Source organism: Meriones unguiculatus, chromosome 8, assembly GCF_030254825.1.
Source record: "Meriones unguiculatus strain TT.TT164.6M chromosome 8, Bangor_MerUng_6.1, whole genome shotgun sequence".
In the NCBI taxonomy this organism is placed as follows: Eukaryota; Metazoa; Chordata; class Mammalia; order Rodentia; family Muridae; genus Meriones; species Meriones unguiculatus.
Genome location: NC_083356.1, coordinates 1,826,601 through 1,880,257, shown reverse-complemented (window position 1 = coordinate 1,880,257; position 53,657 = coordinate 1,826,601). Strand labels below are relative to the sequence as shown.

At 51.4% G+C, this 53,657-nt stretch overlaps 3 protein-coding genes and 1 long non-coding RNA gene across 7 annotated transcripts; 1 reads left to right on the top strand and 3 right to left on the bottom strand.

Annotated features, from left to right (window-relative positions):
- Positions 1–1,005: 1,005 nt before the first annotated feature.
- Positions 1,006–10,707, bottom strand: LOC110541003 (keratin, type II cytoskeletal cochleal-like). The gene is made up of 9 exons (XM_021627796.2): positions 9,938–10,707; positions 7,902–8,110; positions 6,894–6,954; positions 6,089–6,184; positions 4,920–5,084; positions 4,051–4,176; positions 3,073–3,293; positions 2,535–2,569; positions 1,006–1,909 (listed from the first exon to the last, which is right to left on the bottom strand). Exons 1-9 carry the CDS (start codon positions 10,595–10,597, stop codon positions 1,698–1,700), a joined length of 1,785 nt encoding a protein of 594 aa, XP_021483471.2. The 5' UTR covers positions 10,598–10,707; the 3' UTR covers positions 1,006–1,697.
- LOC110541006 (uncharacterized) lies at positions 1,807–6,930 on the top strand. Of its 4 annotated transcripts, none has more exons than XR_009593524.1 (5): positions 1,807–1,936; positions 3,412–3,470; positions 3,963–4,199; positions 4,328–5,143; positions 5,956–6,930. It is a non-coding gene; the product is annotated as an uncharacterized LOC110541006 (long non-coding RNA). The 4 variants fall into 4 exon arrangements; XR_009593523.1 differs by having other exon boundaries at positions 3,932–4,199; XR_002475987.2 differs by having other exon boundaries at positions 3,412–4,199.
- Positions 10,708–11,914: 1,207 nt separating the features above from the next.
- Positions 11,915–21,283, bottom strand: LOC110541008 (keratin, type II cytoskeletal 75). The gene is made up of 9 exons (XM_021627800.2): positions 20,593–21,283; positions 19,899–20,113; positions 18,771–18,831; positions 18,141–18,236; positions 17,242–17,406; positions 15,603–15,728; positions 15,252–15,472; positions 13,669–13,703; positions 11,915–12,549 (listed from the first exon to the last, which is right to left on the bottom strand). The coding sequence occupies exons 1-9, from the start codon at positions 21,088–21,090 to the stop codon at positions 12,311–12,313; spliced, it is 1,656 nt and encodes a 551-aa protein (XP_021483475.1). The 5' UTR covers positions 21,091–21,283; the 3' UTR covers positions 11,915–12,310.
- A 23,967-nt stretch (positions 21,284–45,250) lies between these two features.
- LOC132655732 (keratin, type II cytoskeletal 6A-like) lies at positions 45,251–49,391 on the bottom strand. The gene is made up of 9 exons (XM_060388567.1): positions 48,804–49,391; positions 48,093–48,307; positions 47,729–47,789; positions 47,482–47,577; positions 47,194–47,358; positions 46,664–46,789; positions 46,303–46,523; positions 46,071–46,105; positions 45,251–45,973 (listed from the first exon to the last, which is right to left on the bottom strand). The coding sequence occupies exons 1-9, from the start codon at positions 49,308–49,310 to the stop codon at positions 45,747–45,749; spliced, it is 1,653 nt and encodes a 550-aa protein (XP_060244550.1). The 5' UTR covers positions 49,311–49,391; the 3' UTR covers positions 45,251–45,746.
- Between the last annotated feature and the right edge of the window lie 4,266 nt (positions 49,392–53,657).

The window sequence follows — 53,657 nt, the reverse complement described above, 5'->3', positions numbered from 1 at the left end:
ACGCAGTTCCTCCACACAGGCTGCAGGGGACACGGGGAGGGACTGTCACCCTCTCCTACACTCTCGCTGCTGTGGGCATGGCCATGTGGGGTGGGCACTGTCTCAATGCCCTCCCTGTCGGAGATGGGACCCGTGCTGGGGTGTCTGTCCCAGGGAGCGCTCCTGATGGTTCCAAGCTCCCCCACCCCCAGCATGAGGATGAATCTGTTTAGAGATGCTCAAGGCCCCTCCACCTCTATGCACCACTCCTCTCTATGCACTCTCCACTCCTCTCTATGCACCTGATGGATGGGCCACATGGCCTTCCCTCTCCCCTCCACCTCTCCACCCCTCTTTCTATGCACCTGATGGATGGGCCACATGGCCTTCCCTCTCCCCTCCACCTCTCCACCCCTCTTTCTATGCACCTGATGGATGGGCCACACGGCCTTCCCTCTCCCCTCCACCTCTCCACTCCTCTCTATGCACCTGATGGATGGGCCACATGGCCTTCCCTCTCCTGCTGAGATTCAGTCTAGCTCACACAAGCCCCACAGTACGGCAGTGTTGCTTAGGGGCTCTGCACAAGCCAGGACCATCCTGGGCCTTTTATGTCTATGACCTCACTGAGTAAGGAGCAGGGGAGTGGGGTGTGTGTGACGAGGTTGGGATGGAACCCCATTCTCTCTGCCCTCCTCGCTGTGCTCTGTGACTCTAGAGGATGAAGCCTGGGTTCAGGGCCTCAACCCAAGAGGCTCTGTGTTCCTTGTCTTGCCACCTGCAGATTGGCAGACCAGAACGTGAAGCTGTCTTAGGCCTTGGGAATCCTTGTCTAATTGGGCCATTTCATGCTGTCCTCTTGGCTTTGGACCTGAGAGTGAAGAGTGAAGGACCTGAGAGTGTAGCTAGTAATGGGGTGATGTTGGGAAGCAGACGGTAGGGTGGGCTGGGGTTTTTGGACATGGAGTGGGGAGTAATATTTTTATTTTGCTGGAAGGCCCAGGTGTGAAGTGTGCTGGTACCGAATGGGCTGAGGACAGGGTGTGGGCTGGTACTGAGTGGACTGAGGCGTGAGAAGAGGGCTCCCTGGAGCCATGTGGGTGCCACAAAGCCACAGCCCTGTCTCCAGGGCGGATGATTCTTGGGGCCCAGGGCTCAGGGCAGAGGGTACTCTGGTTCATCACTCTCAAGGAAGCATCTCTTCCCAGAGTTCCCGGTTCTGAGGTTCCCGCTGGGTATGAGATGCAACACACTTAGCGAAGACCTGGGGTGCTCAGTGGCAGTTTATTGCAGCAATTCTAGGAAATAGGCAATCTCGAAAGGAGTGGACGGCTCTGGAGGTTTGGCTGCTACCCCAAAGCTGTTAACTTTCTTTACACACAAGCACAGCAGCAGACAGACTAATTGCCTCTGGGAACTATTTTGGTCTTGAACTCAGTGGATATTTGAAGGCTCACCGCTCTTCAGACTAAACCACTGTGAAGACCAGGTTTCAAAAAATAAAAAAATAAAAAACCTTCCATGCAACTCCTTTCCTATCCCCTCACACTTCCTCTCTGCTATCTGGAGTGGGTGGGGTATCTCTGTGGGGACCTGGCTGGAGGCTAAAGCCACTGGGTGTCAGGGCCTCTGGCTGGGGACTGTGGGCACGGGTTAAACATCAGGCCTTAGCGCCGCAGAGCTGGGGGCCTGCGGACAGTGCCCAGGCAGGCAGCACTCTAGCTCCTGAAACTCTTCTTGCTGGATGACGTCTTGGAGACAATGCGCATGCTCGAGCAGCTGCCGCTCACACTGCGACCGCTGGTGGAGCTGAAGCCGCCACTGCCTCCCCCGCCATAGCAGAGGCCACTCCCACCGCCGTAGCCGCCGCTGCTCAGGCAGAGGCCGCCAGCTCCTCCGTAGCCTGTTCCCCCGGAGGAAGAGACCACAGCTGAGGAAAGAAGGCACGGGACACGCCGTCAGTTCCCAGGCATCCCCCCCATGCCCCTCTCCAGGCTGTCTCTCCTGCACAGTGCCGGGCTCCAGACAGCCCTCTCCCCAGGGGGGCTCCCAAGACCTACAGCTACCTCCTAAGGCAGCAGGAGCCAGGGTGAGCCTGACTTCCCGGCTTCCCCGGATGTCCAGGCCAAGTTGAGATGCCTGTTTTACTTGCTCAGCTAATTGACTTCAGTTCTATGTATAGGTCTGAAAGCTGCTCCATATTCCTGCCAGGATAGCTGAGGGCTGGGGACCCCGGCTGCAGAGAGTAGTCGTGTCCCGTGCAGGCTCCTCTGGGGCCAGGCTGGGAGTGTGACCACACAACCATCCAGGGATAACAGGTCCTCTGCAGCATCCGAGGACACCTTCCCAGAATGAGAGAAAGGCCCTGGACTCCTTCCCCGGAGGCAGGGAATGGTCAGCGCTCTCACCCGTGGGGAAAGAAACCGCAGAAAAGAGGAGAGGGGCTTATGGCCTATTTGTCCTGGTTGTGCGTTTTCAAATCTCAGCGGTGCTAGGGCGTCCCGTGGCGCTTCTCCTCCCCAGCCCTCTTCTGTGTCCCCAAGACATTTACTCACAGATGTTCACAGCACCGACACCTTCTCCGGTGAGCCTGTGTGGGGGAGAGAAAGCTTGTCATTGCCGAGGGCTCAGAGAGCTCTGGGTCCTTTGATGCGAAGTCAGAGCTGAGCGCACACTGTGTGCGAGCCTGTGTTTTCCAAGCTTGGCATTTATCTCATGAGCTCTGGAAGCTAACAGAAACACAGAATCAAGTGAAGATACAGATAGAAACAGGAAGGAGATCCTGAGAGCCAGAAGACATGCCAGGGGCTATGCACTGTCCCTGAGGTCAACCCCAAGGACACCTATGCGTGTTATAAGGCCCAGGTCACAATGTCCCTGCTTGTGGCCTTCCAGGAGGCCGTGGCCACCTTGGCATCCCAGGCTTGACCCTGGCCCAGGCCCAGAAGCCAATGGAGGAGGGCACCTCTGAAAGAACAGTGCGTGGCCTCGGCACCTGTCTGGGATTTCTGTGTAGGGGGACGGTAGTGAGCTCACGTGGCCTCTAGCACACTGTCCTGCCTGGGCAGCACACTGTCCGTTCCTGGCCCCCACCTGCACTCCTCGCCCTCCAGCAGCTTGCGGTAGGTGGCGATCTCAATGTCCAGTGCCAGCTTGACGTTCATGAGCTCCTGGTACTCGCGCAGCTGCCGCGCCATGTCCTGCTTGGCCTTCTGCAGGGCGTCCTCCAGCTCGGCCAGCTTCTGCTTGGCGTCTTTGAGGGCCAGCTCGCCACGCTGCTCGGCGTCAGCGATGGAAGCCTGGAGAGCAGCGCACTGCCCGCAGGGGAAAGAAGGGGCCTGTGACTCTGTTCACGGAGTGCGTGTGGGTTAGATTAGCTTCCCTGAAACATGACATTGCAATGGAAGTCACAGAACTGTGTTGTTACCCCAGGGGCAGTGGAGGTCGCTGGATGAGAAAATGGCTTTCCGGGGTCTTTCTCTGGGCAGTGGGTAAGTATGTAATGCAAGACAAGCATGATCACGTGCTGCCCAGATGAAGCAGCCTGTGCCAGGCGAATGCATCCCCACCCCCGGGAGGCCCTTATCCCAGAGGCTCTCTGGGATTGAGTCAAGGCCATGTACTGGATAGTTTTATGTCAGCTTGGCACAAGCTAGAGTTGTCTGAAAGAAGGGAGCCTCAATCGAGAAAATGCCTCCACAAGATCTGGTCGGAAGGCATTTTCTTAATTAGTGATTGATGGAGGCCCAGCCGTTTGTAGGTGGAGCCATCCCTGTGGTGTAAGAAAGCAACTGAGCAAGCCCTGAGGAGCAAGCCAGTGAGCAGCCTGCTCCATGGCCTCTGCATCAGCTCCTGCTCCAGGTTCCTGCCCTGCTTGAGTTCCTGTCCCGACTTTCTTCGGTAATGGGCAGTGACAGTGAAGTGTGAGCTGAATAAACCTTTTCCTCCCCAGCTTGCTTTTTGATCATGGTGTTTCACCACAGCACTAGAAACCCTGACCAAGACAGACCAGATCCAAGTCTTCCAGACACAGGAGCGTGAATGGGATGGCCTTTGAGAGTTCAGTCCTACCTGCTTCTTCAGGCTGTCAATCTCAGAGCGCAGCCTCTGAATGGCCCGGTTGAGCTCAGAGATCTCCATCTTAGTGGTACGGAGGTCATCCCCATGCTGGCCAGCAGACCGCTGCAGCTCCTCATACTGGGAGAAAGGAGAGGCTTCAGGTGAGGGACAGTCAGGACCAAGGGGAGAGGGCTGTGACCCCTGTACCCTCCAGGCTCTTGGTATCCTGCTTGGAGGGTCCTGTTAAATCTGTTGGCATCATATCTTGCTCTGGATTTCCTCTCCTTAGCCACACACCTCAGCCAACAGCCAGACGCCTGGGCCCTTGCTCCTTTCCCGCTCCTGGCCTCTCTTCCTCAGCCTCTGCTCCATGCATCTCACCTTCCCAGACCAGCATCGCACACCTGGCATGCTTTGCCATCTTCCTTCACACACTTCTGTCATGGCACCAGTGGGTACTGTCGCCGTGACTCCCAGCTCAGAGGTGAAATCTCGTTCTCTGATCCATAGTAAATCTCTGGCTCCAACCAGCTCCAGCTGGCCCTCTTTGCATCCTCTGTCCTCATCTTGAAGGCATTAGACCTTGGTCTTGACCTCAGCCCCTCCCATTGGCATGGTGGCTGCAACTGACCACTTATACCCGTTTCTCTGATATGAAGCCTTGGGGGTGTATGTCATCAGTCCTGGAAGAAGACCTGGTACTTCTGCCTGTATCTGACTATTCCCTTTGATCCTGGTGGTTTTAGCCCTGGGTAATGCTCTAAGTCAGACCCTTTGGTCCCCACCATGCTGGGACGCTGGAGAGGAAGGCTCTTACCTTATTCGTCTGTGAAACCTCTAGTCCCTGTGCCTGTTTAGTTGGTTGGATCTTGGCGCCTCACCTTGGTCTGGTACCAGGATTCAGCCTCGGCTCGGCTGCGGTTGGCGATGTCCTCGTACTGCGCCTTGACCTCGGCGATGATGCTGTCCAGGTCCAGGCTGCGGTTGTTGTCCATGGACAGGACCACAGAGGTCTCAGAGATCTGAGCCTGAAGCTGAGCCAGCTCCTGTGTTTGAGTCCAAAGAGGAGAGATGAGACAGGACGTTCCCGTATGCCCGTACACATGTATGCACTTTTGTACGTTTTTCTGCATGTGTGCCGGTGTGTGAATGCATGCATACGTTTGCTTTGTAGATGGTAACCCCTTGGGACAGGCTCTGGCCTGCAAGGTCTTGCATTGCTCCTCTCTCAGCTCTGAAGGGCTGGAAGGGTATTTATGGGACCTCTGTGCTTACACTGCTCTTCAGCACCGATTCGTCTATACGAGAGCGCAGCCCAGGTGACTCTAGCTAGAATTCTCCAGAAGCCACTCCTGGTGTCAGGGAGCCTGCTGCCTGCCAGCCGTGTGATGTCTCACTCTTTGAACGAGCCCAGCCCTTCACACCAGACAGGGACCGAACCGTGAGCAAGAAGCCCGAGTCAAAAGGCACCAGCACTGCTTTTCCCAGCTGTCCTGTGCTGTGCTCTTTAGGGATGAGGCACAAAGTTAGCTAGAAACAGCAGAAAGGGAAAAGCCCAAGAAGAAAAGGTCTTGATTGCATTTGTGGTGCAACCCACAAAATGTGTCTTCAGGAGAGTCTGGCGATTGTCACACCTGGACACAGAGTGCCTGAGGGCTGGGTGATTGCTGCTGATTTATATTATTGCATCAATCTGTGGTTCGGGAAGAACAGTAGTGGGGTGGGGCTGGGCCAGGCTGAGAGAGCCACAGGGTTCAGACGCTTCAGTGGGAATCCCCTGAATTTGGTGACATGCAGACATTCTGCCCATTCAACAGAACACACTTAGTCTAAACGGCCGAAGTTGAATTTTTCACCTTTGGAAACTTCTTATTACCCCCACCCTAGGAACCTCACTCTTTTCCCCTTTAAAAGCAGGACTTGCTCCATGAAGAACCATCTGAAGACGGGTTGGGAGCAGAGAGAAGGCCAGTAAAGAGACAGTAGCTTGGATGCCCCCAAGCCAGTGCTCACAGCCTCCAGCCCTCCAGTCAGGGCACCCGGCTCTCACCGCCTCATAGAATGCTCTCAGGAAGTTGATCTCGTCCATCAGGGCGTCCACCTTGGCCTCCAGCTCCACCTTGTTCATGTAGGCAGCGTCCACGTCCTGAGCACAGAACATGAGATCATCCTGGGGTCTACCCAGGGTTGGCTTGCAGCCCCTGGCCTAACCGCTGGAGCTAGTGGGACAGCCTCGGCCCCATGTACTATGACCTTCAGGAGTGCCTGTTGGCTGCTCATCGGCTAGCGCCGTATGCAAGGGTCTCCTCTGTCACCTTCCATGGTGAGGACTTTCCTTTCTCAATCTTGGGGCTTCCGTTGCCTCTGAGCTCTGCAAGCCTCTCCCCAAAGACCATGTGTGCCCTCATCCTCACACCTCTGCCCTCACCCCCGCTTCCCTTCCCTTCCTCTCCTTGCTGCTGCTCTGTCAATGTAATCCGTGGTGGTTTTTTCCTTCTCTCTGCCAGTCTGTCTCAAAGCAGGACAGCCAGACCTCCAGGCTTCCACTGCCTTGCCTGAAGATTGGCCCTGTGTTCTGAATTTGGAGCTGGGGACCAGGCCCAGCTGGCTTCTGCTCACCCCACATTGCACCGTGCAAGGAGAGGGGCTGGTGTCAAGGCTCGCAGGACTCGGACCTGGGAGCCCTGAACCCGGAGCTACCTCTAAGCACCTCTGTACAACAAACTGAACCTCCCCGGACCTCATGTCCTCATGGGTAAAGTCAGATCTGTCTCCCGGAAGACCAGGAGCTGCAGTGAGTGTGCTGCCTTCCCCAGGAACTTGTGGTCGGTCTATGAGACCACCTTTGTACTTACTTTTTTGAGTATTACAAACTCATTCTCTGCCGCTGTACGCTTGTGTATTTCTTCTTCATACCTGTGGGAAGGGCCGAGAAGGAGGGTGTTGGGAGAAGGGTCTGAGAGGGAAGTTGGAATCACTCTCTCTGGCCTGGTCCCTCAAGCCCTCCACTACCCTTTGCATATTCGTCTGCTCACGGGTTGGCATGGGGGGGAGAGCACACTTGGAAAACACTGTGTCACAGTGTGGCTCCTGCACACACACATGTGGCCCAGAATCCTAGACCAAACGCCCCTACTTCTGTCAAGAGAGAACACAAGCCCTATGCTGCCGCCATGTCCCTCAATAGCCCAACCACACTGAGCCCTGTCCTGAAAGGGGGAGTCTTCAGACTGTCAGGACCGCCCAGTCCAGCTTCCTCGTTCTTCAGCACTCCCCCTGGCACCCGTGGCATGCTACCGCTCTGCCTGTCCACTGTCTCTGGAGAAGGGCGCGTCCTTCCACTGCAGTGAGCCACTCCCCCGCAGGCTGCCTCAGCACCAGGACATCGCACACTCCCTGAGGAAGCCATCTGGGATTCTTGACTGTGGTCCTGGGAGACTCTTTCCCTTCTCTATTCCTCCAGCCTCCGGGGCAGGGCTGGCGTGAAACACAAACTCTATTAGTGAACACTTAGCTGAATAAATGGGAGGGGAACTGTTGCCATTTATATAACCTTGGGAAGTGAGCAGATATCTCCGGGCCTGTATTTCCTGTCTGCTGAGGTTAAAGGTTGTTGCATATGGACAAGTCTTTGGACTCATTAATCATTTCAAACCTCAACATTCTGGACCAAGGGCCTGTGTTTCCCCCATCCCCTCCTCTAACCTTTCCTGATGATTTGATTCCATCTCAGGCCCCGAGTGTGCATCCCATTCCCACCTGTTGGGGCAGTTTGGAGAACAGAGCATTTCTTCCTCCAGGGCCTCAGCTCCCCCGAACCCCATGGCAGGGCTCTGGGCCAGATGGACGGAATGCCCACTCACTTGTTCTTGAAGTCCTCCACCACGTCCTGCATACTCTTCAGCTCTGTCTCCAGCCTGCCCCGCTCCCCGCCCAGGCACTCCAGCTGGCGTCTCAGGTTGGCGATGTAAGCTTCAAACATGGGCTCTAGGTTGGTCCTGGTCGTCTTGTGCTCCTGCAGGAGGCTCCATTTGGTCTCTAGGACCTTGTTCTGCTGCTCCAGGAACCGCACCTGTCCCGGTCAAAGGTAACAGACTGTGAGGGCTTCATCGCTTCTCCCACATGCTCTGTGATGTAGGACCTCCCAACAGTGAGGGACCCTGCCAGACCTCAAACCCAGGTGGGGGCTTCCCCTTTCTTTCCCTGAGCTGCAAGGAGCCTGGGGCACAGAGAGGCAATCAGTGTTGGTACCGTGGGCCAGGGAGGCAAATGATAAGTTCAGAGGTGCCAGAAGTCCTCTGAATGTACCAACCACGTTGACTTGTGGTAACTCAGGAAAACTGAGTTCATGGGTGGGAGATTTCTGGCAGAAAATTCTGTCTGTCCATTTCCCTTCTGGGAAGATTTCTCAGCATCTGGAACGTGGATGCAGTGGTCTATCACCCTAGAAATGCTAGGGTGAGCCACTCTGGAACTGCACTGAGGAGACCAGGCACAGTCCTGGCCATGTCTCTCACTAGCCGTTTGACTTTGAGCAATCACTTCCTTGAGTTCCTCACTGAGTCTCTTGTGGCGTCCAGCTATTACTTGGTTTCTGGACTTAGCTCCGATCCTGATTCTGGGGACTGATTCTGCATTGCTCGCCCTCAGCCTGAAGTCCTTCCATGGGGAGGGACTGGAATGCCACTTATCCTCCAGGGGTGAAAGCACACCACCTCCATGCCTTCAGAGACAGCACTGTCCCCACAGGGGTCTTTAACAAATGTGTCTTTCCCTTGCCACTCCCACTGCGGGAGCGAGAACACCAGGCTCCGAGGCTTCCCGGTCCACCCACTGCTCTTGTTCTTTCCGGAGAGACCAGGAAAACCAAAGCCCGGGGTTCCCTCTTCTTAGCCAGGCTCCTGGAAGTCACCGCCTGTTGGGATAATCCAGGCCAGGTGCACTGACACAGGTGACAACGCTTAAGAACTACTGCCTGGAGCCAGGCACGGTGGCACATGCCTTTATCCCAGCACTCAAGGAGGCAGAGGCAGGCAGATCCCTGTGAGTTTGAGGCCAGCCTGATTTACAAAGCAAGTCCAGGACAGCCAGGGCTACGCAGAGAAACCCTGTCTCAAAAACCAAAACCAAACAAAATAAATAAAAAGAACTGCTGCCTGAGCGTCTCTGGTTGTGTCTATCTGCCAAGTGGGAGCAGAGCCGCCGAGGGGCCTGAGAGTCCATCTGCCCCACCCTACTGGGGCTTGACTGGAGGGGTAACTGTCCTCTCAGGAAAGTCCAAACGGGAGTCTGACCCCTCTCAGCTCCACGCTGTCCTTCACCCCAGGGATGCAGCCTGAGGGGCCCAGGGCTGTGATGACCCAGCCGAAGCACGAGACAGCATACAATGGCAGCACGCCCCACAGGCCTCTCTCCCAGAACTGGGGACCTCGAGGAGCTCAACCACACAGCCATTGGGACTGGGTCTCAAGCCATGTGTTTCATCTCTGTGCCCACTCAGCTTCCCCCCCCCACACACACACACGCTGCCTCCATGGCATGGCAACAGGGCAGTACCTCTGCCTTGGGAGGGCACTATTGCTAACGAGCTGGGAGAAAGAAAGGGACCAACAGACTTCTGCGCACTCTCGCCTTTGCTCCTTTATCGCCTGCCTTCCCCCGAACTGTCCGGCTGAGCCCACGGTCGCTGACCACCGGAGTAGCGGTGTCGCTCCCTGTTGTGCGTCTGAGAGGTCTAGGGCTGGAAGGAGATGGACTCTTTTCCCATACCCCGTCATCACACTGCCTAGGCCCCAGGGGCATGGGTCCCAGGACCTCACAGGGGACGTCAGGAAAGTGCAGAAAGCAGACATTTCAGAGGGCAGCTGCTTTAGCCTTTGAGACCGCGCTGGCCCCTCACCTTGTCGATGAAGGAGGCGAACTTGTTGTTGAGGGTCTTGATCTGCTCCCGCTCCTCCTTCCGAACCCGCTGGAGAGACGGATCGATCTCCAGGTGCAGGGGCGTAAGGAGGCTCTGGTTGACGGTGACTTCATGGATGCCCCCAGCTCCAGGGGCCACCCCACCTCCAAATCCGTACCCACCATAGGCTCCTCCAACTCTGTACCCTATGCCACTGACGCCTAGCCCACAGGCAGCACCCCCGAAGCTGGCTCGGCTGGAGCGGTAGCCTCCAGAGATGGAAATTCTCTTGCTACCTCCCAGGCTGTGTAGGCTTCTTGTCCCAAAACCACCCCCGAAGCCGCCTCCAAAACTCTTCCCGCTCTGGGACACGGAGACAGAGCTGAAGCCGGGCCGGCAGCCAGGAAGGAGGCTGGCTGAGGAGGCACTGAAGTTCCGTGTGCCCCCAGACTTGATGGTCACTGAGGATCGCTGGGTCATGGTGGAAGTCGGTGTCAAAGGGCAGCAGAGCAAAACCGCAACAAGAGCGAAGAGCCTGCAAAGCCTCACTCGCCTGGACTCACCTCGGGTTTTATTCCTTTCAAGACCGGGGCTTGGCCAGAGTAGATCAAAGACCCCCCTGTTGCGTTCACCCCAATGGCATGTCTGGCCACCGCCCATCTCCCTGCCTGCTAATCGCTGCTGGGGAACACCCTACCCTGGGCAGGACCAGGCCTGGGGAGGCCAGCCTGAGGCAAAGCTGGGTCCAGAGCGCCCCACTGGCTCAGGTTCTCAGTCGCACACCGCCCCCCCACTCTTGCTTCCATCCACAGCTCTCTCCTCCACGCCTGGCTCCTACACTCTGCGCCCACACACCTGTGTCCATCCCGTCTTGGTCACTTACATATACAGATATTAAAAACTTCATTCACCGAGGGCCGAGTCTGTGCCACACGGCGTCCACCACAAACATTGCTGCATTTTACTTTTATAGCTTTGTGAAAATGGGTGATAAATCATTGCCGGCACTTTTCGAGCAGTATCACCGGAGCGGAACTCCGCCTGGTTAGCTTTCGGCACTGGCGCTCTTGCCCTAGGCTTTACCTGCCATCATTGGAACCCGGGTCACACGGCTAGCGAATGCTGAGCCGGAGCTAGAAGCCAGTGGCCGAGTGCACTACAGGCCCAGAGCCCCTGCACTTAGCAGCTGGGGAAGGGGCCTCTTGTCCTTCCCAGCAAGTACTAAGAGGTCGCCCAAGATCCCTGCCCTCTGCGGCTGTCCACCCTCGTCTTAGCTAGTGAATTTAACATTTCTTCTCAGTCTTTTCTCCCTACTCTGAAATCTTAATCTTAACCATCCTAGACATTGGTCCTTACTTCACTTCCCTCTCTTCTGACTCATGTGCCCTTGAACTTCTCCTTTCCTGATGGACCCCATCCGTCCAAACACCGGAACCCCACTCAGGATTGGTCCCACCATCCTCCACAGTCCTGAGGGGAGAGGTCCAGGAGGCTGTAAAGTCAGGAATGAGGAGCTTCCTGGGCGTCTCCCTGCCTAGCAATTATGGGCTTCTTGGCCTGGCCTCGGGGCTGGCTTTTAACTCCTCTCCTGCCCTGTTATTTCTCTGCTCAGGTCTGCAAGTTTGAAGCTGTCTGGGGAACAATCAGCTCCTTTGCTGGCCAGGGCCTTGACCACCCATCCTACGTCAGTGCTGTCCCAGGAACACAGGCTGATTTGAGGAGGGGATGGCCTCGCCCTGCATGACATACTGGGCAGGAGGCTGGGCAGGGCTTCTGCCCAGTGGCTGGGACTTCCCAAACAAGCATTCCAAAGAAAAGTGAGAGGAAGTGGGAGCCTTCAGGAGGAAGACTACTGGTCTGCTCCACCCCGCCCCCCCCCCCCCCCCCCGCTTCATACTCCCCTCTAGGGGCTGCCTGGGAGTCATAATTGTTCTGGGCTCCTCACCACTGCACACAGAGGGCCGAGCCAAACACATGACACATGCATTTAATAGGCACATTCCAGGAGGACACGAAGGGGCACTGACTCCAGCGGCAGTTTATAAGCGGCCAGAGAAGGACAAGGCAGAGTGATGTTGAGGTGGCCTGGGAAACAATGCCTCCTCCACCTCTGCATCTGGAGGAAAGGGCAGGCAGCATTGAAGGGGCCTGGCGAGCCATCTTCTGTGATCTTTGGAGGGGCATGGGCTCTGGGTCTGTGTGTCTAGGAGCAACCTGGGGGCTGTCGGGAGGCTGCCATAGGCCGGGGGATGGGTATAGCCAGGACGCCAGGATCCCTGGCAGCAGAGGAGCCTCCTACACAGAGGCCCAGGCACCAGTTACAAGTGCAAGGAGGCTTCAGGCAGCGGCCAGGGAGCCTGCCGGCTGGCCCGCTCAGTGCCTGTAGTTCCTCCTGCTGGATGACGTGGTGGAAACAAACTTGATGCTGGAGCCACTGCCCGCTGGGCCCCGGCTGCTAGTGGTGGTGAAGCCGGAGCCTCCCAGGCCGGTGCCCAGGCTGTGCCCACCACCGGCGGTGAAGGAGTAGCCAGTGTTCCCACCAAGACCCAGGCTTCCACCTCCAGTGCTGCTGCCCCCGCCATAGCCACCGGAAATGGTAGAAGTGACCACAGCTGTGGGACAGGAGACAGAATCAGAACTGCAGGCAGGAGGGACAGTGCCTGTCATTGGGGCCCCTGCCCTGGAGCTTCTGCAGCAGAGATGGTGGATTCGCAGACAAATGCTGGCCCTGCCCTCTCCCGCTTGCTCTGTGGGATTCTGCCTTAGACCCCACTTCTTCGGGGCTGTGGTATTCTCCTTCCTGTGGTGTTCTCTCTTTCTGCCTCCCCCCGCTCTGTCTGATCCCGTCTCCCGTCTCCCTCTTTGGGTTTGACTCTGAGGTCTCCTTCCTTTGGAAAGCTCACAGGAACACACAAGGCGTTCCCCTTGGGCCTGGCGTGGCACTCTAAACCCGGATGGTGGCTCTCCTAGAAGCCTAACACCTTCCTGCAGCAACGCTCCGAGGTAACCGACTCTCACCAGGCTGCTCGGAGCAGTCCTAGCCACCTCACGGGCCATGTTTGTGTCTAGTTAATGTAAGGGTTCTCTCCAAAGGGCCTAGGCAAAGCCAGGAGCTTTTGTGTGTCCTGTCTGTGTCAACTGCTCACCTCTCCAAGCTCTTGAAGCTAGACTTGCAACCCCAACCCCTAGGAATTGTGGGAGGTGGGTGGAGTGATTGTGATTTTTTTTTTAGAGCTCTCTGAAAGACAATTTCAGGAAGCACCCCATCTGTGCTGTGCTTGGTCCTCTCATCCCAAAGGGAAGAGCTGGAGCCTAAAGACTCTCTCATTAGTCTGGGAACTAGAGGCAGGAAGTCAGGGACTTGAGGCCAGCCTGGGTCCCATGAAACCTGCCTCAAAGGTCAAAAGTCCCTCTAGTTCTGCACCTCTGCTCACTCAGGAGGCTTAGATTAAACTCTGTGGGACATGCACGAGATAGAGCTTGTTGGGAGGAGGAGGAGGTCGGCAGGGCGGGCATTCGTGAGACTGGTCGGAATGCGGGCAAGGCCCTCGGCTCACCTCCCAACACCACAGCGAGCAAGTAAACGAAGCAAGCCCCTCTCATGCCCTGACTCTGCTCTCCACCATCTCAGACCTTCTCAGAACAAACCTCGCCTGGGGGGTTCCTGAGGCGGCCTTGCGTCCACCCGTCCACCCCACCCTCGAGCCCCACCCCCCAGGGGCTGTACTCACAGATGTTCACTGGGGAAACTCCCTCTCCACTCAGCCTGGTTGGGAGGAGAAGAGGGACTGTTACTGCCCAGGCTGGCACCTGGCAGACATTTGCAATGACAAATTTTGTGCTCGGTTTAAGTGCATTGAAAACCCCTCTGTGATTTTTATTGTGGAAGTCATACAAATACTTGAAGTACTACAAATAGTAAGGGGGATCGTGGAGCCTGATACCTGTAACCTTAGAAGCACAGTTTGGGTTTAAACCAAGCCCCACCAGAAGAAATGAAACCCAGTGACATCAGAGAGGCGGGGCGTTCCCTAGAACCAGATTTCTCTCTCAAGGAGGGATTCTTGTCATGCATCATGGTTACTATAGCTGTGCAGAGGCGTCCAAATCATGACAATAACAGTAGTTACCATCAGCCTATTGCTGTCGTAGCAGCTGGCATTCATTCCTAAGTGCTCACTCAGAGCTGACGTTAACATTTGTTGAGAAGCTGTTAGTTCTCCCAACGACCTTATTAGGCATCATTATCGCAGTTTTATAGTGGGAGACTGAAGATCAGACAAGGCTAATTAACCTGCTCATGGTCACAAGGCTTGAAACAGGATTCATCTGCCCTCAAAGCCCATTTCTTTGGCCACTAACGTGGATGAGAGCACGATTCTTATTTCTTGTTTTAGGGGAGTAGAGAGCTAGCCTGTGGTAAGAGCCCTTGTGCTTAGGTTCCCCCAGCCCTCACGGTGGCTCACAGCCATTTGTAACTCCAGCTTCAGAGGCTCCAATGCTCTCTGCTGACTGCCATGGGTACAGGCAAAACACCCAGGCACATAAAGGAAATAAACAAATCTTTAAATTACACGAACACGCCTGTGTGTCGGCGTGTGCGTACGAGTGTCGGTGCCAGAAGAGGCCAGAAGAGGCTGTTGGATCTTCTGGAGCTTGAATTACAGCGATTGTTAGCCACCCAGTGTGGGTGCCAAAAGCCGAACTCGGGGCCTCTGTGGGAATAGCCCGTGTTCTTAACCACTGAGCCGTCCCTCCAGCTCCAGGAACAAAACAAACAGCAACAACAAAACAAAACCCCAAATACTTGTTGCATGCCATGAGCTTCGTGATATAAGATTTTCACGATGTTGTCATTTTCTAACCTTTTCAACAACACGTAACGTCAGATACAACTACCCTCATTCTACAGATAGGAACACTGGGATACCGGAAGGTTAAGGAATTTGCCCTTAGGGCACAGCTGGCAACTGGAGGAATACCAAAATCCTATGAGCTTTGGGGGTTGGGGTATCACAGAATCTGGTCCCCTTTATTCTGCCCCTGAGAAATTAAAGGCTAGAGGGAGACCATCTTCTCCTAATGAGTGGGGAGCGATAAGCCTAAAAGTCTAGGACAGTTTCTCTTCAGTCCAGAGCCTTTTACCCCACACATCAGGTCTGCCGTGTAACCAGCCTCTCCTCTAACAGAACGCGGCAGCTTAGGCCTTTCTGTGGGTGCAGCTGGAATGACTTAACAGTCTGCTCAGCGCCACAGTGCAGGCTGCTGGGTAAGTTTTGTTTGTCCTGAGAACCCACTGGTGATGCCCCCTCACCTGCACTCCTCGCCCTCCAGCAACTTCCTGTAGGTGGCGATCTCCACGTCCAGAGCCAGCTTGACGTTCATGAGCTCCTGGTACTCGCGCAGCAGCCGGGCCATGTCCTGCTTGGCTTTCTGCAGGGCGTCTTCAAGGTCCACCAGCTTGGCCCGAGCATCCTTGAGGGCCAGCTCCCCACGCTGCTCAGCGTCAGAGATAGCAGTTTGCAGGCTGGAGCACTGAGAGGAAAGGGGGTGCCATGAGTCTGGGCACAGACCCTAGAGGAGTGCCATCCCTGAGCACGAGTCCTTGGAGGTGGTGGGGTACACCATAAGAAAGGAGCCTTCTTGCCTGACCGCACCACCGTACCTGCTTTTTGACGGCATCGATCTCAGACCTCAGCCGCTGGATCATCCGGTTCATCTCGGAGATCTCCTGCTTGGTGTTGCGGAGGTCGTCCCCGTGCCGGCCTGCCGTCACCTGCAGCTCCTCATACTGTGAGAGCCAGAGCAGACACGACTAGTCAAACGCCTGTGTGCCAGGCAGGCCACGCATTCGCCCCTTCCCTCTCTGTTTTCCCAGTTGTTTTCTCTTGAGCCCATCTGCCTGCTGGGGAGGCGGCAGGCTTCAGAAACAGCATGAGCACTTGCTGGTCCCGGTTCCCGGAAGCTTACACTCTTTATCCCTCAGCGTGTATCCAGACAGAGAAGTGGCCCATGGTGACCAGAGGGCCGCAAAGGAGTCCAGCCTGGGTTTGAAAGTGTGTGTGGAGGAGAGGGAGGTGGAAGGAGAGAGAGCCTCTGAGGGGGAAACTGAGCTGCCATCTGCAGGATGGGTGAGAGGGGCCTACGGTCAGCTCAGAGAGAGAGCTTTCCAGGCCGGGAAAGACCCATGAGATACCCCTGAGGTGTGGGGTCTGGCTTGTATCACCGTGCCCATGAGCTCAGGTAGCCTTGCAGACAGCAGGGTTGGGAACCAGGGAGGAAAGGCAGGAAGCCTTTCGGATGCTGCAGAGGCTGCGGGAGGCACAGCACTGGTGCGGCAGAGGCCCTCCCTGTCTCCGTGGGGCTCAAGCTCACCCTATCCAGGGCATCGCTTGTTTTGGAGGGAACTGCTGCCCCCTGTCCCCTCCAGCCCACTCTCTATTCCATCTGGAAAGTGCTGGACAGCTCTGCTGCCTCTGCTTCCGGATTCTCAGGTCTAGAGGGAACACCTTCCCAACAACGCTGGGAGATGTCTGCTATCAGTTTCACTTCCTGCCCTCACTCTTGCTCGCTGTCAAGCAGCTGTGCTTCGGACCCTTGACAACTGGTTCTTCCCTGCCACACTCCTTACTGGAAGGGGTGCAGCGCTCAGGGCAGGACAAAGGATGGGGCTCAGAGGGCAGTGAGCAGATGGCCCGGGACCGGCCTAGGTTTGGCAAAGGGACGACTCTGGGTCTCCTACACTGTTCTAGGGCATCCAGGCTTTCACGCTTCTCCACGGTCATTCCAGCCTCCTCCTGCTGCATGGGGGTGTGTCCTTGCCGTCTGTCTGCCCCTCAGCTTTAAACCCCGTCTCCTTCTTCCAGTTTCTCCTTCTCTGGTCGCCGGCTGCGCTGCCCAGGTCTGCTGGGGGCTCTCTGGGGATGCTGTCTCGTTCCTTTCTGCGGAGCCCACCCACGTTCTGGACTTCCAGACCTGGATTCTCTGCTTGCAGTTTCTGTTTTTACAATCTAAAGCTCTGCGTCTGGCAGAGTGGAGAAGCCCAGAGCTTACATAAAGAACTCCTAAGCCCTTTAGGACTACGATGCACTGCTTGGTCATTTTGGAGTGTCGACCAGTCCACTCTGTTGTGGGTAGCGTGGGGACCATGCCTGTCCTTTTGCGCACCCAACGCTCTCTGGGAAACATAGCGTATGCTTAGACCTCCATGTGTATTTTAATCTAGCTCTTCCTGGTATCAGAGCTGCAGAGTGAGAGAAGTGACGGGGCGTGGCCTAGCACATGCACCCCGGTGCAGCACCCACCTTGGTCTGGTACCAGGATTCAGCCTCTGCCCGGCTGCGGTTGGCGATGTCCTCGTACTGGGCCTTGACCTCGGCGATGATGCTGTCCAGGTCCAGGCTGCGGTTGTTGTCCATGGACAGGACCACAGAGGTGTCGCTCACCTGGGTCTGCAGCTGAGACAGCTCCTGTAGGGTGTTAACTTAGCATCACCCAGGAACTAAAGGAAGGGAGCCTGTGCATCTGCGGTGAGTAACTACTTAGGCTAGGACTCCCTGCTCTGGTGTCCCTGGCAGAATTCCTCAGGTGCTCCTCCCCTCCCACAGCCAGTCATCGTGTTAGGGGTCACGACCCTGTCCCTGGAAGTTTCTGGTTGACTCATCAGTGTGTTGCTGGAGCTGCTCTCTCTGCATTCTATTGAGGCTTTCCACTGGTGGACACCATTGAAACATGTGGGTTCCCATGCCTCATAGAGCTGCTCTTCAGGATTGGATGACAGTGTCATCCCACCCCCAGCATGATGACATCACTGCCTTCCTCTGTCTCTCCACAGACCCAGGTATCTGCCTTCCGAATAGCAGATCCCCGAGCGAGGCCTCTTCAGAGGCCAAGAAGCCATCTGGCCAGTGTGTTGAGCTATAGCAGAGAGGAGAGAGCGGGCGCAGTCTTCATTCCTAGAATGTGGGAACAAGCATTTTCCTTCTTGGGCCATTAGTGTGGAGAGAGGCCTCAGAGCTGAAACTGTTTCCTGTGTCAAAGTTCCCAGCATGCCTCTCAGGCACCGTCTTTCCCCCAGGGTCCCAACTTAGGGTTCCTGGGGGAGAGATACCAGCTCCACTCACTAAGTGATTGACACCCTGAAGAATCCTTTTCGTTCTAGACTCTGGCACCAGGAACAACAGAAACACTTGCAGACTCTTACTGCCTCATAGATCATCCGGCAGAAGTTGATCTGGTCGGTCAGAGAGTCCACCTTGGCCTCCAGCTCCACCTTGTTCATGTAGGCGCCATCCACATCCTGCAATGACCCGGGTCCAAAGAGCAAGTCAAAAGACACTGAGAGTAGCTGGCCTGGATTTCTGGTTGTGGAGGGGTTGAGATGGGTGATCACTGACACGGGGTTTAAGCTTCCTGGGCTGACTGAGACCTGAGCAGGAGTAGGGCTGTCCACACAGGGGTTGCGTGCTGGGAGGTTTGAGTTCATCGGATGATCTCATCATCCGTGTGATATTTCTTGGGTGCTCCCAGGACCAGGCTATCTCACATTCCAAGATTTAACGTTAAATCTCAACCTCTCTTCTCCCCCTGCCTCCTTCCTCCTCCTTTCTGAAGCGCCTTCTCCCCACCTCTCGAGGCTGGCTCTTGAACTCAGGGCTTGTTGTGTGCAGGGTAAGCTCTGCCCCTGATCTGTGTGCCCAGCCCTCCTTTCTCTGAGGTGTGGTATCACTGGGCAGCCTAGGCTGGCTTCAGACACCCCTCCCCCGCTTCTGCCCCCTGGGTGCGGGATTGCAAGCTCGGAGCTCACTCTCACGTGAGAGTCACCCCTACTCACCTTCTTCAGGCCCACAAACTCATTCTCCGCAGCCGCGCGCCTGTTAATTTCATCTTCATACCTGCAAGGATGAAGGCAAGGGGGTGTGAGATTGGGCAAGGTTCCACCTGACTCTCCTGCCGCTGGAGCTAAAGACAGCCCATTCTTCCCAGCTCTGCGGTGACCTGCACGTGACTTTGGGTGATTCACTTAACCTCTCTCTCTTCCTCCATAAAATGTAGATAATTTCTTCTGCCAGTTTTTAAAAAAAACCAATTATAAGATTAGAAGGTGAGCACAGTCTTATGGGGATAGAATCACAGGCTTAGGCAATGCCTTCTCGTTATAGAGGGCCAGTCCTCATCACCAAAAAGTGTTCACTGCCTCAGCGGGGCCTGCTGAACCTGCAAAGAAAACCATGCCTGTCCAGGACAGCCTTTCTGGTACATTTTGGAATATTTTCACTGGGCCTCAGGGTGACCATTGAGCATTGTGATTTTGTGATTAAGTTGAGCTCAAGTTAGCTCAGCCTAAGGGCTTGTTCGGACCACTGCACTGTAGCCCAAGCAGTGGACAGCCAGTGTTTGCCTCCACAGGGAAGGCCAGAAGTGGACAGCCAGTGTTTGCCTCCACAGGGAAGGCCAGAAGTGGACAGCCAGTGTTTGCCTCCACAGGGAAGGCCAGAAGTGGACAGCCAGTGTTTGCCTCCACAGGGAAGGCCAGAAGTGGACAGCCAGTGTTTGCCTCCACAGGGAAGGCCAGAAGTGGACAGCCAGTGTTCATCTCCACAGGGAAGACCACAAGCCCTCCGTCACCCCGAGCTCTTGCCAGCTAGGAAATTCAAGCTGCCTCGGGCCCCGCGCTCATGTCCAGCGGAGATAAACAGCACGCTGGCAGCTAAGCAATACCGTTTACCATGAGCAACGCTGTTCCTTTTGACAAGTGATGCTGGTGCCCACTTCAGTTGTGTAGACAGAGAAGAGCAGGCTCCTTGTTAACCCGATGCTGAGATGTAGGTCACTGTTACCCTGCGCGCCCTTTCTTTGCTGCTGCACTCAGGGCCGCTCATGCAGCACTCCCAGCTAATGTGACATTCACTCTGGACCCTGCGGATGGCCATGTGTAGCCAGGAGCCTGTCTCCCGCTCACCTGACTTTGAAGTCTTCTACAACCTCCTGCATGTTCCTCAGTTCAGCGTCCAGCCTGCCTCGCTCAGCAGTGACGCCGTCCAGCTGCCGGCGGAGGTCACTGACGTACGCGTCGAAAAAAGGCTCCAGGTTCTGTCTGACGGTCCTAGAGCCCTGTTCCTGCAGCAGCTCCCACTTGGTCTCCAGGACCTTGTTCTGCTGCTCCAGGAAGCGCACCTGCGGGGGAGCAGAGAGGGTGAGCATCATGGGAGAATCCGGGGGTGGGGGGCAGAAGCAGGCTCCTGCTAACAAGGGAGGAAAGCGGGAGGCTCGCACCCGCCCTCAGCCAGCAGCTACGCAATGACCACTCTACTTCCAGGTGAGAACACCCATGGAGGCAGCCCAAGGACTTGTCGTGGACTGGACATGGGGGGCAGCAGAGCGGAGACAGCGGGAGGCTTGGCGTCTGGGTTGAGCGTCTCAGTGCTGCTTCTCCGGGTTGGGCGGGGTAGCTGGCACAGCTTCAAGCCCTCTTTCTGAAGGGGACTCCCAGAGAGGACAACAGGGGCATCTGTATAAGGTCCCATGGGCCAGATGGCCGGACTTGAAAATGTGTGTGTCCATGGCTGGTACCAGTTGATGAATGTTCTCCCGGGGGCCCCACATTGCTGCTGTCTCCCCACCTAAGAACTCGGAGGGGTGGGCGCAGGCCTCACCTTGTCGATGAAGGAGGCGAACTTGTTGTTGAGGGTCTTGATCTGCTCCCGCTCCTCTTTCCGTACCCGCTGGATGCTGGGGTCGATTTGTAGGTTGAGGGGAGCCAGGAGGCTCTGGTTGACGGTGACCTCTTGAATGCCTCCAGGGGGGTAGACGGAGAAGCCAGGGCCACTGAAGCTCCCTCCAATGCCTCCCCCATAACCAAAGCCACTGCTGCCCCCAAAGCCACTAGCCCTGGCACCAAAGCCACCCCGGAAGGCACTGCCAGCGCATCCACCGGCAGAGAGCCGCCTGGTGCCCCCCAGGTTGTAGAGGCTGCGGCTCCCGAAGCCCGCACCAGCACCGCTGATCCTGCTCAGTCCCCCACTGTTTCCTGAGGAGCGGGCCACAGAGACAGAGCTAAAGCGGGGGCGGCCAGCGGCTGGGGTGGTGGCCGAGGCCGCGCTGAAGCCCCTGCGGCTGCCAGAGTGGAAGGTGAAGGTGGATTGCCGAGACATGACGGGTGAAGAAGGCAGGCACAGGAGCTCCTGAGGTAGAGGTAGATGCGCAAAGAGGATGGAGAAGCCAGGCAGCTAGGGAGGAGCAGGCCCGTGGGCTTATATGGGCCCCACAAAGGGCGGGGCTTGATTAATGAAGGGGGCCCTGCTGATGGCATCCCCTAGGTATCTGCCAGCCCTGAGCTCACCCTGAGTGCTCCCCATCCCCCGCAGAAAACGGCGGCGTTTAAAAAAAGCCACTGGTAGGTTTGCCGCCTTCCCCTCCCCCGTGGGGAAACTTCTTTCTAGTTGTGACTTGATCAGCAGACCAGTGAGAAGCGACTTAATTGCTTTCAGTCATGTCCTAATCATGCATCTTTTAATGGACTCAAAAACACTGCCTCATATCTTGAACCGCTTTCTTAGGCCCGGGACCAGCAGCCTCCAGTGCAAACATCTGTGTCAACACAAGCGAGAGCAACACACCGCTTCCTGTCCCTTCCTGTGCTTCTTATGTCTAAGCGTTTTCTCAGCAGCTACTGCCAGCCTCCCCCAACCCCATCAGCCTCGTCCTCCAGGTCTGTGTTCATTCTCCTCAGGCTTCCATCCATGTGTGCTGTGTGTCCCATGTTGTTTCCTGGAGCACGCGTGTTAGCGTGCACAGCCATGTATGTCATGTCTGTGCCAGTGTTTGTCTTTCAGGTTGGCATTCCGTCTTCTGGGAATAGAAAGACTTGTCTGCATTCCGGCACCTTGGTGGCCAGCTGTGGGGCCTTGGCCTCATCATACAGCTTTTCTGAGCCTCGGTGCGTGTCTATGAGTTTATGGCTAGTATTGACATATGAAAAATTCTGTCACAGTGCCTCAACCATGTCAGTGTCCACTGTGTCATGCTCCTGCAGATAATTCAGCACTGATGACCACGTCCATCCTAGAGCGAGCCCTGCAAGGATTCCAAAGAAGCACCATACACACTCCTGATCTTTAACAGTACGATCAGGGTTCTGCTGGGAAAACGAACCTGAAGCATGCTGGGTAACTCTGAACGACATGGTACACATCAAGCTGCCTTCTTCCGGAAGTCTCCCAGGCTATTCCCTTCTGAAGACCTGTGTCCCCCAGTCTTCCCTCTCTCACCAGGACAACTCCAAACAACACTTACAGGAGAAGCCCCCATGCTCACGCACCTCACTTGACAAATTAAAATTGTTGTTGTTATATTGTGTGTGTGGAGGTCCGATGACAGCTTTCAAGAGCTGGTTCTTTCCTTCGACTGTGGGATCCAGGGATGTAATTCAGGTCGTCAGGCTTACCTGTCAGGCACTTTGACGCATAGAGCCATGTAGTCAGCCTCTCACTCACCTTCCTACCCTACATACTGCATTAGGGCACGGATGCACAGGACGCTTGCAGCATGTCACCCTCTTTCTTCCCGTATCCCTTCCCTGTCTCTACTGTGAGGTGTGTGGCAGATGGTCAGTCCTCTTTAGTCTTGCTGTCTGCCTGCTTCATGCTGTGGTTTCGAAGGGTTGGAGAGGAAATGACAGCAAGGTGTTCAGACTTCATATCTGGCTAAGGAAACAGACTCGGAACAGCTCATTTAGAGGCAGGCCTGTACAGCCTGGTATGTGGGAAGCAGAGAGCCAGGAGCTGTGGTCTTTCTGTGCAGGTGTCCTTTGGGAGGCCCGTGGTGCCTGGCTCATGCTCTCACCTGCCTGGAATGGCAGCTTGGCACTCAGAGCTGGTCTCTGTCCTGGGAGCCATCTCTTACTGGGGCCCTGACCAAGGGCTGGCCTCTCCTCTTGTTGGGGTTGGAGACTCCTTGTTTCCACAGGAGCCCGTGAATCACGGCTTTTGTTGACACAGGCCAGGCAGAGCGTAGACGTTCACGCTTTTGCCCGTGTATTTAGGTCTTGGCTCGGCTGGCACATGCTTGCTTTTGCCCGTGGAAAGAATAAACATCTTTGTGTTCTTTGCTTCTCTGTGTGTGATAGCCTGTCTCCCAGAGGAAGGGACGCTGGTTTGCTTCCTGAGCACTGTGAGGAAACTGCAGGTCCTTCTGCAGAGCACAGGCTGGCCCAGGCAAGCAGCCAGGGCTCAGGCACCCAGCGTGGGACTGCCCACAGAGGGAATGCAAGCGGATGTCTTGGCCTGTGTCAACTCAAGGCTGACATCACCTTGGCCCTTCCTTCCTTTCTCACAGGTTCTCCTGACGCCCCATTTTCTCTAGCATAGCTGTATTGTTTCCTGCCCCCGACCAGCTCTATCTGGGGTGAGTCACCCTTTTTCCTCCCTGTCTAACGTTCCCATCAAGGTGGTGGCTGTTCAGGCTAGCCGGTCTCACTCACGTACGTTGGGAACTAAATGGGGGCAGCTAAAGCTCTAAGTCCTCTCGCCCCCTCAGTCCTCTTCTGCTGCTTTTCACCTCTCACCTTTCACCGACCTTTACTTGACTTGATGGTGAGCCCCTCGGGGGGTGGCCCCATTACCCTCTCTATTTGTATAATGTTATTTTTGTTGTGTTGGAGATCTAGTGCATCCTAAGCTTGCCCCATATAAAATCTCAAAACATGTTGACTCTTTTTGTAAAACAGAGTTTTTATTTATTTCTGGAATATTTCGTTAATGCATACAATGTATCTTGATCATATCCACCCCTGTGCCACACTCCTCTCCAACCCACTTCTTATTGAAGAGAGGACACATTTTATTCTAGAGATAGAGCTTAGTAACAACAAAATGCCAAAAGTTTGTCATTATAATAGAAGAAAAGGGTAACAGTAGTTTGCTTTATTTTTTTCCCTTGAAGCTCCGCCTACTTTTAATGCTTTTCCTCTTTGCTTTCTACCAAGGAAGTTATTTTGGTATTTAAATAATTGATTAGTTTGTTATTTATTTATTTGTGTGTATTCTCCTAAGTATGTGTGTAAGTGCCTGTGTGTGTGCATGTGGAGGTCAGAGGTCAGCCCTTGGGTGTTGTTTCCCAGGAGCCAGCCACCATATTTTCTCAGACAAGGTTTCTCACTGGGACCTGGTTCCTCATGGGTTAGGCTAGGCCACCTGGCCATCAAACTCCAGAGCGCACTTGTTGCTACTTCCCCTGTGCTGGAATCACAACCAGGAGCCTCCACATTGGTCTTATCTGGGTTCTGGGGACTAAACTCAGGTCTTCAAGCTTGAGTGACAACTATTTCCCAGCTCTCCGCACCCCACATGACTTTCTAACTTCCTTTGCAATTAGTTAACAGTTAACCTCCAGGAAACCTCAGGTAAGTTAGGGCCCAGTGCTAACTCCTTTCTGCCTGTGCCACAGAACACCTGCATGTCCGTGTGTGAAACTTCTACCTGTGCCATGAACACCTGCACTTCCATGTTGGGCTGTTTTGGTGGTCTAGATCCTGTTGCATCTCCGGGGTTTGGGGTGCTTCTTCCCCCCAGTGTGTCTCTTCAGATCCTTAGAATGGCAGCAAGAGTTCATCTGGCAGTTCATCTGCTGCTAACACTGTCTGGGGGGTCTCTGCCCTTCCCATCATCACCCAAGCCACTTGGCAGATCCACGGGAAGGGGCAGGCAATGAGTGTAGCTACACACAGGCACGTGTCTCAGGTCTGAGCTTCATCAGAACACCAAGATCTACTGACAGTTCACGAGAGAGCAGTTGTCATCGCTGGGCACAGGTACAATGGGGAAAGCTGAGCCTTTAGAGGCTGGTGTTGCCCAGTAAACACACCAAACACTGGGGAAGTATGGCCACCCTCACGCACAGTCAATCGAGAAAAATGTTTCAAGTCTGGGAGTCCTTGTCCCTCCAAAACAGAACTACCTCCTCCAGACTCAGCCCTGCAGAGTATGCCTCCTGGGAGGCTCAGTCTGACACCCTCTCCAAATGGCCTCTGTTCTTCCTTTTGCAACAATAGCTCCAGCAGGAAGGGCTCTGTCTGCTTTACCCCAAGCTCTGCCTCTCAGACTATAATAGTGAGCAGTTGGCACACGATAAGCATTGTTGAATGAGGAACCTCAAACGATGGTCTAGGTGCCTGTGGCTTGGTCCTCTGATGCCCCAGGAATGGCCTGCTCTCAGGAGAAAGGCTCCTCCCCTGCCCTGGCCTGGTTGAAAGCCAACGCTCTTGAGTATACCCTCAACTCCTCAACCCATAGGAGGCCTGTCTCCTTGCCTTCCTTTCCTCCTCCCTGACTCCTCCACTCTGCACAGGGCCTCAAGTTCCCCTGAGGATGACAGCCATCAACCTAAGCCAAAGAGGCAGGTATGAGGAAAGTCTCAGGTCTGAATACCAGAACATACAGGTGTCCTTAGGCCCAGCACCCAGACCACAAGAAAAGCCTCAGTAAGATGGCCGGAGAGCAGGAGGAACCCTCTCAAGCCCCAAACGCTAGATATGAGAGAAGAAAGGGTAGAGAGAAAAGGGGAGACATTATCTTCAAACTACTTCCTGCTGGTTAGGGTCCCGAGCTCCTTCGGGCAAGTTTCATCTTCACCGTCAGGATATCTAATTTCTTCTTGTTTTTTCTTTACATGTGACTACTTAACAAACCACAGCCAACAGCAACCAAACGGCAACAAACAATCAAACAACAGCCCACAACCCACCCCACCTCTCAGAGCCCTAAAGCATTTACATACCCCCTGAAAAGTCCCTAGAAGTCCAAACTCACACACGTGCAGAAACTATTTACGGCTGGCAAAATCATGCCCCTGCTAGAGCCTGAGGCAAATCATAGTCACCTGCTGTGAAGCAGCCTTATGCCCCCACGCCTGGGATAAAAATGAAAACAGTTCACTATAATATTTGTGTTTTTAAAGAAACCAAAATTCTAACTACAGGAAGGTGCTGGTGACTGGGCAGAGCAGCAAAGGCCCAGAGTCGGTCTTTTAGAGCCCAGAGAAGCTGTGTAGAAGAGGACTTGTGGGGAGTCCCAACAACACCCAGCTACTTACTATTATTCTTTCTGTTGTCCCTCATATGCCTAAGTACCCCTTACCCCGTAGATCACAGAGGTACAAACTCTTTGTGGTCTGTGACACGGTTAGGGCCTTCCAGGGGACAGGTGTAGATGAGGAGCCATCATTTCATGGGATTTAGATAAATGTATCTTAGCCATCCACCTCCAACCACTTCCGTGGCCTTTATTTTTATTTTTATTTTTATTTTCGTCCCTAGGATGGGGCTGTCTCATCTGCTACGTTTCTCCAGCTCCCGTCAAGAGGCTGTGGGAAGGAAACGGTGATGGAGGAAAGTGAAACACAATGGAGCTGCCGCTCGGGCTGGCCCTTGGAGGTGGGAACCCGGAAGCCCTGAATGAGCAAGGAATGCACCACCTAGAAACCCGGTGTTGGGCCTGTAGGCACAGTCTGGGTGGGCTGGGTGACACTGGCACCGAGGGACGCTGTTGACACCGCCTCATTGGCTTGCGGCTGGTGTGGAGGTGGCTGAGCCTGTGTGTGTGTCACAGCTCGGGGGATCTAAAAGCTGGCACTCACCTTGGCTGGCAGGCTCTGCCTTAGCATTCATGAACTGTGAGATCCTGGAATCTGATCACCCTAGCTTTCCACTCCTCTGATCCCATTAACTCTGGAGAGACACTTCAGACCCGATCCTTCCAGTTAGCTGCTTATTTATTCTTTTGGGAAACAATGGAGGCCTGTGGAGTACTGGGTTCTGGGATGCTGCAAGGAGGCACAGTCATCCTGGGGAACCAGAGTGGTAGGATGTCACATTAGGGGCAGGTGTAAGGGTGCGCAAGGGACCTCTGAGATCCCTGGAGGGGGACCGTCTCTTGGAAGCCCCATGCTTCATGAGTGAAGAGTCCCAGTGCCCTGTAGAAGGCTGAAAGTAAAATCGGACCCAGGACCACTGTCTCCTGTCCCCATCACAGAACTTTCCTTCTGTGTGAGTTCCCGATGTACCAGGATGGAAAGTGACTTCTGTGGTTCCCGGCCTCTGTGGCTTTCTGGGCTATGATGAAGACTAAAGTGCCATCCAGAAATAGTCACACGCAATGGTGTGGACACAGTGAGAAATTACTGCATTTACACAGTGGCCATTTGGGACAGTTTCTAAATGGTCCTTGAAGACTTCGGATGAGTCTGACTACCTCGTGGCTCCATATGTCACATTTTGGGCACACATTAGGAAAGATATGAATTGCTGTCTGAACGTAGGAGAAAAGCCTGGGGAGGCTCAGCTAGTTTGGATTAAACAAAGACAGAAGCACAGAGTTGACCCACTGAGACCCCGAGGACTGGCCTGCGCTCCTTTATGGAATGCTTACCCACCCCCCCTTTCTGCGTCATAATCTATGTGGACCATTGCTTATCCATGTGCCTCTAGATGTGGGACTGTGTTTTCCGTGTTCTCCGGGAAGGCTGGGCTCACGAAACACTCAGAACCCTGCTGGGCATCGCTGCCCCTTTGGATTGCATGATACCCAGGTGAGCTGATGGCACCAAATCAGGACTACCGATCATGAAGGCAGTGATGATGATGGCGTTGGACACTCAGAGCCATTCAGCTGGGAATGATTGACTAAAGGTGCCCAGAGAAGGGGAACCATGCTCTGAACCATGCTTTAGAGGGTATGAACCCCAAAGCCTAGAGACAGACAGATAGATCAGGCTTGTGACTCATCACTATAACAGAATTAGTGTCTTTGAAGAGGAATGTGGTTGAGGGCCCTTTAGTCAGCTCTCTTGATGTGCAATCGGTGGGCAGCTCATCGACATGCAGCTCCATCGTGTGAAATAGACACACACTGGACCCAGAGGGGAGGAGACGTGTCCACTGAGCAGACCAGGATACCTCTGGGCCACTGGGCCACTGCTCTGCTCTTCCTTCACGAAGAGGGGTGAAGTGGCAGGTGGGCTCTGGGCAAGGCTGGATTCGCTCTCACCAGGCCGAGAGACAAAGCCCTCTTCAAGGAAGCAGTCGAGAGTGCCTCTCATTCACCCTTAGCACAGCCTTATTAAGCAAGAGTTGGGCAACCACGAGTGAGCTCAGAGACTCATAAAAAGTGATGAATGGATTGGGAAATAGCAGGCAGGAGGAAGGGGGAGGTAGTTGTGACACAGCCCAATGTGTTGCTTTGTTGTTGCTATGGCAACAACCAGGGACTACCTTAAGGAAGTATTCCTTCCGGGATCACAGGTTTCTATGTTGCAGCCCTAAATGGGGAAAGACTCTCTCCAGAGACTGTGTGGGGATCTGGGGAAGGACAGAGTGAATGTGATTCTGCAGTGGATGCACTGAGGTTTTGGTTTTGTTTTTGTTTGTTGCGCTTCTCGTTTCTACCAGATAAACAGCCATGATGTCTGTCCTGGTGACGCTATGAAAGCACCATGGTGTTTTCCTAGTGTCCTCTTGAGGATGCAAGCGCCCACTTCGCCTCTTTGAAGCTGAGCTGACAACTGTTCACACACCTGCACAATTTTTACCCCCTTGCCTCTTGGCCTGTGTGGTATAGCGGTGGATGCTTATGTCCACAATTCTGGATCTGACGGGGAAGGGTTTTCCAAAGAAAAGCACAAAAGCCAGTTACATTCAGCATACATTCAGAAGTGTGCCAGCCGTAGTTCAAAAGTTCTGAGATGTCCAGAACCAGCTATGCCACAGACAGCATTAAATTGTTTGTAGCAACTGTTGGACTGCTAAGTACCTAAAGATAAAATCAAACAATAAGCTTTTAACGATGCATTGGGAGGCAGAGTAACATGGCAATGAGAGCTGACGGCAGACGTGTTTTACTCATCTCCAAAGAATAAGGAAAGATCAGAGCAGGGGAACATGACATGAAGATGACAGAAAAACCAAGCTTGGCTAGAGTCCGGAGCTGAGGGAAGAGCATGGTAATTCGTTTTCCTCCCACTGCAGGCTGGAGTTACAAAGCCGTAGAGTAAGCATCGCTTAGCCTTTGCCCTTGGTGTGTAGGTGTGTAGAGCTGATGTCACACCCAGCATGGCCTTCTCAGGTGGAGCCCGCTCCCTAATACCCCTCCTACTATCCCAGGGCTATCTCTCCACCAGAGGGCAATGGAGGCACGGAAGGCTGGAGGGGACAGGCCAGGTCCTCCCCATGGTCTGAGGGGGAGGTGACAGAGAGAGCGCAGAACATGGTGAAACCAAGCCTCCCCCGTGGAGAGAAGTCCATCACAGGTTCCAAGTACTCAGCCCTGGAGTCCTGCCTTGCCTACTGACCTGTCAAGTTTCTTTTCTGAGGCTTGGTTTCCCCTGCCCTTCTTTAAGATGGCACTGTGTACAAGATCGAGGCATAGAAATCAGTATTTTTTTTTTCCACGGACTACCTTGAAGAACAACGTGAAACAAGTTTCACAACCGAGACACAGTGATAATATAGCTGGGGATGTACAACAGTGATGGCGACAGAAACACCTGGAAAGTGCAAGTAAGGAGGACCCGAGGTACCACCATGTGCTCAAGCTCTGGCGATGGCGACAATGAGGTCAAAGGGAAACAGGAGTGACGTCATCACAGAAGCGGAACTCCACGGAGCCTGGGAGTAGATTTTCCTTACGCAGCAGGAGAGTACACTGAGCAAGCAGCCACCTCCCCAGCCCCACCCTGAGAATTAATCGCCATTCATATTGACCTAGTCGCATTTGTCCTGTTTTTCTCTGAGAGGACCTTTACACAACCCGCAAGCAGAGTAAACATAATGTACTTAAACAACATGAGGCTCAGTTTCTACCAAAATGGGCCGAGAGCTAGTGCTGCTCTCTCTCTTTCAAGGAGGGAGACATGAAAAGGTGTGTGTGTGTGTGTGTAGGAAGACAGTGCTTGCCAGCCCCTTTACTTTCTGATTAGTTTGCAGTGTCTTCAGCCTTTCACCCTGGCCCCAATACCAGCAGCTCATTGAGGGAGCCTCCACACATTCCTGCCAGATCGAAACTGCGAAGGGTTAGCATCTTGCATCGGAAGCAACCGTGTTCTCTGCCCCTGTGGTGGATAGAGAGCCACTGTTAAGCCACCCGAATCTAACGTGCAAACTGACCTAACCCTCCCGCTTGTAATTTCTCACTGACTCTGTTCCTCTAGGAAACCTTGACTAGTGCAGCAGGAAAGGGTCTGAGGCTTGGTCCTGACTTCCCGACTACACTTTCGGTAGGAGCCCAGAGCAGCCCGACCATGCCTCCGCTGTCTGCAGCCCAGCACACACAGGCTGGGCCCTTCCGATGGACAGATGTTTTCATATGATGATGTACAATACTTGAGGCACAGCGAATGCTTTAGTTGCTGATCTGGAATTTAGGTTAACTGGAATCCTCTCCTTTGCTGACCACCCCTTCTCATAGGTGACAGGGCACTGAGACCTGCCTTAAGCCTCACCCACCTGGCATCTAGTTGGCCTCTTTACAGCTGGGTACTAACACGCCCCTCACTCGAGTATGTTGAGAAAGGCCTGTTGTACTTTTTAAGCACTTTTATTTACATTTCTTTTATCTTTTTCTCCCTACTCCACCCCAATCCCTTCCAATGTCCCGACACCAGGGAGGAGAGAGAAAGGGTTAGTGGGAGAGGGGACGTAGTTCTCTTATTGCTTCCTGCTGGTCAGGGTTGTTGGGTTCTTTGGAGCCAGTCCAGTCCTCATTTCAGGAGATCTCCAACTTCTTGTCTCACAACAGCAACCAGGAGCAGGGAGAAGCAGGAGCAGCAATGGGAAAGCAGGAGCAGCAATGGGAAAGCAGGAGCAGCAATGAGAAAGCAGGAGCAGCCTTGTTCTTTCTCCTCTCCACACTCTCTATGCTCTGACATTTATTCTATCTCCAGAGTCCTCAGATTTAAACTATCTGCAGCTGGCAAAGAGCTCCTCTCAGAGCCTGTATGAGGTAAATAGTCTGCTGCTGTGGACCATCTGAATCAGTCCCACATCCCACACCTGGGACCAAAACAAAAACATGTTTATATCCACAACAGACGCCTGTTGGTAACCTGCACTTCTGGGTCTCTTGGGAGAACAGAGTCTGTGTGGCACAGTGGGAATTTCCCTGTCAGATTTGGGTTTGCCCACCATGGCAGTCCCAAGCTCTGCCTCCTGCATGCCTGGACCTCAGCCCCAGACTGCTATGATGAGCAGAGCAGGAGATCCCTGGTCGTCAGAGTCTCCCTGGGCTCCAAGCCTTCTGTACAGTGGCCTTTCTGCTTCAGGGTCCCTGGGACACCAGCCTGATTGGGAGCACAGGGAGAGGGGCCTCCCGTCACCTTAAATGAGCCTCCCTTAGGTGGTTGTAGTTGGCAGACATTTCTCTTGCTGCACATTCCCTTTCTCATTCATGAAACTCATGTGAAATGTTGGACCTGAGGGACTTTAGAATAAACTTTGGTAAACATGACAGCATGGAACATCTTTTAATTTCATCTCTGCTAACAGCGCTTCAAATAAAATATGTAAGCAACACTGCTTTAGGGTTTTATTGGGCTTTTTTACTGATTTTTGCTGAGTGAATTCTAACATTCTTAATCAGGAGGCAGCAGACAGGCATCTCTCTTAGAAAGTGTGTGTCGGCACTGCATCCTGGAAGTCAGCATCGAGTGAAGCCTGAAACCTGTACCAGGGCCTGAGTGCATCTTTATGGCTTCCAGTTTAGTGTGTTTACAGGGTTTCCGAGTGTGCAAGGAGTGGCCTTCTGATTCTTGCGCCTTCTCTTCGGCTCTTTTCCCTCCATTTGTTTGTCTTCTGTAACTCTGATGTGATAAATTTAGTTTTATCTTGTTATATTTTATTATTATTCCATAGAAGCCTGCTTGTTTTCTAATGAGAGACAGGAAGGGAGTAGATCTAAAGGGGGGGGAGTTGGGGAGAGGCTGAAGGGAGTAGAGAGAGGGGAAACTATAATAATTATGTGAGAAAAAAAATCTGTTTTTAATAAAAAATATTCTGGGGACACAAACATACATACACAAACAGAGAGAGAGAGGAGAGTGAAGAGAGGAGACAAAGGGGGAAAGGAGAAAAGAGAGAGTAGGGAGAGAGGAGAGAAAGAGGGAGAGGGAGAGAGAGAAAAGAGAGAAAGAGAGAGAGAGACAAGAGAGGGATAGAGAGAGAGAGAAAGGGAGAGAGAGGCTTCAGCAAGTGTGCCTAGGTTCTTATCTATCCCACTTTCCCTCCTGCCACTGGCTTTTGTGCGTCTTAGAGCAGGGTCCATTTCTGGAGTGAACATGCAAGAAAGATTTGCTGTGAGAGGCGCAAGCTTCTCCTCAGAGCGTCTCCACCTCCCAACCGAGACAGAAGCCTTTTGCGGCTCAGCGGAAGGGCCCAGGGTTCCTCAGCAGCGCCTGCCCGCTGCTCAGCCTGGTCCCATCCCAGGGCTCAGCCCAGCCTGGTTCTCTTCTGTGTGATGTCATTCCAACTCCATGTTTATAGAAAGAAAGGGGCAGATGTGAGCTAAGCATGAGCTGAACGCTGCTGCTGAAGAGAGCTGCAGATGTGGAGATGAAAAGCTGAGGGTGGTGAGGGCCAGCAAGGGAAAAAACTCCTGCCCCTGCAGGAGCCAGGTCTGCAGAGAGACACTGCCGTCCTTTCTCTCCCCTCCTTTGCACTGATGCCAGCTCTGCTTGAAAAACCGCTTGTCTCTCTCTCTCTCTCTCTCTCTCTCTGTGTCTGTCTGTCTACCTCTCTGTGTGTGTCTGTCTATCTCTCTGTGTGTGGGTATCCGTCTGTCTGTCCATCTCTCTCTCTCTCTCTCTCTCTCTCTCTCTCTCTCTCTCTCTCTGTGCCCTTGGCAGCCAGAGGTGTCAGATTTCCTGGAGCTGGAGTTACAGCTGCCCAGTGTGTTAGGACTCAAACTTGGGTCCCTGAAGGAGCAGTGAATGCTCTTAGGTGCTGCATCATCACTGCAGCCTCCTGCCAGTTCTTAGAGCCAGGTTGGGTTATACCCTGAGGAATCCCCAGGGTTGCCTCCCGGGGTGAGGAGCAGCCTGCTCTCAGCAAGCATTCCCCTCTCTGTCCCTGCTGCACCCGCTCCGCCTCTGAACTGGGCTCTTCTGCCTTTCTAATATTTGCATCAAAAATTAGGAAAGAACCCTGGTGCGGTGGCTCACACCTTTAATGCCAGTCAGCACTCAGGAGGCAGAGGCTCTGGAAACTGGAGACAGCCTGGTCTACGTAGTAAGTTCCAGGACAGTCAGGGCTACATAGTTAAGACCTTGTCTTAAAAAACTAACTCAGAGAGAACACAAGTTTTAAAATATGACAGGTGAGGTGGGCTTACACCAGCTTGAGAGAACTGGTGTTTTAGTGAGCACCTTTGAACTCTGTCTCTGTTCTCCTCCCTCTTTCCCTCCCCACTCCCTCCCTCCCTTCCTCCCTCCTTTCCTCCCTCCCTCCCTCCTTCCCTCCCCCCCTCCCTCCCTCCCTTCCTCCCTCCTTCCCTCCCCCTCCTCCCTCCCTCTCAGCACACTCCCTCCCTCCTTCCCTCCACCCTCCTCCCTCCCTCCCTCTCAGCACACTCCCTCCCTCCTTCCCTCCCCCCTCCTCCCTCCCTCCCTCTCAGCACACTCCCTCCCTCCTTCCCTCCCCCCCTCCTCCCTCCCTCCCTCTCAGCACACTCCCTCCCTCCTTCCCTCCCCCCTCCTCCCTCCCTCCCTCTCAGCACACTCCCTCTCTCTCTCCCTCCTCCCTCCCCCCTCCCCCCTCCCTCCCTCCCACCCTCCCTCCCTCCCTCCCTCCCTCCCTCCGTCTCAGCACACTCCCCCCTCCCTCCCTGCCTCCTCTCTCTCCTCTCTCTCCTCCCGCACACCTCACTTTCTTGGAAGGCCGTTTTGTGAGGCTGCTTACAAAATCAGTGTCTTAGTGTCCTTGTGACTGAGACAGTTTGCCAGGCTGCCATGCTTTGACGGCCTTGGAAGTTCTGTAGAATCGTTTGATTGTTTTTTGACATCCTCCCCATAATTTCAGCAGGGGTTCTGGGGTTCTTGGAGGACACCCACAGGTCAGGCTCTTTCTGATCCCCTGATGATATCAATAGGTCAAGTCGCTGTGGACGGAGCCCGGAGTCACCAGGGTAAGGCAGCTTCCCAGCTTCTCTGCTGTGAAGTGGCCCTTCACCTCCTCCCCACACCTCACCTTTGGCAAGAAGCTGTTCATCACAGCTCACACCTGGGGAGTCGCTTCGCTTTGCCTCCCTGATCGAGGAGCACTTACACAAATAGTTTGAAATCCCTCCAAGTAAAAGTTGCCTGTTTTGTGCCATTGATTTATTTCTTGTTTGCTTGTAACTATGTAAGCATTCCCTTTGTACTTGGGTCATTATCCAATCTAATTAATTCCAATCTAATTAATCTAATTTGACAAGTGGCTTAAATTGTTCTATTCACTGTGGCTGTGTTTTAGAGGTTGGCTGATGCTATTATAGTAAATGTTTATAGAAAATGACTAAAGAAATGAATTTCTGAGCACTTCCTTACTTCCTGTCATGGCGAGATGCTCTAGAAGCTCTTAAAATCAGTCATGTCTCTGAGAGGCCTTCCCTCCTGGTTGCATCAGTCAGCATTCTTCAGGACTACAGAACCAGTGGGACATGCATGCACAAGGACTTCTCTGTAAGGAACTGACCTGCACGAAAATTCCTCAAATCTACAGAACTGAACTTCAGCCTGAGTCTGACGCCGAATGCTTCGGTGGAGCCGGGAGTCCCCGTTGAAGGGCTGAGGGCAGGAACGCTCTCTCACTGAAAGGAGGTTGGCTCTCTTTCTGCCCTAGGCTTCTGCTGGTGGAATGAAGGCCACTCACAGCGTGGGAGCAACCACGCTCAGCCTAACCTCCAGACTTAAGCCTCTTCCTAAAACGTCCTCAGGGAAATGCCCAGAATAATATCTGATCAAGTCTGGGCATTTTGCATCCCATTCTCACTGCCCCTGAAACTCAGGGTAGTAGCCATGTTAGGCCATGGCATTATGAAGAAGGATCTACATGCTGCAGTGTTCCATGCTACCACACCCTGCCAGGCAACAGAAGGGAAAATACGCAACATATATATGGTATTCATATATGGTAATCATATATATGGTATTCATATATGGTATTCATATATATGGTATTCATACCAGGGCCTCCCATGCGCTAAGCACCGACTATCACATGAACTGTGATCTCTGTCTCGTGAACTGCACCCACAGTGCTGTTTTCATAGCAATGATCCTATGTCCAACTTCAAATCGCCACCGTAGTGACCATTCTAACCCCTTCCCTTGGTGATGAGAAGCGGAGCTCAGACTGTCTGCCACCCCTTTGCTTGAACCTCCTATTCCACCATCCACATTATCACCTCCTATTCCACCATCCACATTATCACCTCCTATTCCACCATCCACATTATCACCTCCTATTCCACCATCCACATTATCATCTCCTATTCCACCATCCACATTATCACCTCCTATTTCACACCCACATTTTGTATGCCAACTTGCATGAGACACAGGGGCCCACATAGTAGGGTGTGTCTGCGAATGTGTTTCTTTGAGATTAACTCTGCAATGTTAGAGTGAAGCAAACTGCCCTCAGTGATTAGACTAGGTCTCATCAAATCAGTTGAAGGAACTAAGAGAACAATGAGGCTGAGTCAGAGGGCATTCCCCTTGCCTGGCTGCCATCAACAGAGCATTGTTTTATCCTATCTAAGTAAATATTGCCTGTCCCCAGTCCCCAGCTCGGCAGGCATAGATGTTGTAACTTGTCAGCCTCTAAAACTACACCAACTAAATATTCAATAATAAATTTACCCTTTCCTCACTCCTACTCCTCCTCTCTGATAGGGCAGATAAGGGTTTCTCTGTTGGGGACTGAGTAGCGCACATGGACCATGTGCTCAGAATTCCTAAGCCGTGTTCCCGTGGGATCAGTAGTACCAAGCAGAACGCAGTCCTCACGCAAAGCTCCCGAGGTCGGCCTTTGCTCTCCCTCCCCCTCCTACACTGTAGTAAAGTTAGATTTTGTGGTGCATTCCCTTGTAGGTTATACCAGACTTCTGAATTGTTGTGGGGAAGGGGCTTTGGGGAGATGGCTCAGTCAGCAAAGAGCCTTTTTGCACAGCTGTAATGACTTGAGTTTGATCCCCAGCATCTGTGGATAAGCCAGGCCCCACAATACAAGTTTAAGCCCGGAGCTGAGGGAGCTGAGACAGGAGGATTCCTGGAGCTTTCTGGAAAGCCAGCTCAGCTGAATGGGTTAAGAAAGAGACCTTGAGGAGTAATGTTTTAAATTAATCCATAGGGAATTTCACACAGGCTTGCCGTGTATTTTGATCCTATTCTCCCCTAACTCCTCCTCTGACAAGATCCCATGCCATCTCTTTATCTCCCCCTCTCACCCACAAAATAGAATTTGTGCTTCCCAAATACGCGCGGATGTCAGACCCTCCATCGGAGCGTGATTGACGTATCAGGGGCCATGTCCTTAAAGAAAACTGACTCTCTCTCTCTCTCAAACTTGTAAGTCATTGAGAGGAGGGGCTTCTGGGAAAATGGCGCTGTCAGCATGTCACTTCTCACACAGGCACACGGCACCAGCTTCCAGTGGCTCCTCTTGTGCCCACGGAATGCTGCCTGGTTTGATCTTCTGCTTCTGCAGGCAGTCTCATGAGAGCAGCAGTCCTGTCATGTCCAGAAGACACAACTTTGTTCTCCCCGACCGCTGGCTCCTATAGTCTTCCTGTCCCCTCTTCTGCAAGGTCCTGAGCCTTGGAGGACAGAGTGTGTTATAGACAGCCCATTTATAGTCACACACTACATGGGCACTTAGTCTCTTCATTTGGACTGGTCCTGAGTTTTGTTGGATGTTCTTCAACAAGATCAGAAAGTGTACCCTCTAGTCCCTATGAACTAAAGAGTTTTCTATTTACTTTAACTTGAAAGGGTGTCAATTGTATGGTCTATACCCTTTTTGCCTTGTAGATATAATCATATGGCTTCTTCTTCTTCTTCTTCTTCTTCTTCTTCTTCTTCTTCTTCTTCTTCTTCTGCTGCTGCTGCTGCTGCTGCTGCTGCTGCTGCTGCTGCTGCTGCTGCTGCTGCTGCTGCTTCTGCTTCTTCTGCTTCTTCTTCTCCTTATCCTCCTCTTCTTCTTCCTCTTTGAGATACTGGATTATAGTGTTTGCCTTTGAATGTTGCACTGGCCTTACATATTTGCAATGAAGCCTGGCTAGCAGTGGTGTAGCGTTGTTTGTATATGCCACAGATTTCAATTCAGCACTGCTTTTTTGAAGCCTTTTGTGTAACATTTATGAGAGGTATTGATTTATGGTTTTTATTTCTCCAAACAGCTTTATCTAGTTGTGCCATTAGTGATTTTGCCTGAAGAGGGGGAGTCATAAATTGCTCCTTCTGTATATCTCTCCTAGAGATACTTGCAGAGCCCCGACACCATTTCATTTGTCCACATATGAAAATATCTGGGCCTAGTGCTTCCATAGGTCTGACCGCAGGGCATAGCTGAGCAGATGAATGTGTGGAGCTCTGGACAGCAGATTATATATGCTCTAGATGGGCTGGGCTTGGTCCTGAAGGTGAGCTTGCACAGACAGGGGGAAGTGCAGGGCTTTACCAACATGGAGGAAACACCTAGATTATTTGAAATTAACTCTAACAAAGGCTTGGCTGTCCTGCTAATGTGCTGAGAGCCCTCTGCTCCCTGCCTGCCCTTCCCTCCCATGGAGATCCTGGAGACCACCTGCCATCTTACGCCAACAGAAAGAACATCTCCGGCCTTCAGTGGTTAGGAATGTGAAATATCACTGGTTTTCCTTTAGATAATCTTTCTAGAGATAGAAAAGTCTCACATCTTTGCTTCCCACTCAAGTAACCAGCCTTAAAACATGCGGCACACAGACAGGCTTTTTGCTCTCCTGTTTCCACTCAATTCACTCACCAACCGAACAATATTTAAAAGCAGATTTCAGAAATCATTTTTACATATGTATATGTAGGAAATGACCATATGTCTTAGTATATATTCATTTACATTACTGCATTATCCGAGTGACTGTAGTGACAGCTCACTGCTAAACAGCACTTGTTGCTCCTGCAGAAGACTTGACTTTAGTTCCCAGCTCACACATGGGGGGGGGGGGGGTCACAGCCATCCATGACTTCAGGTCCAGGGAATCTCATGTCCTCCTCTGACCTCTAAGGGCACAAGGCACACATGTGGTGCACATGCTTAAATAGTTAATTTTTAATTCTTCTATAATCTTTTTTTTTCTAGTTCCTTAAAAAATGTGTATGGGTGTTTGCATGAATGATGTAAAGCACTTGTGTGCCCGGCTCCTTTGGAGGCAGAAGAGTGAGTCAGACACCCCAGAGCTGGATCTACCAGAAGCTGGAGAGCTCTGAGCCACCATGTGGGTGCTGGGAACTGAACCCAGGTCCTCTGGAAGAGGAAACAGTGCTTTTAACTGGGAGCCATCTCCCTGGACCTACCTAGGAACTCATTTGTTAAGAAATCTGATTACTTGTTCCTACTGTTTCATCTGCTGATTTTCCACTCGATTGCTCCTAGTGTTTTTGTTTTTGTTTTTTAGTGTGTCTACAATATTTTCAGTAAACTGAGGTACTAAAATCATGAATCTTTTTAAAAATTTATTTATTATTAATTGCAGTTTATTTATATTGTATCCCTGCTGTAGCCCCCTCCCTCATCCCCAACCACTTCCACCCTCCCTCCCTTTTCTCCTCCCATACCCCTCCCCCAGTCCACTGATAGAGGAAGTCCTCACCCACTTCCATCTGACCCTAGCCTATCAGGTCTTATCAGGACTGGCTGCATTGTCTTCCTCTGTGGCCTGGTAAGCCTGCTCCCCCATCAGGGGGAGGTGATCAAAGAGCCAGCCCATGAATTCATGTCAGAGACAGTCCTTGTTCCCATTACTATGGAACCCACTTGGAGACTGAGCTGCTATGGACTACATCTGTGCAGGGGTTCTAGGTTATCTCCCTGCATGGTCCTTGATTGGGGTAGCAGTCTTAGAAAAGAGCCCTGTGCCCAGATTTTTTTGGTTCTGTTGCATTCCTTGTGGAGCTCCTGTCACATTCATGTCTTTCTTTCTCCCCCTTCTTTTATAAGATTCCCTGCACTCAGCCCGAAGTTTGCCTATGAGTCTCAGCCTCTGCTTTGATACCCTGCCTGGTAGAGTCTTTCAGAGGCCCTCTGTGGTAGGCTCCTTTCCTCCCTCTTCTGATATCCATCCCCTTTGCCTTTCTGAATGAAGATTGAGCATCTTACCCAAGGTCCTCCTTCTTGCTTAACTTCTTTAGGTGTACAGATTTTAGTATGACACCCATCAGAATGGCTAAGATAAAAAACTCAAGTGACAACACATGCTGGAGAGGATGTGAAGAAAGGGAACCCTTCTCCATTGCTGGTGGAAATATAAACTTATACAACAACTTTGGAAATCAATATGGCATTTTCTCAGACAATTAGGAACAGTGCTACCTCAAGATCCAGCTTTACCACTCCTAGGCATATATCCAAAAGATGCTCAAGTATACAACAAGGTCATTTGTTCAACCATGTTTGTAGCTGCTTTATTCATAATAGCCAGAAGCTGGAAACAACCCAGATGTCCCTCAATTGAGCCATGGATATAGAAATTGGGGTACATTTGCACAATGAAATACGACTCAGCAATTATAAACAAGGAAATCATGAAATTTGCAGGCAGATGGTGGGAACTGGAAAAGATCATTCTGAGTGAGGTATCTCAGAAGCAGAAAGACACACATGGTATATACTCACTTATAAGTGGATAGTAGACATGTAAAATCATGAATCTTAATGAGATATATTCAAGCCTTCCAAAAGTGGATGCCCTGGAAAGCACATTTAAAATATGCACAATTACACACTATTTATCTGTAAGTTGACTGTGTGGTACACGCTTAAGAAACAAGACACATGACAGTGTCATTTCCTAAGCACCTAGTGTCTGCACGGGACAGCAAGCATCTTAACTGTTCCTTGTAAATCTGTTGAGCGACTCCATTCACTGTATTTTTGTACTTTGGCTGTGTATATTTGTTGTGTGTGTGTCTGATTGTGTGTGTGTCAGTCAGACTGTTTGTTTCTTACATATAAATTTATACATATGTATAAACGCATGTTCTCTTACGGGATTGCGTGTGCTGTAGCCATGTCATCTCCCATTTCTTTTTAGTCTGTGTCCTCTTTTTAAACTTTAGGACCCTTTAAGCCAGGTGATTCTGTCCATCCTTTCCTGCATGTCCAGTAGTGTCCCTCAGCTGTGCTCTGTGCTGATTCCCATTCACTCTTCATTTCTGTTCTGCTTCCTGAACTGGGCGGAGTGACCTATTCTGTACAGCCTTGTGCTAACCCTTCATCCCGACTTATCAGTTCTCGGTGACCTCTCAGTGGCCTTTTTTCTGCTAGCAGTAGGTGAATTTTTGGTTTTCCTTTGTTCTGGTCCAGGGCGTGTATCACCTGTGAATTCTGCAGTGCTTCTCTCCTGAGCAGCTCTTTCTGTAAGAGAACTGGATGGATGTGGCATTTCCACGAATGTTCTGAGGGGAGCGAGGGGGCATTTCCACTAAGAGGAACCTCGGCAGCTCTCGCTGTGACACACACCAAGGAAATCGTTCTTCTAACCTTTCCTTCAGCCCAGCAGCGGTCCCGGATCAGTGTCTCATGACCAAAGGCCCCCTGCTTTCTTTTCATCCTTGCCAAAACGCTCTGCTGTGCAATAGCTGCTTAGCTTGACCCGGACTGCCCACATATACGCTTGACCATTCCCCTAGAACTGTCTGTGAGTTTCTGGATGCGATCAGAACCTGCATAAAGCAAGTTCAGTGGACTGTTTGTCCTTGTGGGTCGGCTCACCTTATCTGCTCAGGTCCTAGATGGAACAAAAGTTTGAGTAAGTGAGAAATAGTCTACCCAGCTGCCCTTGATCTGGGATGTTGTTTATCTGTTTACTTTTTCCTGCCTTCACATGCAGAGGAAGCACCAGCCTGTCTGCTCTCGAGCCTGCTGCTCTGAACCAGAACAAAGCCAGCAGCTCTACTGCTCCAGGCATAGGCACTGCCTGAGGAAGGCTGCCAGCTGTTCAGGACTCCACCAAACTCTCAGGCCAAAGACTTCTCAGCCTCCACACTTCTCTGAGCCAGTTCCTAACTCCTTTCTCTCTGTGTCTGTCTGTCTCTTTCTCTGTGTGTGTCCCTGTTTTCTCTCTCGCTCTTTCTGTCTCCCCTTGCCATTCTTCCATATCTTTGTCTTCATGTTTGAGCAGTTTTATGTTTAGAACAGAATACCCATGCATTGGCTTCACCAAAGCGCTCTTCTGTGCATGGAGTGTTTTCAGAATTGCTAGTCCTATCTCCACGGGAACCAGCCATGTCCAGTCAAGTGCTATCGCATAACAATTCTTTTCCCTTAAGGCTCAAATATCCCACTCACTCCAGAACTGCTCAGCCAGCATTTTCATCACTCCTCTGTCCTGTATCTTAATAAGGTTGCTTCATTTATTTGTAATCTGTCAGCTTCTTTTATTTTGTCACACTCTCTGTCCTGAGTTGTCTTCATCTCATACATTATTAGTTTTGCTTTCAAGAATTAAGGTTTGCTCTGGAGCGTGAAACTCTATGGAAGGCCATGTTAAGGGCTATGGACCAGGCAAATACTGGCACAGGGATTATGTCGTAAAACATATAGGCTATGATAAAACGTGCAAGGAATTCTTTATTGCCTTTTATTGAAAATAGATTTTCCCCGCATAATGTATTCTAGTTACAATTTCCTCTCCCTCTACTCCTCTCAGTTCCTCCCACCCCCCCACATCTGGAGCCATCCCCTTTCTGTGCCTCAGTAGAAAACAAACAGGCTACTAAGGATGCGATTTCCAGGTGGACTTTTTAGGATCCCTCATATATACTCTCATACCATCTGCAAATAAAGAACTTTGACTTGTTCCTTTCCAAATTGTATCCTTTTGGTCTCCGTCAGTTGTCTTACTGTTCTAGCTAAGACTCAAGTACTGTGTTGAATATGAATGGAGAGAGTGGCTAAGCTTCTCTTGTTCTTGATTTTGGTGGAATCGCCCTAAGGTTCTCTCATTTAAGTTGATGTTGGCCATGGGCTTAATGTAAACGGTTCTTGTTGTTTTGAGGTATGGTCTCTTTATTTGTAGTATCTCCAGGACTTTTATTTTGAATGTTTTAGATTTTGTCAATGACCTTTTCTACATCTAATGAGATGGCCATGTGGTTTTTAATCTCTCTTATTTAAGGTGGGTTATATTAATTGATTTACACATGTTGAACCATCCCTGCATGTCTGTGATGAAGCCTACATGATCATGATGGAGGTCTTTCTGGAGTGTTCTTGGATTTGGTTTCAAGTATTGTATTAAGAATTGTTGCATCTATGTTCAGAAGAAAATTTGGTCTGTAATTCTCTTTCTCTGCTGGGTTTTCTGTCGATTGGGATGTAGGGTTACTGTGGCCTTGTAAATGAATTGGGCAGTTTTTCTTCTGTTTCTTTCTTGTGGTTTAATGTCATGAGTATTGCGGCTAGCTTTGTATTTGAAAGTCTGGCATCATTCTGCTCAAAACCAATCAGGGCCTCAGGGGCTTTGTTTTGGTTGGGAGAAATTTAATTACTGTTTCTCTTTCACGATGGCTTGCACATCAGTTTAATTGCCTTATCAGATCTTAACTTACATAGGAGTATATATTGAGAAAATTATCCATTTATTTTAGTTTTTCCAATTTGGTGAATTGTAGATTTTCAAATGTGTCCTTGCATTCTCTGGATGTTTATGGTGACTTTTATGTTATGCAGCCTTTTCATTGTTAATTTCGTTATTTTGGATATTCACTCTCTGCCTTTTAGTTAATTTGAATGAGGGTTTTGAAATTGTATTGATTTTTTTTCAAAGAATCAACTCTTTATATCATTGATTTCTTGCATTGTTTTGTTTTTATTTCATCAGCTTCAGCCCTGAGTTTGATTATGTCCTTCCAGCTACTGTTTTTATGTCTGAGTTCTCCATTGTGTTCTGGAGCTTTGAGATGTATTGTTAATTACTACTCTGAGAGCTCACCAATTTTATTACATAAGCTATTAGGGCTACAAGCTTGCTGCCATGTGTCCCATACTTTTGAGTATATTGTGTATTCATTTTCATGCAATTCCCGGAAAGCTTTAGATTTTTTTTCTTAACCATATATTTTTTTTTAATTCAGTAGTGAGTTGCTCAGTTTCCAATGAGTTTGGAAGCTTTATTTTGTTTCTTTTGAGGTTTGCTGTGTGTCGAAGATGTCACTCTTGGAGAAAGTTGTGTGAGGTGCTAAGAAAATTATATTCTTTGGGTGAGATGTTCTGTAACTATCTGTTAGGTTCATTTGGTTTATACAGTAAGTCAGCTCCAGCGTTTCTCTCTTTAGGTTTTGTCTGCATGCCTGTCTGTTGGTGGGAATCAGGCAATAAAGTCTCCCAGGATCAGTGTGTGAGGGCCAATGTGTGATTTAGGCGCAGAAGGGTTTCTCTTCCTAATTTGATCGCCTTTGTGTCTGGTGTACAGTTGTTAAGAATTGCGATGTTTTGTTCTGCTTTTTGGTAGACTTTTCTTTGAAGAGTATGTAATATCCTAACCAGAACCACAGATTCTTAAATCAAGATAGCAAACAGCCCTGATAGAGTCTTCAATCTTCTCTCTGAAATCTCACAAGCCAGGCCTTCCTCACTGCCCTCCACATTCTTATCTTCCAAGTTCCTACAGAACATACCAGCAAGATTTCAACCTTCACTGACTTCTCTAGACCTAGTTCCAAAGTCCTTCCACATCCTTCCAAACACGTGGTCAGGTGTGTCACGTGTCATCATTGATGGAAGTCGGGACACGAACTCGAAGAGCAGAACCCTGGAGTCAGGAGCTGATGCACAGGCCATGGGTGGGTGCTATTAGTGCCTTGCTCCCTGTGGCCTGGTCAGCCAGTTTCTCACACAACACAACCCAGGAAAGACACCACCCCCCATGGGCCAGGCCCTCCTCCATTGGTCACAACTTGAGAAAAGGCCTTGCAGCAGGATCTCATGGAGGGGTTCCATGAACTGAGTCTCTTTTCCCTCTAATGACCATGATCTGTGTCAAGTTGACCATGAAACCAGCCATTTCACCAGGACAGGACAGGCAGGAGTACAGCCATCACTCCTGGCCAACTACATGCAAGCCCAGATGCTTTGAGAGTCCTTGGGGGACTAAATGTGTGAGAAGGAAAGAAGAAGCCATTACATAACCCAAAATAAGCACTTCCGGTTCTGAATGAGTCTTGGGTTGCTCCATTTGACCACCTTGAATGTCTCCAGTGTTTCCCAGCTACAGGTAGTATAGGTGAGATTCGGGACCATTCGGGGTCCCCGAGTGTGTGTGGGCTGATGTTAGGGCACATTTCCAGGTGCAGATCCAGGTGAGAAGGAAGCAGTGTTCATTGCTCTGTCCCCACCTGTCAGGCAAGTTTCTTGCTCAGGAGGAAAGTGTAATCTAGAACACGTATCTTTTCTCTTGTCAAAAGGCTCTTGCTATGACTGTCCACGAATATGTTTCTCCTCCAGAATGCTGTGGGTGACTACTCTGCTCTGCTGGTAATCACAGCAGAGGGGCCTTACCACTAATTCCTAATCAGGGCCATTAGGGCCAATTATTAACTACCAGTCTGCAGCTTCTTCTCACTAACAGGAAGGAAATTCAGGAAGGATGGAACACTGAACTAATATTTTGAACTATATCTAAATAAATGGAATGAAACATATGGGAAACAGGTATATTAAAAAAGTATTTATATGAAAATGAAAGAAATACAGGCACCCCTGAAAGGCTACCGATTTGAAAAGGAAAGAGCAAGTGAGGGTTTGGAATCAGGGTACCTTGAAGGGACTGTTGCATGGAAAATAAATAGGGAAAGGGATTATATTGTATTTTTATTAAAAAGATAGTAAAAAATTTGAAATAAATAAAAAATAAGTTATAGAAGTTCGTAAAATAATTAAAACACAAGCTTAGATTACCGAATACCAGAAAATGAAGGCACACACACCTGGGAGAGGGAGCAGTAAGGATATCCTAAATGCACCTTGTCTATCAAGGCTACAGACTGTCAGATAAAACAATTTGCAATAAAAAAGATACATAGAAACCATCATTGTGTTATAAACCTGCTTTATTTAGCAACATGAAGAAAGCAAAGAGCAGAGGAGACATTACAGGACACAGACTCTCTTCAGCACAGGACTAATGACCTGTGCTACATAGTTACTGCCAGGATGATGCATGATGGTGAGAGATGGCATTTGTCAGGCCACTAAATACTGAAGGGGAGCTCCTCTGGGTGTGAGCAGGACCCAGACAAAGATTCCAGAGGGAAAGGGACAGAGATAACCTTTCCCAGCAGCCTCAGAGACAGAGCTGGGAGGCAGGAGCCTAGTGACCTAAGAAAACTGGAAGCATCTCCTGTGAGTGAACAAGGACCTGAATCAGAGGATGGCAATGAGAAGAGGAGCAGAGGGGACCTGAGGGGAGCAGAGACAGGAGCAGCAGGGCTCAGCCTCCTCAGCCCCAGCCAGAGAGCAGAGCTGTGAGGCCAGCAGGAATAGCACCTGAGCACAGGGCTCTGTGGCAGGGATCTGGGGTCAGGGGGTTCAGTGCCTGTAGCTCTTCCTGCTGGACGAGGTGGTGGTGTACTTGATGGTGGAGGAGCTGCCACCCGAGGAGCTGAGGCCACGGCTGACACCACTGCCAGAACTGAAGCCACCTCCAAGGCCTTGGCTGCTGCTGTAGGAGTAGCTGCTGCCTCCTCCCAGGCCTAAGCTGCTGCTGGCGCCTCCTGCACTGCCATAGCCGCTGGACACAGTGGACTGCACCACAGCTGTGAGAGGGGAGACAGCACACATGGTGAGCTCACTGTGCCAGGCTGAGGCCGTCCCACGGGCAGGGGAGGGGAGGCGGGCAAGCAGAGCACTTACAGATGTTGACTGGTCCAACGCCTTCACCATTCAACCTAGGAGGGAACACAGCAGGTGAGAACTCGGAGCCATCGCCTCAGTCTGCATGGGGACCCTCATTCTGGTGACCCTTCCCGGGAAGTCCCCTGCCAAGGAGTTTCTGAAGGGAGCCAGTGTGGCCAAGCTAGTCCTCCCTCCCCTGGAGCTCAGAGCCTGGCCCCTTGGAGGTGTCCCCCAGGACATGGTCACCCACCTGCACTCCTCGCCCTCCAGCAGCTTCCTGTAGGTGGCGATCTCCACGTCCAGGGCCAGCTTGACATTCATGAGCTCCTGGTACTCCTTCAGCAGCCTGGCCATGTCCTGCTTGGCCTTCTGCAGCGCGTCCTCCAGCCCTTCCAGCTTGCCCCTGGCATCCTTGAGGGCCATCTCCCCACGCTGCTCGGCGTCAGCAATGGCAGCCTGCAGGCTGGCACACTGGGCAGAGAGAGCAACAAACACTGTCTTCCGGTGTTTCTCGGGAGAGGGGAGCCCCAGGTCTTTGTTTGCAGGGTTCCTTTGTTCTAGAAGACAGCAAACAGTGGGCACCAGGCTCTGGGTTTCTGCCTGTCTCCTACCTGCTTCTTCACGTGGTCGATCTCAGACCTCAGCCTCTGGATCATGCGGTTGATCTCAGCGATCTCCTGCTTGGTGGATCGCAGGTCGTCCCCGTGCCGGCCTGCCGTGACCTGCAGCTCCTCATACTGCAGGTCAGTGGAGAGAGGACACGCGTGTGAGATTTCACACCAGAAGAAACCCACCTCTGCGTGCCATGCACTATAGTGGATATGAAGGAGAACTGTGGGAGACCAGAGACCACATAGTTCTCTGTGGTGAGCGACAATGCTCTCTGTTATCTCATGAGGACCCGTGATCACACGACAGCTCAAGCCAAGAAAGCATAGCTCCATTCATGGCAACTCTGCTTCTCCCTCTGGGTTCTTTGCTCTGAGACTAGGACCTAATTCTACAGCACCAGCTCACAGCACCCTTGCTGTGCGAGCACCCCAGCCTCTTCTGGGTAGACCTCTATCATCCAGTGGAGTCAGAGATCCATGGAGTTCTGGGAGGCTCCATGCACCTCTTCAATGTCCTTGTCCATACTCACTTTAGTCTGGTACCAGGCCTCAGCCTCAGCCCGGCTTCTCTGGGCGATCTCCTCATACTGGGCCTTGACCTCGGCGATGATGCTGTCCAGGTCCAGGCTGCGGTTGTTGTCCATGGACAGCACCACAGAGGTGTCTGAGATGTGAGTTTGCATCTGAGACCGCTCCTACAGAACAGAAAGAGCCGAGGTCATCTCGGCTGTGAGGACTGCAGAAGTTCACCACACTTTGCTTAGGAGGACATACAGGGAATGGGAGGTGGGGGAGCAGGGAGGAGAGAGGGGACTTACTGCCTCATAGAGAGTTCTCAGGAAGTTGATCTCATTGGCCAGACTGTCAGCCTTGGCCTGTAGCTCAACCTTGTTCATGTAGGCAGCATCTACATCCTGAGGAGAGCATGGACATCATGGAATCAGTTCACTCTCTTACCCAGACCGTCCACCTGTCTCCATGACAACCATTTCTCTGGAAGACCAGACATGCAAAGCCCCTTCTCTCCATCAGCAGAGACCCCATCTCTGTGCTTAGTCAGCTCACCTTCTTCAGGGTCACAAATTCATTCTCTGCTGCTGTGCGCTTGTTGATTTCGTCTTCATATCTGCAAGAGGAAGGGTGTCACACCTTGGAGCCATCGTGTAGATGACATCAAAGGCGGCCTGTGACCCAGCCCCAATTTCTACAAACGCAATATGTCCGAATATGGCTGGAAGCTGATTTTTGTTCTATTAACTACTTCCTTCCTATAACAGGTCTCTTGTTCCCAGGCTCTTGCTCTTTGGCTGTAAGTTGTCATTTTTATCTCCATGAACTAGCGTTCTTAATTTATTATAGTTCATGGCTATGCTGTGGCTTCCATTTTTATGAATTTAGGAGACTGAATCCTTCCTTCTTCCTAACCCACTTGTTCTTGTAGTCCTCCACTGTATCCTGCATGCTCCTCAGCTCTGAGTCCAGGCGGCTCCTCTCCCCGTGGATGGTGTCTAGCTCCCTGCGGAGGATGCTGATGTAGTGTTCAAACAAGGGCTCCAGGTTCTGTCTCACGGTCTTGGTGCCCTGCTCCTGCAGCAGGGCCCACTTTGTGTCCAGGACCTTGTTCTGCTGCTCCAGGAACCGCACCTGTGAGAAGAAATATGAGGGTCATTCTGTGGCCCTTCCCCACTGTGCTGACCCTCATGCTGTCTGCCTAACCCAATCAGTGCAGTACTGGGTGTGACTGGGACAATCCACAGGGGAGCTGCCAACGTCACCCCTCAAAGGAGGGCAGAGTGCTCATGCAGGGCACAGCCAGGCCATAGTGCCTCTCTGGGGTGTGGTCAGTGTAGTGCAGCTGCCTTGGCTCCCCAGCTACAGTGTAGAGGCTTCTGTATAGTGCACTCCTGTTATGTGAGAGCTGAGCTCATCTCAGCCTGCTGGCGTCTGGCCCCTGGGGCAAACTCTGGAGAGGAACTCTGACCCGATTCCCGCTGCTGGTCTAACTGAAGAGGAGGGCAAAGCCAGGACAGAGTCACCTGGAAACACTGACATCGTGTATTGCAAGCCCGAAGCCCCTGCCCTCCACTGTCTCTGGCATGAACTGTGGACACACAGGCTGTCTAGGAAGGACTCGTCTCACCTTGTCGATGAAGGAGGCGAACTTGTTGTTGAGAGTCTTGATCTGCTCCCTCTCCTCAGTCCTCACCCGCTGGATGGTGGGGTCGATTTGCAGGTTCAGAGGGGTGAGGAGGTTCTGGTTGATGGTGACTTCTTGGATGCCTCCAGGGGGGCAGACAGGGAAGCCAGCTCCCCCATAGCCACCGCCAAGGCCAGTTCCAGCACTGAAGCCAAAGCCACTGCCAGCTCCCCCTCCAAAGCCAAAGCCTCCTCCGAATCGGCTGCCATAGCCTCCCCCAATGCCACAGCTGCCTGCTCCGATGGAGATCCTCTTGCTGCTGCCCACTCCATAGAGGCTCCTGCTGCCAAAGCCAGCTCCTCCACACAGGGCCCCGGAGCCACCACTGCCCCGGGAGCGGCACACAGACACGCTGCTGAAGCCAGAGCGGTTGAGCCCAGGGACTCTGGCTGAGCCAGCACTGAAGCCACGGTGGCTGGTCTGACTCCTGATGGTGGTTTTGGTAGACATGGTTCCTGGAGACGAGAAGGCTGGGAAATGGAGAGAGCACAGGGCAGAGCTGAGAGAGATGAGTGTGTAGAGCTCTGGGCAGTGGCTTATATATGCTCTAGACAGGCTGGGCTTGGTCCTGAAGGTGAGCTTGCACAGTGGGAAGGGCAGGGCTTTACCATCAGTGAGGTAACTCCTCCATCATGTTAAAATGTTATGAAATGCTGAGGTTGTGCCTTTGGCTTCCTTTAGGCAGGGAACATGCTCCTTCCTTCAGTTTTGACTTAACCTGACCACAGCAAGTCTGTTCTAACTCACTGTATCTCAGAGTTAGTCACTGACTCTAACAAAAGCTTGGCTGTCCTGCTAATGTGCTGAGAGCCCTCTGCTCCCTGCCTGCCCTTCCCTCCCATGGAGATCCTGGAGACCACCTGCCATCTTATGCCAACAGAAGGAACATCTCTGGCCTTAGTGGTTAGGAATGTGAAATATAACCTATTTTCCCTAGATCCCATTTCTAACAGATGGAAGAGTCTCTGTGTTTGCCCACACCTGTGTGCCCATCTTCAAGACTTGCAGCCAGCTCTTTGCTTCATGTGTCCAAGTCACTTTCCAACTTCACAGTATTTGAGAGCAGATCTCAGAGAACAGTCAGTCTCTTTCACATAATTTAGCATTCCATCTGAAGACTGGCTGCTCTATACACGTTTACAAGATATCCTTATGTCCTAAAATACACACATATATACTCATTTACACTAGGACATTATCTGAGGGACTGTAGTGACAGCTCACTGCTGAACAGCACTTGTTGCTTCTGCAGAAGACTTGACTTTAGTTCCCGATTCACACATGGTGGGTCACAGCCATCTGTGACTTCAGGTCCTGGGAATCCCATGTCCTCCTCGGACCTCTGATGGTGCCAGCAACACATGGTGTACATGCTTACCTTCATGGAAATTCTCCTCTACATGAACCAACGAGAAAGGAGAAGACATGATTGATTTTCCAATATCCAGGTTAGCATTATTAATTTTAACATTTTGATTGTTCAGATTGGTAAATTGATTTTATGCACGTTTTATTGGGGTCATAGATCTTAAATAGTTTAAGTTCATTTTAATTCTCCTACAATTTTTTTCTCCTAGTTCCTTACAAAATGTGTATGGGTGTTTTTTCTGCATGAATGATGTAAAGCACTTGTGTGCCTGGCTCCCTTGGAGGTAGAAGAGTGAGTCAGACACCTTAGAGCTGGATCTACCAGAAGCTGGAGAGCTCTGAGCCACCATGTGGGTGCTGGGAACTGAAGCCAGGTCCTCTGGAAGAGGAAACAGTGCTCTTAACTGGGAGCCATCTTCCTGGCCCTACCTAGGAGCTCATTTGTTAAGAAATCTGATTACCTGTTCCTACTGTTTCATCTGCTGATTTTCCACTTGATTGCTCCTAGTGTTTTGGGTTTTTTGTGAAAACACATGCTGGAGAGGATATGGAGAAAGAAGAACCCTCCTCCATTGCTGGTGGGAATATAAACATATACAACAACTTTGGAAATCAATATGGCGCTTTCTCAGACAATTAGGAATAGTGCTACCTCAAGATCCAGCTTTACCACTCCTAGGCATATATCCAAAAGATGCTCAAGTATACAACAAGGACATTTGCTCAACCATGTTTGTAGCTGCTTTATTCATAATAGCCAGAAGCTGGAAACAACCCAGATGTCCCTCCATTGAGTCATGGATATAGAAATTGGGGTACATTTGCACAATGAAATACGACTCAGCAATTATAAACAAGGAAATCATGAAATATTCAGGCAGATGGTGGGAACTAGAAAAGATCATTCTGAGTGAGGTATCTCAGAAGCAAAAAGACACACATGGTATATACTCACTTATAAGTGGATAGTAGACATGTAAAATCATGAATCTTAATGAGATATATTCAAGCCTTCCAAAAGTGGATGCCCTGGAAAGCACATTTAAAATATGCACAACTACACACTATTAATCTGTAAGTTGACTGTGTGGTACACGCTTAAGAAACAAGACACATGACAGTGTCATTTCCTAAGCACCTAGTGTCTGCACGGGACAGCAAGCATCTTAACTGTTCCTTGTAAATCTGTTGAGCGACTCCATTCACTGTATTTTTGTACTTTGGCTGTGTATATTTGTTGTGTGTGTGTCTGATTGTGTGTGTGTCAGTCAGACTGTTTGTTTCTTACATATAAATTTATACATATGTATAAACGCATGTTCTCTTACGGGATTGCGTGTGCTGTAGCCATGTCATCTCCCATTTCTTTTTAGTCTGTGTCCTCTTTTTAAACTTTAGGACCCTTTAAGCCAGGTGATTCTGTCCATCCTTTCCTGCATGTCCAGTAGTGTCCCTCAGCTGTGCTCTGTGCTGATTCCCATTCACTCTTCATTTCTGTTCTGCTTCCTGAACTGGGCGGAGTGACCTATTCTGTACAGCCTTGTGCTAACCCTTCATCCCGACTTATCAGTTCTCGGTGACCTCTCAGTGGCCTTTTTTCTGCTAGCAGTAGGTGAATTTTTGGTTTTCCTTTGTTCTGGTCCAGGGCGTGTATCACCTGTGAATTCTGCAGTGCTTCTCTCCTGAGCAGCTCTTTCTGTAAGAGAACTGGATGGATGTGGCATTTCCACGAATGTTCTGAGGGGAGCGAGGGGGCATTTCCACTAAGAGGAACCTCGGCAGCTCTCGCTGTGACACACACCAAGGAAATCGTTCTTCTAACCTTTCCTTCAGCCCAGCAGCGGTCCCGGATCAGTGTCTCATGACCAAAGGCCCCCTGCTTTCTTTTCATCCTTGCCAAAACGCTCTGCTGTGCAATAGCTGCTTAGCTTGACCCGGACTGCCCACATATACGCTTGACCATTCCCCTAGATCTGTCTGTGAGAGTTTCTGGATGCAATCAGAACCTGCATAAAGCAAGTTCAGTGGACTGTTTGTCCTTGTGGGTCGGCTCACCTTATCTGCTCAGGTCCTAGATGGAACAAAATGTTGAGTAAGTGAGAAATACTCTTCCCCAGCTTCCCTTGATCTGGGATGTTGTTTGTTTATCTGTTTACTTTTTCCTGCCTTCACATGCAGAGGAAGCACCAGCCTGTCTGCTCTCGAGCCTGCTGCTCTGAACCAGAACAAAGCCAGCAGCTCTACTGCTCCAGGCATAGGCACTGCCTGAGGAAGGCTGCCAGCTGTTCAGGACTCCACCAAACTCTCAGGCCAAAGACTTCTCAACCTCCACACTTCTCTGAGCCAGTTCCTAACTCCTTTCTCTCTCTGTCTGTCTGTCTCTTTCTCTGTGTGTGTCCCTGTTTTCTCTCTCACTCTTTCTGTCTCCCCTTGCCATTCTTCCATATCTTTGTCTTCATGTTTGAGCAGTTTTATGTTTAGAACAGAACACCCATGCTTTGGCTTCACCAAAGCGCTCTTCTGTGCATGGAGTGTTTTCAGAATTGCTAGTCCTATCTCCACGGGAACCAGCCATGTCCAGTCAAGTGCTATCGCATAACAATTCTTTTCCCTTAAGGCTCAAATATCCCACTCACTCCAGAACTGCTCAGCCAGCATTTTCATCACTCCTCTGTCCTGTATCTTAATAAGGTTGCTTCATTTATTTGTAATCTGTCAGCTTCTTTTATTTTGTCACACTCTCTGTCCTGAGTTGTCTTCATCTCATACATTATTAGTTTTGCTTTCAAGAATTAAGGTTTGCTCTGGAGCGTGAAACTCTATGGAAGGCCATGTTAAGGGCTATGGACCAGGCAAATACTGGCACAGGGATTATGTCGTAAAACATATAGGCTATGATAAAACGTGCAAGGAATTCTTTATTGCCTTTTATTGAAAATAGATTTTCCCCGCATAATGTATTCTAGTTACAATTTCCTCTCCCTCTACTCCTCTCAGTTCCTCCCACCCCCCACATCTGGAGCCATCCCCTTTCTGTGCCTCATTAGAAAACAAACAGGCTACTAAGGAGTAATAACAAAATAAAACAATAAGATAAAGCAAAAATTGGCATAGCAGAAGAGGACAAAGCAAAGAAAGAAAAGGAAAAAGCCCAAGAAAAGCCCTAGGAACAGAGATGCAGAGACCTGTTAAAGGAAATTTTATTCTCCTGATTGTTGTCTCAGCAGCTCTGTGCCTCCTTATGCTGACCTAGGTCTAGTCCTGGCAGCCTCCAGCCTCCATGTTTCCAGCCTCTGAGACTTAGCGATGAAGAAGATCACCCTTTCTGGTTCTTTCTGAACTCTTGCTGGCTGGTCCAACTCAAGTGTTCTGGCTCAAACTTGTCTTCCAGCTGACTGATTCAATCTTCCTTCTCTCTCTGCCTGTGAC

Coding starts and splice junctions, on each gene's coding strand:
- LOC110541003 (XM_021627796.2), bottom strand. CDS start 10,597: ATGGGCGGTGGCCAGACATGCCATTGGGGTGAACGCAACAGGGGGGTC. Junction 6,955..7,901: donor GTGGAGGACTTCAAGAACAA/GTGAGTGGGCAT, acceptor CCCTTCCCACAG/GTATGAAGAAGAAATACACA. Junction 5,085..6,088: donor TGAGAGCATTCTATGAGGCG/GTGAGAGCCGGG, acceptor ACTCAAACACAG/GAGCTGGCTCAGCTTCAGGC.
- LOC110541008 (XM_021627800.2), bottom strand. CDS start 21,090: ATGTCTCGGCAATCCACCTTCACCTTCCACTCTGGCAGCCGCAGGGGC. Junction 18,832..19,898: donor GTAGAAGACTTCAAAGTCAG/GTGAGCGGGAGA, acceptor TCATCCTTGCAG/GTATGAAGATGAAATTAACA. Junction 13,704..15,251: donor CTGGAGGGCGAGGAGTGCAG/GTGAGGGGGCAT, acceptor CCTCCCAACCAG/GCTGAGTGGAGAGGGAGTTT.
- LOC132655732 (XM_060388567.1), bottom strand. CDS start 49,310: ATGTCTACCAAAACCACCATCAGGAGTCAGACCAGCCACCGTGGCTTC. Junction 48,308..48,803: donor TCGCCTCCTTCATCGACAAG/GTGAGACGAGTC, acceptor TTCTTCTCACAG/GTGCGGTTCCTGGAGCAGCA. Junction 45,974..46,070: donor CGTTGGACCAGTCAACATCT/GTAAGTGCTCTG, acceptor CCCCTCTCACAG/CTGTGGTGCAGTCCACTGTG.